Source organism: Panthera tigris, chromosome C1 (assembly GCF_018350195.1).
Source record: "Panthera tigris isolate Pti1 chromosome C1, P.tigris_Pti1_mat1.1, whole genome shotgun sequence".
Classification (NCBI taxonomy): Eukaryota; Metazoa; Chordata; class Mammalia; order Carnivora; family Felidae; genus Panthera; species Panthera tigris.
Genome location: NC_056667.1, coordinates 107,675,632 through 107,747,720, shown reverse-complemented (window position 1 = coordinate 107,747,720; position 72,089 = coordinate 107,675,632). Strand labels below are relative to the sequence as shown.

At 43.0% G+C, this 72,089-nt stretch overlaps 1 protein-coding gene across 2 annotated transcripts; it reads right to left on the bottom strand.

Moving 5' to 3' along the window:
* Positions 1 to 24,048: 24,048 nt before the first annotated feature.
* On the bottom strand, positions 24,049 to 71,097 carry LOC102962680 (pleckstrin homology domain-containing family B member 2). Of its 2 annotated transcripts, none has more exons than XM_042994151.1 (8): positions 70,991 to 71,097; positions 59,637 to 59,681; positions 48,705 to 48,857; positions 47,311 to 47,413; positions 41,501 to 41,540; positions 39,928 to 40,017; positions 31,536 to 31,644; positions 24,049 to 25,448 (listed from the first exon to the last, which is right to left on the bottom strand). In XM_042994151.1, the coding sequence occupies exons 2-8, from the start codon at positions 59,671 to 59,673 to the stop codon at positions 25,312 to 25,314; spliced, it is 669 nt and encodes a 222-aa protein (XP_042850085.1). In that variant the 5' UTR covers positions 59,674 to 59,681; positions 70,991 to 71,097; the 3' UTR covers positions 24,049 to 25,311. The 2 variants fall into 2 exon arrangements, with proteins under 2 accessions (XP_042850085.1, XP_042850087.1); XM_042994153.1 differs by having other exon boundaries at positions 31,536 to 31,641.
* Between the last annotated feature and the right edge of the window lie 992 nt (positions 71,098 to 72,089).

Sequence of the window (72,089 nt, the reverse complement as noted above, 5' to 3'; positions counted from 1 at the left end):
GCGTCGGCATAGCCTAGACGCTCCATCGCCACCCAGGGCCCAGCCCCCACCCCTAGGGAGCAAGCATCCCTGCACACAGACTGAGTGCATGAGTCCACCCCACCTGCACCGACGCCCCACCCTCTAGTCTCCATTCTAGTGGGGGGCAAGCCATTTACCATGGTAGGATGAATGTTTCAGAGTCAAACTGCCATCCTTTAACAATATTTACAAGGTTGTCACAAGGTGATACAGAAATATTCACAAATATAAAAAGGCCTGCCTCCTGATGCCTATATTTTATAGTAAGTTATGGATGCGGACTTTTGGTTACACAGAAAACTGATTCTGCCATGATTACTAAACTCATGAAACAACTTTTTCCACACTTATCCATAGATGGGGCCTCAAAGGTCCTCTAACAAAAGTTTCTCCAGGATCCTCCAATCCCACCCAGTGGCTGTCTGTGCCTGTATGTTGTGCTCCCCAGGAGGGTTCTCCCTAACTCCCTGCCAGCCCATTCTTCTGAGGGACAACAGGAGAGGAGGGTGTGGGAACATAGGAGAGGGCAGGGAGGGCCAGCATGGGCCAACCAAGAGCACCAGCATTGTGCATCCCCGGTCCTTGCCCCCATGCAGTGCTTTTTGCTGCCCCATCAGCACAAAGAGGCCGAGTGGGAGAAGAGATATTCACAAATTCTGCCAAAGAACCAGCTGGGAGCCTTCCTGTGAGGCCATCGGTTCTCTCAGGCACTCTCAGCTGTGGACTCCTTCTGCAAATGAAGTCTGAAAAGGAAGCAGCACATATAGAACAGGAAAGCCTGGCATGGGTCTGCATAATGTGGGCATGGGGGCTCGAGCCCAGCCCCATCTGCTTTCCCTGGACCCCTGAGGCCCAGTCCTAAGGCACAGCTCTGCAGAGGAATGCTCTTCCCTGAAGCCCACCAAGCCTGCCATCAGTGCAGAGCTGTCTGGGCTCTGTGCATTGTTCAGCATGGTAAGGCCTGTGCTAGGAAAGGCAGGCTGAATCTCTCGTGGGATGCTGTAGGAGCAGCACCCTACATGCGGAACCACAGGAGCCGCTGCTAGGCTTTTATTCCCTGCACACCGTGGCGGGACGAAGACCACCCCCTCAGCAGACTGGCATCTGTGGGGCCCAGCACACCTCAGGGATGCAGACATCTGTCCTGCCATGTCACCTACCTGCCAGCATCACAGGAGCAGACTGGAGACCCCATTCCTTGCTCAGAGAGGTACATTCTGACTGAGAATTATAAAAGCAGAAATGCCACAGCCCGACACAATTTCTTTATAAGCCGTGACTTCCGCTCAGCTTCTTGCTCTCTCCCACTCTTCCTCACTACAACCCCAACCTGTCATGAGAAGTAACGGGACCAGAGGGACAGCAGAGGCTATGCTGCCAGGGCAACAAGGTCTCCACATCAGGGACTCCTTCTCCAAGTGCCACCCATGGCCAGGGCCTCATCTGACCTCTGGGTTCTCCTCCAGGCTCAGCCTCAAGTACAGCAGATAAACGCCTGCAAACAAACCCCATAGAAAGAGGAGGGGAAATGAGCAGAGGTGAAGAGCCAGAGCCTTGCCAGGAGTCTAACTCCAGTAGGTGAGGAAATGCAAAGCTTGCTGTCACAGGCTGGCCCTGGACAGATGGCAGCTTAAGACACCGCACTCCAGGCCCCACGGCTGGAACAGCCCACAGGAACTCCTTGGTTGCAAGTGAATTCCAGGTAACATTTTCCCTCTTTACTTGGGCCAGAAGGAAGCTCATGGATAGGCCCTGTGGGGAGTGCTCTGTGTGTGGACCCCTTGGCACTAGATGCATTTATTTTCTCTGCACCCACATGCCTTGCTCACTTGTTTGTGGTCACCCATGGGATTGGAAGTGCCTCTATGTAAGGCGCCTTGGGTCTTTCCAGTGTAGACAGAGAGGCACACCCTGCAGCTAAGTGATGGGTGGAATTGTGGTGTGGGCAGTGCCCCTGAGCTGTGTCTCTTCCCTGGGGACATCTATCATGAGTGCCAGAGGGGCCTGTCTGGCTGCACAGGACTGAGCCTTGGGCCCAGGAAGACTTGAAGGCTGCTGAGAAGGCAGGAACTGGACTCTCTCTGTGGCAGGACCAATCAAAACAAGAATGGCCGAGTGACAATCCCAGCAGAGGTGTTCAAGTCAAGCAGGAGCTTACTTCCTCTCGGGTGAGGCAGCTGAGTCAGGCAGGGCAGTTACCTCTCCAAGGCTCACCACATGCTGTGTCCCAGGGTCAACAGCCAGGCCCTCCCTGCATAGGACCCTGCACCAGTCAGGGCCATGGCTGAGGGACCTGGCCTCCAGTGCTGTGCAGCTTTCTGTGAGTCTGGCAGTCACCAACTTCTCCTGCCCCACCTATCCATGCAAGGAAAGTGCAATAACACTCACATCCAGGGCTTAATGTGAGCAATAAATCAGGTGTTGTCCCTACTGCAATGCCCAGGACACTGTGGGAACTCAGCAGATGCCATTCCTCTCTCCCACTAGGCAGATCCACTCTTTCGTGGGCCACCCACCTTCCCAGTCCCCAGCCCGCCTGCCAGGGTTCCCACTCCCACTCCCACTGGGCAAGCCCAGTGCCCCTTCCAGACAACATTGCCAGTCTCCAGCCTGCCTGCCAGGGCTCCTGCTCCCACTCCCACTCCCACTGGGCAGGCCCAGTGCCCCTTCCAGACAAATTTCCCAGTCCCCAGCCCACCTGCCAGGGCTCCCACTCCCACTCCCACTGGGAAGGCCCAGTGCCCCTTCCCAGACAAGAGGCTCAAATAAAGGGCATGGTCCTGAGGCCTAGGTGGGATTGAGAGCACACAGACATGGCCCTTGGGGGCCATCCACAGTGAGGCCATGGCATTCCTCAGGGTTAGGTGAGGGGGCAGGTGAGAAGGCACCCAGAAACGGAGCCCAGCAGGGAGGAGACAGGGAAGAGATGCCCCAGCCCTCTCTCCTCACACCCACATCTGCCAGTGCTCTCCATTGGTCAAACCCATCTGGATGCCAACAGGCAGAGGTGTCCCAGGGGCATGTGAGGACGGCTGCCCTTCAAGGGCCTGGGCAGGGCACAGAGCAGAGGAAGGAATGAGGGTGGGGGCAAAAGGAGAACAGCCAGCCTCCCTAACAAAGAGCACCCCTTTCCTGAGACCTACAATCCCTCAAGCAATTATGATTCTCCCCATAATTATTTCAGTTTATTTTTCACCACAATTCCTTTCATGTAGGGTCATTATTTCCTTCTTTTTTTTAAGTTTATTTTGAGAGAGAGAGAGAGCATGGAAGGGGCAGAGAGAGAGGGAGAGAGAGAGAGAGAGAGAGAGAGAGAGAGAATCCCAAGCAGGCTCCGCACCATCAGCATGAAGCCCAATGTGGGGCTAGAACTCACAAACCTGAGCTCATGACCTGAGCCGAAGTCCTACACTTAACTGACTAAGCCACCCAGGTGCCTCTCATTATTTCCTTCTTAAAGTAAAACTGAGGCAGAGCAGCACAGTGGCTCACCCAGGGTCTCTGCCAGGTGTGCCACAACCAGTATCCTGATCCCTGCAGGTTTGCCTGCCTTGGGACAGGGACACACCAGGAGAACAGTGTCTTCTCTGAAGAGTGTGCAAAATGGCACCAAAACTCTGCATGGCAGTCACAAGGGGGGCATGGAGGAGGTGGCTGGGGGACCCACAGGCTGTGCCCAGTAGGAAGAGGGGAAGGGCTCGCCAGCAGGCCCCAAGAAAAAGTGTGGGCCTGGCAATGCAGAGGTGACTGGCGGGCTCAGGCCTGGACACTGGAGTCTCTCCCTGGACTCAGATCACCCCAGCCAACACCACTCCCATAACCTGAGTTCAGCCACATTTTGCTCAATCACTCATCAAAGTATGATTTATTTCCAAGGGGAAGGAATCAAAAGTCAACAGATAGAGGAGCCAAATAAGATTGTTTCCACCCAACACCACTTCTCTGCATGTCTGTTTGGCTGTGGGTTGGTGTCTGTCTCTCTATGTGCACACACACAGGGCAACTGGCATGCATGAAACCTGAGCATGTGTTTGATTGCAGGGCACACGTGTCTCTGCATTGATGTGTGTGCATATGACCCACACATGTGGGCCATCCATTATATGGATGCTGCTGTGCCTCATTCCATTAACATTAGGCCCCCATCTCTGCGCTAAGGGCTGGCTTCTTCAGTGGAGAAGCTGGTTTGTGGTCCTGTTCCCACGCCAGAAGGACTGGTTCCTGGTGGTGTCAAAGCTGGCTGAGACAATGCTCCAAAATACCAAAGGCCAGTCACAACTAGATAGCAGGGTGCATGTGGTGGCCTGGACACTGTCCAGGGGTGAAAGGCACAGGAAAAAGTAGCCCTGCTGGAGCTCACAAGGCATCCCCAGATGACAGGAGGTGAGACAGGCACAGTCTCTGATAGCAGAATCACAGGGACCAGCGCAGGATACCAAGTGCCATGAAAACTCTCGGCAGCTGCACCACTGGGAACTGCCACAGGACAGTGGAAGTGCTGTGGAACAGGTCCTACATAGAGACCACTCGGGACAGTGGCCTGAGACCGCTGGCCCACCATCTCTCACTGTGTAAGCTTAGGCAGGTAGCCACATGCCAGAGCCTCAGCTGTAGGGACACCAGGAGTAAGTGAGAGGGTGCATGGAGAACCCTGGGCATTCAGCAGACACTGACAAAGGCCATGTCCTTCCATATCTCCCTGCCTGCTGCAGGAGACCTGACCACCTGCGAGTCCAGAAAACAGACACAAGGGCCTCCAGAGGTAACCCAGTGCTGATATTCAGGGTCTCTCCTCAGATTGTTTAGCAGCTTGGAGGAGTGAGGGCAGGATGGCTCAGTAGGACAGAATCAGTCTTAGGAGTCAAATCTTTATATCTTCTACTTTGGCAGGCATTTGACCTTGAGCAAATTATCCAACCCTCTGTGCCTGCTTTCTCAGCATAAAATGTGGTACAACAAGTGACATTCTCTAAAAGTAAGCTCAGCTTCCTGCCGGGATAGTCCCCAGGTGCTGAGCAGCTCCTATAAACAGCTGGCACCCCAGACTCGGACCACTCGATGTCAAACACGTCTGCTTACACCCACTGGGAAAACTACCCTCACACTTGCCCTACAGGAGGGATATCAGCAGGGCAGGGCTTGCTCCACTGGAAAAAAATCAGCCTCCTGGCCTCAGCACCTGCCCCAGTGGAAAGATAGGAGAAAAGGGAAACCATGCCTTCTTTTCTCTGGCTTCTCTTCTCTTCTCTTCTCAGCCTACATGAATGTCCCCAGCAAGGTATATTCCTTAATGTCTGTGGAGTGACATCATGAAACGGGTCCTGACCTAGGCATGCAGCCTCTGCAGTGAGAGCAGAGTGTTCTCAGAGCAGGTCCTCACAGCAGGGGCTGGGCTCTGTCAGTCCACAAAAGCTCACGCAGCACCTATGATGTGCCAGGTCTATCTAGGGTGGGTGACAGGGCAGGGCATGGAACAGATAAGCCCTTGACCCTCTTGGGGCTTACACTCTAGTAAGATGGGACAGGTAGTAAATACACAGATTAAGCCTGTTAGATTGTCCTAAGTTCTTAGGGGAAAAACACAGCAGAGCTTGCTGGCACAGGAAAGGGTGCAGATGTAAACACCCGTCTATCATCAGGGACTTGTCTCAGTGAAATGTTCTGGGAAGCCCTGTGTTTACTACTCGTCTGCTTGTCCAACTTGCCAGAGCACAGCCCCCTGTGGCTACAGACCAACAGAACTGGGGAACGTGGGACCTTCCTGCCACAGATGGCCTGACTCTACACTCAAATGCCAAAGAGTGCCTTTCTCAGAGGAATCCTCTGATTTGGTGGCACATCAAAGCAATCTGATGTCCCAGTCATTCCTGTTCCTGTTTGTAAATCAGCATGCTAAATGGTGCTGCTTTGGTGAGCTGGTGAAAAATGCACTGGAAATGTATTCTCCCACACAACCATAATGTTGATTTACTGTTTCAATTAATCTCGATTCTTCCTCTTCCACAAATTAGGTGGCCGCTTTTTACACAAGTCGTCTTTGGAGCTTAAATGAGCATAAGTGTAAACATCGGCTAATTTATCTGTTTTCACTGTAGACTATTTCATATCCCTGGAGCATCTCTCAATCCCCTTTATGGGCTAGCAAAAGGGCTCCCCAGCCAGCACCGGGGGTGACAGTCCCTCAGGGTATAGTCAATGAGAGCATCCATTGTGTTGTGTCTTGCCTACTTTAAGAGGCCATAATTTCAGATGCCCAGGTAAAAGAAAAACAGACATGTCCCCCACAAAAGAGAGTGCTGAGCCTGGGCAACCAGGAGACAGGACAGGCAGAGGCAGAGACAGCCTTACAGAGGACCAGGGAGCCAGCAGCCAGCAGCTGTGCCTGATGTAGCCATCCCCAACTCAGGTTGGTGTCTGCACCTAGCTCAGCGCTAAGACTTGTTCCACGTTCTTAAGGAAAGCATTTGAAGCCCTCACCTTAACCACTTCCTGGGGGAAACTTGAGGCAAGGTACTCGGTGTAGGTTAATGAAGAGAGGCCCATTGCCCATTTCCCCCTTGGTGGGGAAAGTGGCGAGGACACTGCAGAAAAGACAGGGAAACTGACCTGCCTGACAAGCCCACTGTGTGGAGGCACTTGATGAATGACCTGAAGAAGATGTTCACTCCATGGGCACCCTTGGGCACTGTGATCAGACACAGACCCACAGGCTCCTGGGACAGCTGCATCCCTCCCACCCTCCACCACACACTCACCATCTCTGGCTGAGATAATTGCAGCAGCCTCCTAGCTGGCCCTTCACCCCAGACCCGACAGCTTCCTGATCTTCCCTACAGTCAACCTCTCTCCTCCCTCACCCTCTTCAGTGGCTCCTCATCGCCCCAAGATAAAGTCCAAACTCCTTCTGATGGCTTTCAGTGACCTTCCTGACCTTGCTTCTTGGCTTTTACATTCCATCCCCACCCTGAGGCCTCACTGAGGTCCCTGGGGGGCCTGCAGTCATCAGCGCAGGCATCTATCAGGCCAGTGGGTGAACTAGGGGGCCCAGGGACAGGTCGCGGACTCTGACCTGCAGAGACCCAGTGCCCTGGCCGTGGCTGTCCACTGGCCAGGTCCAGGCCTTGAAGCAGCCATGAACCTCTCCCCACCCCCACCCCGTCTCCAATGGAGGCAGCCTCTTGGAAACCCAACCTTGCTGGCTGCCCACTCTCCTGGCCCAAGTCTGTGGGGCTTATGCTAAGCACCAGCCCGGCCAGTGGGGACGTGGTGTCTTTAGAGGTGGGGCGTGCTGGGGTGAGAAGAATGGAGGCCACTCGGAGTTGTGGGAGGGCCCAGCAAGGCAGGTCTACATTGATGTGAGCTTGGCCACCCCTGGGCCTCAGAGCCCCACAGATGCGGGCCATGGGATGACTGCTCCGTCCCAGTTGGACTGCTCCAGACAATGGACAGAGGCTCTATTGGGCCCGGTCCACAACAGGTGTTTTGGTTAACGGGCCATAAGGCAGTGCTCTTCCTTCTACCAGAGGTTGATGTTGGAAAATAGAAATGGGAGAATTTCACACCACATTTGACCAAAAGGAAGACCACCCTTTGGGAAGATTTACTGGCCATTTATAGAAGGCCTGTGTATATAATATGAAGTTACCCCCCAAACTTTCAAAAGAAAACTTTTGCTACCTCTGGGCTTTCTAGATGTAAAGAGGTTGCCAACATATGAGAAAGTAGAGCTAGAAAATCACACATCTTGTAAATGTCTGTTTGTTTGTTTTTTTAATCATAGAAAAGAAACGTCTTCTGGAAATGACTTTTGAAATGGAATTGTTAGACCACCTCTGCAAGTGACATCAGGAGCCACACACATTCCTGTTTGTTCAGTGGGTAAAAGGACATGAAGTTGAAGACCTTGAGGAAGAAAGAAGGCTCTGTGCCACATTGGTCATATTTAGAAGACATTTTCATATTATAACCATTTGTGTGTGTGTGCATTTTATTCCTAAACTACTGTATATATAGTTGACAACGCTAAGTACTTTTTTTAAATCTCTAGTCTTTTCAGATGTTCTTAAGTATCTGATATGTTAAAAATAGAGGTAGTAAAAAGACATTCTGTAGATATATTTTTGTTGAAATTCATATGAAATAAGTTTTAATTTGGGGGGAATGGCCAAACCACCTCTTTGAACAGTAGCCATTGTGTTTGTGCACTGGTTCAGAGGAGGAAAGGAAAAGGGAGGGCCAAGAGTTTTGCCAGTGTATTCATAGTGAGGCAAGATTTCACCGTTGTCCCTTTTGTTCCCGCATTTTGGATTACTTAGCTGTGTATATAGTGTATATACTGGACAGAGGAGTCCTAATTTTCAACACTTAGTCTTTCTAGATGTTAAAGAGGTTGTCAGTATATGACAAGAATAGAGTTAGTAAAATAATACATTTTGTACATTTGGTCTTAAAATTCCTAGAAAGATTGTCTTCTGAAAATTTGACCAGTATAGCCCACTGGGTTGACGGAGGAAGGAGAGAAAGAGGAGAGATCACAACCAACACAGCAGAAACACAAACAATAATAAGAGAATATTATGAGCAATTAGATGCCAATAAAATGAGCAATCTGGAAGAAATGGACAAATTCCTAGAAACATATAAACTACCAAAGCTGAAACAGGAAGAAATAAAAATTTGAACAGACCCATAACCAGTAAAGAAATCAAACTGGTAATCAAAAATCTCCCAGAAAACTAGAGTCCAGGGCCGGACAGCTTTCCAGGAGAATTCTACCAACATTTAAAGCAGAGTTAACACCTATTCTTTTGGAGCTGTTCAAAAAAATAGAAATGGAAGGAAAACTTCCAAACTCATTCTATGAAGCCAGCATTACCTTGATTCCAAAACCAAAGACCCCACTAAAAAGGAGAACTACAGGCCAATTTCCCTGATGGCCATGGATGCAAAAATCCTGAACAAGATACTAGCCAACTGGATCCAACAATACATTAAAAGAATTATTCACTATGACCAAGTAGGATTTATACAATATCTGCAAAACGATCAATGTGGTACATCACATTAATAAAAGAAAGGACAGGAACCACATGTTCCTCTCAATAGATGCAGAGAGAGCATTTGACAATATACAGCATCCTTTCTTGATAAAAACCCTCAAGAAAGTAGGGATAGAAGGATCATATCTCAAGATCATGAAAGCCATATATGAAAGACACACTGCTAATATCCTCAATGGGGAAAACTGAGAGCTTTCCCCCAAAGGTCAGGAGCACAACAGGGATGTCCACTATTGCCACTGTTATTCAACATAGTATTGGAAGTCTTAGCCTCAGCAATCAGACAACAAAAAGGAATAAAAGGCATCCAAATCAGCAAAGAGGAAATCAAACTTTATCTCTTCGTAGATGACATGATACTCTATGTGGAAAACCCAAAAGATTCCACCAAAAAACTGCTAGAATTGATCTATGAATTCAGCAAAGTTGCAGGATATAAAATCAATGCACAGAAATCAGTTGCATTCCTATACACCAATAATGAAGCAAGAGAAAGAGAAATCAAGGAATCTATCCCATTTACAATTGCACCAAAAACTATAAAATACCTGGGAATAAACCTAATCAAAGAGGTGAAAAATATATACAGTGAAAACTGTAGAAAGCTTATGAAAGAAATTGGAGAAGACATAAAAAAAATGGAAAAATATTCCATGCTTCTGGATTAGAAGAATAAATATTGTTAAAATGTCAATACTACCCAAAGCAATCTACATATTCAGTTCAATCCCTATCAAAATAACACCAGCATTCTTCACAGAGGTAGAACAAATAATCCTAAAATTTGTATGGAACCAGAAAAAAACATCAAATAGGGAGTTTTCTCCTGAAAAAGAAAACCAAAGCTAGAGGCATCACAATCCCAGACTTTAAGATGTATTACAAAGCTGTAATCATCAAGACAGTATGGTACTGGCACAAAAACATACACTTAGATCATGGAACAAAACAGAGAGTCCAGAAATGAACCCACAAATGTATGGCCAACTAATCTTTGACAAAGCAGGAAGGAATATCCAATGGAATGAAGACAGTCTCTTCAGCAAGTGGTGTTGGGAAAACTGGATGGCAACATGCAGAAAAATGAACCTGGACAACTTTCTTACATCATACACAAAAATAAACTCAAAATGGATGAAAGACCTAAACATAAGACAGGAAGCCATCAAAATCCTCGAGGAGAAAACAGGTAAAAACCTCTTTGACTCTGGCCACAGCAACTTCTTACTCAACATGTCTCCAGACACAAGGGAAACAAAAGCAAAAATGAACTATTGGGACTTCATCAAAATAAAAAGCTTCTGCACAGTGAAGGAAACAATCAGAGACACTAAAAGGCAACACATGGAATGGGAGAAGATATTTGCGAATGACATATCAGATAAAGGGTTAGTATCCAAAATCTATAAAGAACTTATCAAACTCAACACCCAAAAAAACACACACCCAAAAAAAATCCAGTGAAGAAATGGGCAAGAGACATGAATAGACACTTCTCTAAAGAAGACATCCAGATGGCCAACAGACACATGAAAAGATGCTCAACGTCACTCATCATCAGGGAAATACAAATCAAAACCACAATGAGATACCACCTTACACCTGTCAGAATGGCTAACATTAACAACTCAGGCAACAACAGATGTTGGCAAGGATGCAGAGAAAGAGGATCTCGTTTGCACTGCTGGTGGGAATGCAAACTGATGCAGCCACTATGAAAAACAGTATAGACGTTCCTCAAAAAACTCAAAATAGAACTACCCTACGACCCAGCAATTGCACTACTAGGTATTTATCCAAGGGATACAGGTGTGCTGTTTCGAAGGGGCACATGTACCCCAATGTTTATAGCAGTGCTATCTACAATAGCCAAAATATGGAAAGAGCCCAAATGTCCATCAATGGATGAATGGATAAAGAAGATGTGGTATATATATACAATGGAGTATTCCTTGGCAATCAAAAAGAATGAAATCTTGCCATTTGCAACTACGTGATGGAACTAGAGAGTATTATGCTAAAAGAAATTAGTCAGAGAAAGAAAAATATCATATGACTTCACTCATATGAGGACTTTAAGATACAAAACAGGTAACATAAGAGAAGGGAAGCAAAAATAAAAATACGGAAGGGGATAAAACATAAGAGACTCTTAAATATAGAGAACAAACAGAGGGTTGCTGGAGGGGTTGTGGAAGAGGGGGGATGGGCTAAATGGCTAAGGGACAATAAGGAATCTACTCCTGAACTCATTGTTGCACTAGGTCCTGACTAATTAAAAAATTAATTAATTAAATTAAAAATTAAAAAAAGAATGAAAGTCAAAAGATGACAAATATGAAAAAGGGGTTGAAATATGGGAGAGAACAGGTGAAGGTCCAGCATTCACTTAACAGAAATTCTACAAGGGGAGCAAAGATAGAATGGAGAAGACACAATTTTTGAAAAGAAAATGGCTGAGGATTTTCTCAAAAATAAAAAAAAAATGAATCTTCAGATTCATAAATCACAAGTTTTAAGCAAGATTTTTAAATGTCTAAATTAGACATATTGTAGCAAAACTGATAAACAGCAAAGACAAAATAAAACTGTAAAGTAAGTAGAAAGAAAAGGCAGATTACTAACAAAATTAACAGAAATTATGTTCACAGCAAAACTCAAAGCAAAAATTGGAGAACAGGCAATTGTGAACTATCCTAAATGTTGACCAGAAACCAACGAAACAAACAAACAAACAAATAAACTGACCATCACTCTAGTATTCTATACTGTTTAAACCATTATTCCTGAGTAATAAGAGAATAAAGATATTTGCAAGCAAAGACTCAGATGGCTTATCACTGCATACCCAATGGAAATGACTCCTAAGAGAAAGAGATTACATGTAGAAGAAAAGAGAAGAGATACAAAGAAATAGCAAATGAGGCAAATATAAATGTTTACTATAAAATAATTATGATAAATCGGAGAATATAAAAAGGAGCTAAACTACTGGACAATAATAGATGAGAATGGATGGCAGGGATAGTGGGAGGTCAACATTCTAAGAATCCAGTGTCAATTAGGGGGCAAATTTGACACTATTAAGTCTGGTTTGTAGACTTAAGAGTAAGCATTAGAATGTTTAATCTCTGATGTACCTAGGTGGCTCAGTCGGTTGGCCATCTGACTTTGGCTCAGGTTGTGATCTCCTGGTTTGTGGGTTCAAGTCCTGCAATAGGCTCTGTGCAGACAGTTCAGAGCTTGAAGCCTGCTTTGGATTCTGTGTCTCCCTCTCTCTCTGCCCTCCCCCACTCATGCTCTGTCTTCTCTCTCTCTAAAAAATAAACATTTTTTAAAAATGTAAAAAAAATTTTTTTTAATTTTTTTTAATGTTATCTTTATTTTTGAGACAGAGAGAAACAGCATGAGCAGGGGAGGGTCAGAGAGAGAGGGAGACACAGAATCGGAAGCAGGTTCCAGGCTCTGAGCTGTCAACACAGAGCCGAACGCGGGGCTCGAACTCATCAACCTCAAGATCATGACCTGAGACGAAGTTGGATGCTCAACCAACTGAGCCACCCAGGCGCCCCTAAAAAAAATTTTAAATAGCCAAGATATGGAGGCAACCAAAGTGTCCACCAATAGATAAATGGATAAAGAAAATGTGGTATATACATACACAATGAAATATTACTCAACCATAAAAAAGAATAAGATCTTGCCATTCACATGCCATTCAAATGCTATTCACATGACAAGATAAACCTAGAGGGTACTAACCTAACTGAAATAAGTCAGACTGAGAAAGACACAAACCATATGATTTTCATTTATATCTAAAAAACAAGGTAACAGAAAGCAGAATCCAACCCATAAATAGAGAACAAACTGATGGTTACCAGAGGGACAGGGAGTGGGGGGATGGGCAGAATGAATAAAGGGAGTAGGAGATAGAGGCCTCCAGTTACAGAATGAATAAACCACGAGAATAAAGGTAAAGCATAGGGAATACAGTTAATGTTACTGTGATAGCATTGTACATAACAGAGGGTAGCTACACTTGTGGTGAGCAGAGCATAACATATAGAGGAGTGGAATCACTATGTTGTACACCTGAAACTAATGTAATGTCTTGTGTCAAATATACTCAAAAATGTTTTAACAAAAAGGCAAGAGAAGTGCCAGCCTGGATAAGATGGCACAGAGCCATTTCTCCATGCTTCTCCCACGGGGCACAACTATAAACCCTGGAAATAACAAAAAGCAACCAAGAAGAATTCTCAAAGATGGAAAGAGGAAGGAAAACTGGCTTAGTCCCCCAAACTAGGACTGGAGGCATAGCACAGTGTAGGGCACCTTCTGTCTTCCCAACAGAAGATGACCCAGGCCTAACATTTCTTTCCCAGGCCCCCATCCTCAACTTAGTATGACAAGGTGGCACAAGTAGGCTCATGCTTCCTCTGGTTGGAACAGGAGTCCCTCCAACACTACTGAGCAAACCCAGCACCACCAGCAAGGGGATCAGTCAGGAGCCCCACTGACAGTAGTGGCTGAGGAGGTATTCTCCTTCCTCACCAGGCCTGAGACTCTCCAACCCCAGCCCAGATAGTATCTTGGAGGTACCAGCAAGAATGGCCTGGTTACAAGAAGTAGCCCAGTACAAGAAATCTCTTCATGTCTGGGAGCCTGAGATTGCCCTCCCCTGCAGATGGCCCAGGGGCGGGATGAGGGACAGGGAAGTGTAGGCAAGAAGGCTTCTACCACAACAAACGACCTAGGCAAAGAAGCTTCTTTGTGCCCTTGAGCCAGACTCCCCTCCTTGACAGGGAGACACTGAGACTGCTGGGGGGAACCATGACTATAAGCAGGGACCCCAAATCCTCTTTGTACACATGGGCCTGAGATTCCTCTCCTCACCCCACCCACCTGCAAAGAGGCATGAAGGCAGATGGGTGGCAGGAACAAGAGGTATTCTGCCACAGTTAGTACCCAGCCCTGAAAGCTTCTTCACCTCCCTCTGCAGACAGGAGATCCTACTTTCTGACCCAAAGACATCAAGGTAGCTGGGGGGCATCCACACACACAGTAAGTGCACAGCTCATGAGGTGCTTTCCAACCCTGCCCACAGATGGATCCCACCAGAAAAACACATAGCCAGAGAAACTTCTCTGTCCCCAGGAACTTGAGGCTCCTCTTCCCAATCCCTCAACCTGGACAAACCCCCTACACCCCCAGACAAAGCACCACCTTGTGCCAGCAGGAGCCCCAACAACACCAGATAAATCAGAACAAAATATCACTTCCAAAGTTCTGAAAATTCAACTGCCATTAAAACCACAGCCAACAAAAAGTGGGCCCAGACCTGTGCATAGACATAACTAGATTTAACAGAACCCAAAGTCTCTCAACATAAGAAAAAGTAAAAGTCAAGAAAATCACAACCTGAATGAGAAAAATCACTCACCTGACACCAACACCAAGATGAATCAGATGTTGAAATTATCCAACAAGGATTTTGAACCATATATTAATCATGTTTTTCATATTTAATGATGTTTTGACCTGGCTAGCCAGAAAGAGATTGCACTCCCAGGGCTACCTAATTCCTAAAAATAGTAAGCAACTCACCAGCAAACTTACCCTTCAGATGCAAACCAACCAATCCAGAGTCCATAACCCCAACCTTTATGGAACTGTCACACCAAGGCAATATTTCTCCTACCCTAAGTCAACTGAGAGTCAGGTACCAGACAACTAGGGACAGCCTCTCTTCCCCAGAAACTGCTGGAATTATTCAAAGTAGCCAATCCTAAACTGTTTGCCCTGCCCTGCCCTGCCTTTCTTTCAGAAATCCCCCAAAATGCCATGGCCTATGCCTTCCTTTTGTTACTTCCTGCCTCCTGAACAACACAGGTACTTCCCCACCTCTGTGGCCTTACATGGCATGCCTCTTAGGGAAAGTGTGAGTAACATTAAATTTCTTGCAATGACATCAACCTCTTCATGTCGTCATTCAGTCACCTTTATAAATTAAGACTTGGCACAAAATCAACAATCATAAAAATGCTTCAACAACAAAAAATTACAAACAAGTGAAAAAATTGAAAAATCTCAGTAAATAAATAAAAGTAATTTTAAAAACAAATGGAAACAATAGAATTGAAAAAGCCAATCACGGAAAAAAGGAACAATGGCTAGGCTCAAAAGTAGTGTGAAGATGATAGAAGATAGAATCAGGGAACCTGAAGACAAACTAACATAATTTACAAGATAAAGAATAAAGAAGGAAAATAAACTAGTATAGCCTCAGGGACCTCTGGGGGAAAACAAAAGAGTTAACATTCATTATCATCATGGTCTCAGGGAGAGGAGAAAAGAGATTGAGTTTGAAAGAATATTCAAATCAATAATGGCCAAAAACTTCCCAAATTTGGCAAAAGACACAAACTCACAGATTTAAGAAACTGAAAAAATACCTAGCAAAATAAACCCAAATAAATTCATGCCAAGAGTGCATCATAATTAAATTTCTGAAAACTAAGGACAAGAAGAATCCTGAAAGCAGCTAGAGATGGCATCCGAGATGGCAGTGTAGGTGGGTCCTGGGCTCACCCCCTCCTGTGGACACACCTAACCTATAGGTGCAGATAAATCATTTCCCTCTCCAGAAGATCTGAAGACTAGATGAACTGCTCTCCAAAGGACAAAAGTGATGAGGTTTTTGGGAGTGACAGTGGGGTTTGTGGTGTCTGGAGCCGACAGTCAAGAAAGAATTCTTGAAGACGTCTCCAGGGCAAAAATGTGATTTTATTAAAGCACAGGGACAGGACCTGTGGGTGGGAAGAGTTGCCCCGGGACCATGAGGAGGCTGGGACCATGAGGAGACTGGGGTTGGGGGAGGTAAGTCCAGGGGAAGTTTCCAATGAGATTTTCATAATGCTAAAGAAGACTCCCAGGATCCCGGAGGCCTGGCTATTGTCAAGCTAGGGTTGTTTTTCCTTCTAGCAGAGCATTATCATTAAGACATAGGGAGTTACTCCTGCCTGGGTGGCTCAGTAGGTTGAGCTTCCGACTTTGGTTCACGTCATGATCTCCCAGTTCCTGGGTTTGAGTCCCGTGTCAGGCTCTGTGCTGACGGCTTAAGCCTGGAACCTGGTTCACATTCTGTGTCTCCCTCTCTCTCTGCTTCTCCCCTGTTTATACTCAGTCTCTCAAAAATAAATAAAGATTAAACCAAAACAAAACAAAAAGACATAGGGAGTTACTCTGTCTACCTCCAGTATTTGTCAACGGGCTGCAGTTTATAAGGAAACTTAATTCTACCTGCCTTTTCCTTCTGCCTTTGTTCACCACCTCACTATGGAGGGATGATGGAGACTTAGGTCCTGCAGCACTAAGATCTCTATCAGTTAACCCTTTGTTTTCCCCTTTCCTCTGTTCTTGGGCAGCCAGAGTGCCTGAGGAATATCCCCACATATCCCACCAGGGGGTGGGGGGCTGTTTGTGGCCTGTCAGCTTGCCTTATGCTCCCTCATCAAAAAGGACACATCAAGAGGTGTAGCAGACCAGGCACCTGGATGGCTCAGTCAGCTGAGCGTCCAACTCTGGATTTCAGTTCAGGTCATAATCTCACCAGTCTGTGGGTTCGAGCCCTGCATGGGGCTCTGAGCTGACAACAAGGAGCCTGCTTGGGTTTCTCCCTCCTTCTCTCTCTGACCCTCCCCTGCTGCTCTCTTGCTGACAACACCCTCTCCAGCCCAGCCCCTCTCCACTCCAACCCCCATGCCCATGTGCCCTGTGGCTCCCTCACATCCTGGCAGGTCTGTCCTGAGAGTCCCTGTGCCCCAGATTACCAGCTCCAGGCCTTACAGGACCATCCCTCTGCCTAGACCTCTGTCCTGCCCTCCAGATGCTCCCATAGGACATTCAGGAGAAATCCCACACCTCACACAGCACACTCCCAACGTCTCTGCCCCCGTCCTACCCAGAGGCCCCAGGATGAGGCCCAGGATCCTGGTCAGGGATCACTCCTCCATCCTCCAGCCAACCCTCAGCAAGTCCTACAAGGGTCACTTGACAACAAATCTCCAATTATTCCAAGGTTTGGCCTCCACCACACAGCTGCCAGCTCCTCCCAGCGCTTCTCCAAGTTCTCTGTCCCCAGAGCCACCCTGCTAAAGCCACTCATGGCTCCGCCATAGTCTGGAAACCCAGCATAACCCCTGCCCTCCAATGCAGCCCCTCCCAGCACTGTGCAGCACCCACTAAGTTGGGGTGGTTGCTCCACAAGGCAACAACCTGGTCTCTCTAGTCTCATGCCCCAGTGCCTAGCACTGAGCAGAGCCCAGTGTGTGTTGAGTGCATGGGTGGTGTACTCTGGCCTAAAATAGAGGGGAAGACTTGAGTGAGTCTGGCAGGGACTGTGGGCATAGCCTCGGGGCAGGGTGGGGGGGCATTCAGGAGGCACACTGCCCTTTCATGTGGAGGAAGCAGCAACCACAAGGCTGGACAGGGCCTGAGACAGGGCCTACAGTGGCAGGACAGACAGGGCCTAACTGTGTAGACTAGACCTGTATGGAGGGTCCTCAGGGCCTGGGAGGCCCAGGCCAGGGCTCACAGATGGACTCAAAGCTTGGAGTTTGCAGAAGCTTTGTGGAGGGAGGGCCAGCATGAGAAAGGCACCTTGGGAGGAGTGAGAGTTGGGCATGAACCTCACATCCTTCATGACAGCCTACATGGTGCTGGGGGCTGTCCTTGTCCCCATTACACAGACACTACCAGATTCCCCTCCTCAGGGCCTATGTGGCTCACCCTGGGGTGTTAGGAAAGGACAGGGAAACACTCTCCACCTGGACAGTCTTGGAGTGACTGACATTCAGCAAGCCCCTTCTCCTCTAGGGACGGCACCTAAGGCCTCCTCAGCCCCGAAACACTGGAGACAGAAGATGGGAACATGGAGCACTGGCCTCAGTCCAGGGGAGTGAGCAGGGAGCGGGAATGTGAGTACAGGGGCTCTGTTTCTGCAGTCAGACCCACACCACGATCCAAGCATGTCTTCTTTGGGGCTAAGTGTGGGAGCCCTGGGAGACAGGGCAGACCTGGGAGGGGTTGACAGCAGAGACATTCCTGAGGCTGCTCTGACACCCAGTGGTGATTCTCAGAACCAGCTGCTGCAAGGAGGAAGTGTAGCTGCTCCCCAGCAGAGAAGTGGGACAGGGGGCAGAGAAAGGCAGAGAAGGGGTGGGGTGGGAGAGACTGAGGGAAGGACAGAAAGAGAGAAGGAGAGAGTGGGTGGGAGAGGGTGGGAGGAGGAAGTCTATTTTAGGCCAATGGTTCTCAAGACTTGAACTTGCAGTGGAATCAACTTGAGGGCTGAGTTGCTGATTCAGGTCTGGGCTGAGCCAGAGTTTGCATTTCTTTTTTTTTTTTTCTTTTCTTTTTTTTTTTTTCTAAGTTTATTTATTTTGAGAGAGAGCATGAGTAAGGGTGGGGCAGAGAGAGGGAGAGACCAAATCCCAAACAGGCCCCGTGTTGGCAGCTCAGAGCCCGACATGGGGCTCAAACTCCCAAACCGTAAGATCATGACCTGAGTCAAAATCCAGAGTCAGATGCTTAACTGACTGAGCTACTCTCAGGTGCCCGTAGAGTCTGCATTTCCAGTAGATTTCTGGGGGAGGGGGGCTGCTGGTGGTCTGAGACCACACTCACAGAACCACTCGTTTAGGAAAGGAATGGAGGGGAAGAGAAGGAACATCTGGGCTCCTGCTATGTGTCTGGGGGCTGGTTCTGTCATTATTATACTTAGACTTGGGGAAGCCCCCAAAGTCCTTCCCACGGTCCTTCCTTCACATCTGCCTTGTACCTGCCACCCCCATCGTGGCATGAGAGGCGGCTCCTGGGAACTGGGATGAACAGCCTGTGGGTATGGGGACCATACCCACACCTTCCTGCAAGGATCCAAGGCCTCAGCCTCCCACTGTGTTTGGCACACATTCTCTGTGCCCATGACATGCTCACCTGGCCTCTTGACAATCACCAGAAGAACCAGGTAGGGCCCTGCCTGGTTGGCTGCTCAGGAGAGCCCAAGGCTCACTGCCCACTAGGGGAATGGCCCTGCTTAATTAAGGAATGTCATCTGGATGACTAGGGCTCGGGGCAGGGGGGGCAGGGGGTGCCTCTGACCTGACTTACCACTGGCCAGGTAGAGGAACAGCCAGAGAGCCATGCAAAGTGTACCAAACACTGCCTCCCACTGTGTCACTCTCCTCCTTGCTGTTTTCACCCGGAAGGGGCAGAAAATCTCCCTAGGCACAGCAAGGATGGAAGGGAGGTGCCCCTGGCAGAGAAGAGAGGAAGGCATAAGTGTTCTGGAGAGACAGGGCTTGGGGACCCTGGGACTGGGGCATTGAGGCTGGAAGGAGTACCCTGGGGTTTGGTGAAAATGAAGACTCCAGTCTACCCTGAACCCCTCTGGCCTTTCCGGACTTGAGCCCCAGGGATATGCACTTGTTATCAGTACCTGGGCTCTACAGTTTGGACGAGAACACTCATGTTCCTGAGCCAATTCATGCCACACACCATACCCCAGGTGAGGCAGAGAGGTCTGTTCCTCCCAGTGATTGAGGAGACAAGGTAAGTCACACAGAAGCAAGCAAAAATGTAAAACTCTCTCAGCGAAGGGAGGAGGAACAATCAGGGGCAATGATGTAATCTGCCACAAAGCCCACTATTTGGTGTGATAAATGAGTTTAAGGTATTAAAGAACAAATGAGTGAAATGACCACATTCCTTGCTGGGAAGGGGGACTCTTCTCCCCTAGGCCCCAAGCTGCCTGTCAACTGGGGAGTAGGGAAAGAAATAATTGAACAAGAACAAAATCTGTGAGCAATGATGTTTGTGTTGTATGAACCAACAATTTACATGTAATTTGCAACCACCTACTGTACGAATCAGTAAATACTATGCAACTGAGGGTTAATATAAACTGATTTCCATTGAGTGTCAAGGATAGCTGGCCATTGTTATCTGCCATTCACTGGATGTTCATTGGCAACTGTCATCAGAACAGATTGCTCCTGAACTCGGACTACACTGTGTAGCTAGGGTCGTGTGACTAGCTCTTACCACTGGAATGTCTAAAGTTTGAGCACCACTGACAAGCTGAAGAATGGGTAGATCTTCACCACCTTTCTGTTCCATTTGGCATCCACGAAGGACTCCAAGACAACCAGTGTGGTCCCTAAATGATAGCCTGGGGAAATCAACCACAGGACTAGGAGTTGAACAGTAAAGCATTCAGCACTCAGCTCCTGAGATCTCAAGTGGCTTATCACAGCAGTCAGCCTCTGCATACAGTGACACAGACTCCCACTTCCAGGTCTTATGCTCCAGAGAAGCTTATCATCCATGAGTTCCACAGAGCCAACAGGAACACAACCCCTTCAAGAGCCCCACACTGGGATGAGAAACTTTTGAACAATATCCTTCATTATAGCATTGTTAGCAATAGCAAAAGTCAAATGGGTACTGGATGGAATTATAGGATAAATCAAATGAATGAGGAAGTTCTTTAAGTACTACATGGAAACACCTCAGATATGTTAAGTCGGGGAAAAGAAGAAAAGAGCTTTCATACATCAGTTTTCAAGGTATGATCCAAGGACTCCTTAGGGTACCCAAGACCCTTTCAGGGGGTCTGCTCAGTCCTCCCTTTCCAACTACATGTCTATGTGCAGCCATATTTCCTTCTATGCCTCAACTAACAAATCAAATCAGACCGAACACAGAAACATACAGGAGAATCCAGCTGGTTTCTATTAAACCAGATGCTAAAGAAATATCTTCAAATGTGAAAATGCTTTGCCTCAGATTTTGGTTTGGAAAATAATTTTTGTAAATTCTGTTATAGCTTTTAAGTTTCTAATTGTCTCAATTTTATTTCATAATATGGAAAATATTGATAAATATAACTCATGTTTAAAAGCTCTTTGGAGGCCTTAAAAATTTAATAGTGTAAAAGGATCCTGCGACTAAAGTGTCTGGGTACCACTGGTGTATATATCAACCTCTGTGTAAAAAGGGGAGAAAAATAAGAATATTTTTTGTACTAGACTATATATGCATGAAGGATAACATGAAAGATAAACCTTCATGAGAGAACCTCTCTTCTCAAGAGAGGGTAGGAAATGGGCAGATGGATAACCCATTACTAAATCTTTGTTTTTAAAAAAAATTCTGGTGCTATGTATAACTTACTCAAAAAAATTTTATACAGCTGGAGGCAGCAGGGGTCAGCATGACAGAAGACGATAAAGTCAAGCTGGAGAGGGAAAGGGCTGTGGTCTGTGTGTGGAGTGTCTACCCTTCTCCACACCCAGAAAGTGTCTCCTGGCAAAATACTGGAGGATTGCTCTCTAAAGAAATGAAACCAAGAGACTCAAAGTTTCTGGTATAAATAAAACTCCTCATCTTAAACTGTAACACGCAACCACACATCACCATTTAATGAAAGTTTGCAATAGGTGAGGTAAACAGAAAAACTAGCCCAGAGGAAACTGTGGTAATTCAGGATCTAGAGATTTAATTTGCGGATGGGGAAAGGGAAAAAAAAATACACAGTCATGCAACCAAAGACATGTAGTTGGAAGAAGTTACTGAATCTGCACTGCCAAGTGGATCTGGTTCAGGATGATCAGTTTTCTCATAGTCATCTTACAAGTATTACTACACATGCCATCCATATGTCCCTGTGGAAATTACACCTTTATAGGACATGGCATAAGGAAAAAGAATATGCTTTCATATCAGATATAAACCCATTTCACTTACTACCTGTGTGCTCCTGAGAAAAATATTTAACTTCTGAGCCTGTTTCATCCAGTGTAACCTGGACAATAGTGCCTTATAGAGTTACTGTAAGAATCTAATGAGTCATTCTTTTCTGATGTGATAATACATTCCCCAGCACTCAGGGATTTCTAAGTGCCATTCTTTTTTTTTTAATCTCTTTTTAATGTTTATTTATTTCTGAGAGACAGAAAGGCAGAGCACGTGTGGGGGAGGGGCAGAGAGCAAGGGAGACACAGAATCCAAAGTAGGTTCCAGGGTCCAAGCTGTCAGCACAGAGCCCTATGCGGGGCTCCAAATCATGAACCATGAGATCATGACCTGAGCCAAAGTCAGACACTTAACCAACTGAGCCACCCGGGCGCCCCACTCAGTAACTGCCATTCTTATTGCCCATGATGTAGCAGAAAAAACTGACAGTGTGTTACTATAATTTTTTTAAAAAATGGATTGGTAGTTGCCAGAAGTGGGGGTGGATAGTGGGAGAAATAGGTAAGCTGGGTTTTATTTAGTTTAACTAAATTTAATTTAAAAAAACAGAAGTCACAATGCAACCTGCTTTAAGGTTAACCATTTAATGTATTAACATTTTCACTTATAAACATACAATTTGCATATACAGGGAAAATAGGTTCTGTGGACACAAGAGATTATGAGAGGGAAGCAATCAGAAAACAGATCAATTCTGGGGGGGGGGGGAGAAATGGAACTGCATTCCATGCCTGTGTCTACATAAACTTGGGAAGGAGAAAGAAAAATGAAACAGGATCATAACTGATGTAGAAAATAAACTTAGGCCATTCGTCTCAACCATGGTTGAGACCAGTGTCTTGGGTCCAGGTCTGGCCTGTTTCAGGATGATCATCTGAAACACAGCCACTGGTCTTTCTTTTCTCCTTACTATCTAAGACTCTGAAGTTCACTCCAGTAACCAAAAAACAATCAGCTTGGCATGTGTGCAATGTCAGTGGGCAACTTCTTCCACACATGAAAGTGAGAAAAGCTTACTCACACCTGAACAAGTTCCTTCCACCTCATCTAACTTTTTTTGATTTAGGATTACCTAAATTGAGGCAATCACAAAGCTGGCATCTACAGAAACTGGACCAAGGAAATGAAGTATCTCAGCCCATCTTTATACCTACTATGCATTTCCTAACAGCATCAAGTCACTGGCAACACTGAATTTCCAGGTTCAACTGTGGCTGCCCAATGGGGCTGGCCAACAGAGTGCACACACATGTGCCCAAGCTTCAGTTTACACCTGCCCCTTCAGTCAGAGGGGAGACTCTGCTTCCCAGGCATTTCAGCAACATAACTCAGTACCCTGTGGTTCCAGGAACTCCAAGTTCAAAATCAATACCCCAATACCACATTAAAAACTGTTTAATATTTTATTAGTAAAGCATACAGCTCTTAATAATGACTATCATCTAAACAAAGCCATTCTTACTACAAAGGATGTAAAATCATAAGAGCAACATTTTTAATCATCAAAACCAACCTTGTCACAAATCACAGTTGGCAATTTTCCACTGTCTCAAATATCCAAAGGGGTGACAGTCAAGTGCACCTCCTTTCAACTAGAAACAGACTCTACAGTGTAAGTTCAGCAGAACTGCCCAGGAAAACAGACCTGACATCAAGGTCGTTTGGCAGATGGCTTCATATGGACATCTATTTAAGTCTGCTCAGAGATGGAGTCAGTTGACCTATGAAACAAGTTATGTATGTAACTGACCACAGAAAATAAAAACAGAGTTTGTGCTACTAGGGAGTGTATTTTGGAGTGCCAGCGTAGGGACTGTCACTGTGCTAAACTGCCTTGGTGGAAGTACATTTTTTAAAGCTTGCGGGACAGAAGACTGGACTAATTTTGGGCTTTACAAATTCATATAAAGAAATAACAGGGGCGCCTGGGTGGCTCGGTCGGTTGAGCGTCCGACTTCGGCTCAGGTCATGATCTCACGGTCAGTGAGTTCGAGCCCCACGTCAGGCTCTGTGCTGACCGCTCAGAGCCTGGAGCCTGTTTCGGATTCTGTGTCTCCCTCTCTCTGACCCTCCCCTGTTCATGCTCTGTCTCTCTCTGTCTCAAAAATAAATAAACGTTTAAAAAAAAAAAAAAAAAAAGAAATAACAGAAGTGTAGGATTATGGGTTTTCCAGAGCTTCACACATAGCTGGGGCTCAAAATTACATGGTTTAAGCTTCTGTGTCAGGAATAAAAACAAAGCCCATGTCCTGGTCAAGCTGAGTAATACCTTGACAGAAGGTTATTCATGTTCTTAGGCAATCATTTCCCATCTGTAACCTGAGTCTCCCCAACAGCCATGGTCCCAAGAGCCCCCACTATCCATCACCAGGGCTCCATGAACCCCAGAGCTTGGGGGACAATCACAGTGCCCCAGTCCTGCACAAAGCAGGACACCTGCTCTTCAGAAGGACAGAAGAGAGGAAAAGAGCACCCTCTGCACAGTGTGATCCCCAGAGGCCTGACACAGTCACACTGTAAGTATGGCTCTCATTCCATTTCCTCACCACTCTTAATACCACTTTCTCAACAAGTAGCAAAATAAGCTATAAGTAGGCTGATGTGGCAATAAAAATATCCAAAGCAGACACTAAAAACATAGGGTCTTCTCTGAATAAAGCACATCTACCTCCACATACTTCAAACTGTTTTGGCTTCTTCAAGTTTTAAAGGATAAAACTTTGAGGCTCAAGCCAATTCCTAATATGGGATATTTTCCAAGGATCATACCAAAAGAACAAAGAATAAAATGAAGAAGCATCATTTTAAGAGGAAGTGGGGAGGAAGGTGGGGAGGGAGGGAGGAGGGCGGGGAGGGGGGCTGACCCTACCCCATCATCCTGAGCAGTCAGCCTTGCTGGCCCCAGAGGTCCTGGGGATACCACCCCACTGCCTCAGGGAAGTTCCTGGTTGCTTACCAGTCCACAACTCCTGAAGTTACATGCAGCCAGCTCTGATCCAAGGCTTCAAAGTTCAATGTTACACAGAAAGAAGATGCAGTTCTCCTTGCCACATTGCTCACTCATACATCACCATATATAAACAGAACACTAAATTATCCCTTAAGCACTATACCTAACTCTGAAAAGAAAATGCCATTCTAAATAGGTATGTCCAAAATAAGGTATTCCAAGAGTTCTAGAATGAAACTCCTGGAATGAGCCAGTGCCCCAGAGATTCCATGTTTTAGCTAAACACAAATCAGAAGCCTTCTCTACAGTACGTGTATGGATTAGTTAGAACTATGATGTCATCACTTTCAAAAGAACAATTAAACTATTATTAAAAACATTTATCACCAACAGAAATGCCCTGCAAATTATATTATTGCACACAGGGTATCAGAAGCTATGCACATCCAGATCTGAAGGACTCTAGAAGACCCAGAACAGAGACCCTAAGGCCATGCCAGTGGCTGCTCCGGCCAGCATGCCCAGTGCCAGATCACTGTCGCTGTCTCGATACCGCTCCCGAATGATGATCTGGTTGGCAGGCTGTTGTCCATAAAGTCCTAAAAAAGAAGTGAAAAAGCAGATGCTGTGAGGAGCAGTTTGTGAAGTCCAACATTCCCTCATAAAGACAGTGTGCCCTGAAGTGGCAAAGGTCACATCTCCCTGCATGTGCATCCCTCCCCTACAGTGCTATCTTCCTCTCAACAGGTGTGTGGAGTCGCTGAGTGGGTGCTCCCCGGCTCTCCCCCAGAACAGGCCACGGTGACTGTCTCTAAGACTGCAGTAAGAGGAAACCAAGGTGCTCAACTTTCCAAGGTCCAAACCCCCAAAAGCTGCAAATAGCAGGGTCCTAGTGCAGCTGTAAGCTCCAGTCCCCAATGTCCACTTCTCCCCCAAACACTGCAAACAGCAGGATCCTACTGCAGCTGTAAGCTCCTATCTCCAGTGTCCACTTCTGCCCTCCCCCAAACGCTGCAAACAGCAGGATCCTAATGCAGCTGTAAGCTCTGGTCTCCAATGTCCACTTCTGCCCTCCCCCAAACGCTGCAAACAGCCAGGGTCCTAGTGCAGCTGTAAGCTCCAATCCCCAATGACCACTTCTGCCCTCCCCAAATGCTACAAACATCAGGGTCCTAGTGCAGCTGTAAGCTCCAGTCCCCAATGTCCACTTCTGCCCTCCCCCAAACACTGCAAACAGCAGGATCCTAATGCAGCTGTAAGCTCCAGTCTCCAATGTCCACTTCTCCCCTCCAGTCACACTTATTAGGATGACAGGTAGATACAGGAGAGCATGGGAGATACACAGAGCCTGCATTGTGAGAGGCAAGAATCTCCACCTAAAGCTGAAAATGAAAAATCCATTTAAAAGCTAATTAGCTTCTTGATATTCATGTAAACCATTTTTAAATTAGACCTTAAATCTGCTAATAAAACTTGCTCATTTTTAATCATAGGTCTTTATGGGGGAAAATACTTACGTTAAGGGGAAAACTTCTAAAAGCAAACTTTAAACAACTTTAATATTTAATTTGCATGACTAAAGTTTACAACTGGAAATGTACTATTTGTTCTGTTCTATACTTCACAGCTATACTATCTAACAGCTAATTAGCTTTAAAATTACTCAAATATAAATAATGTTAACTTCCCTCCCTGACCTGCTGTTCCCTTAACAGTTCAACCCTAAGGAAGCAAGAAACTAATACAACAGTAATGTGTATATGTAGATGAAAACCAACAGCAAAATAAAGGCTAACATTTAGAAGTCCTTAGTACTCTAAGCAATTACAGTACTACAAGCATTTACATGTACTGACTCACTTAATACTAACAACCCTATGAGTTGAGTTTATTATTATACCCATTTTACAGATGGGCAAAAGTGAGGCACACAGGGGTTAATGGCAATAAAGGCATGCAAACCTAGGCACTCAGGCTACAAGTGTGCACTCATAAACCACTAATACCTCAAATATGATGGAGGAGAAGAGAAGAGAAAAGAAAAAACACCAAAGCTGCACGGTAGAATGACACCACTATAAACAAAGGGCTGATCAAGTACAGGTAACAGCACTGGAAGCAAACAATGTTTTATGCAATGTTTACCTTTCAAAATTGGTAAGCTAGTAGTATTTACTTTCACTGCCTTGAAATTTAAAAGTTTTCAATTAGGCAAATGGAACTATGAAATGTAGGATAGTAGGAACTTGCAAGCTGACTTAATTAGAAGATCCCTTGGACAATCTAAATCTACATTCCCTCAGTAGATCACATCAAGGGCCTCCTGCACTACATGACCAGGAGAGACCTCTCCTGCAGCTCCTGCTTGCCTCTGCTCCTACCAGGAAGAGAAATCCTTACCCAAGTCAGCTGAGGACATTTCTAAGTTGTACATACTGTAGTTACCTAACTTAACTAAGCTTTACATAAATGGTCAAAATGTGAATGTGAAATAGGCAGCTATTGCTTCCAGGATAACTAAGTTCGATACTTTAGGGTGGACTGAATAAAGGCAGGTAACTCACAAATTACTATCAGAGCAAGGAAATGAGTAAACTAAAAAACTAAAAAAAGAATTTTAAAACCTAGACTTGTTTGTACTTACCAAGGGAAACCGCGATGCGGTGATATGTCATGAGCACAGTGTTTACAAGACAAGAAAACTCCAACCAAAGGAGCCAATGCAAAGCAAAATCCTAGAGCCCATGTCAAAAGACAGCCCATGAGCACAGTGTTTACATGACAAGAAAACTCCAACCAAAGGAGCCAATGCAAAGCAAAATCCTAGAGCCCATGTCAAAAGATAGCTGAACACTGTCCACTAACACAGGTAAATTAAAACAGAACACTCATAGTGTGTACACAGCACCCTTTGTACTTTTTTAATTGGCTGACTGACCACTGGCTCCAATCATATTAAATAGAAGGCCTTGGGGCACCTGGGTGGCTCAGTCAGTTAAGCGTCTGACTTCAGCTCATGTCATGATCTCACAGTTCGTGGGTTCGAGCCCCGCGTCCGGCTCTGTGCCAACAGCTCAGAACCTGTAGCCTGCTTCGGATTCTGTGTCTCCCTCTCTCTCTGCCCCTCCCCTGCTTGTGCTCTCTCTTTCTCTCTCAAAAATAAACATTAAAAAAAAAAATTTTTTTTTTTTTTTTAAAGAGAGAAGGCCTTTACCCTGCTATATGCATGACTATGGTGTCTAAAGACCACATAATGTCATGAAGCTGGCCAAGCACTGGGGTATCCAGAAAGGCACTGAGAAGCTCCAATCTGGTCATCAGGACAAGGCTACTGGGGGATGACCACAAACTCAACTCACCCTCTCCACAGCAAGTATGCCTGCTAGATGGGTCACAACGCTAATGCTGAATGCCCACCTACTTCTTGACTCTGCCCTCTGCAGCAAGTAAATTGAGGGTGCTCATGAGAGGGCTATCTCTTTTTCTATGAAGAAAGGCAAGAGCAAGTAAAGAATCCCATTTACAGAAATTCCCTTTACTAGCACTTCTGCAAAACATCTGATCTTCTATACAGTAAGAAACAGCTGAGATTACCCCAGTCAGAGGTCTGGGGGCTGAGTAAGAAAGAAGTTCGCTCTCATGGCATGGTAGGCTAGGGCTTAAAACCCACCAACTGCAAGACAAACAGGCAAAGAGATCAAGTTTGTAAACAATTATACCATGTTTATCTCTGCCAGTCAGCAGAAAAATGTAAACTAAAGCAACCTAAGGATCCACTTTAGACCCAAGGAGGGTATCAAAACTTTTAGAGCTAATAACAATAAGCAGTCTTTCAGGACAGCTGAGAAACCAGTGCTTCAGGAACTTCCTAGAAGTGGTAGAAACTGGCAAATTTTACCAACACTGAAGAATATCTTCATTTTTGCCAATGTGATCAGCAGAAACGGTATCTCATTTCAATTTGCATTTCTTTATTAGTGAAGTTGAATTTTTTGTTATTAGTCATTTGCCTTTCTTCTCATGTAAATGGTCTCTGGCCTCAGTTGGACCAGTCTTAAATTATTCCCTTTTCAAACTCAGTCCATCATTGATTCCTCCCCACCAGGCTACATCTCCAATTCTATCATTGAAGTAGTAGAAAAAAATAAAAGTTCCTTTAAAGAAAAAAAAAAAAGAAAGAAGAAAAAAAACCATAATGCTAAGTGAAATAAACCAATTACAAAAATACACATACTATAGGATTCCACTTATATGAAATGTCTAAAGTATCCAAATTCACAGAAAAATAAAGTATAATAGTGGTTATCAGGGGCTGGGAGGAAGGAAAAGGGAAGTTGTTGTTTAACGAGTACAGTTTCAATATGGGAAGATGAAAAATTCTGGAAATCTGATGCACAACAATGTGAATGTACTGTACACTACTGAACTGTACAATTAAATGTACACTACTGAACTGTACAATTAAAATGGTTTTTAAAAAAGTAAATTTTATGGTACTTGTTTTTTTTTTACCATAATTAAAAATAATAACAATAGATTTTCTTCAAAAAAAGAAAGAAAGAAACTGGCAAACTGTTCTGAGAATCAACTGGGTAAATGGTATCAAGATTTGGGCGCCTGGGTGGCTCAGTCGGTTAAGCGTCTGACTTCAGCTCAGGTCATGATCTCGCAGTTCGTGAGTTCGAGCCCCGCGTCGAGCTCTGTGCTGACAGCTCAGAGCCTGGAGACTGCTTCAGATTCTGTGTCTCCCTCTCTCTGCCCTTCCCCTGCTCATGCTCTGTCTCTCTCTGTGTCTCAAAAATGAATAAACATTTAAAAAAAATTAAATAAATGGTATTAAGATTTACTGTAATACTGTCAGATGAAAGGATACAGTGTGGATTTCCCTCAAAACAATCCAGAGATGACAGGAGATGGAGGTGAAACAAAATTAGGCATGATATGCTAGCTGAAGGTGGTAATGGACAAATGACAGTTCATTACACTATTGTCCATACTTCTGCATGTTTGAGAAGCTTTCTAAATTTCAATGGTATCAAAAGAAAAATAAATGTCTATGCCCTTTAACACATTAACTTAATACACAGAAATGAAAAATGTATTCTAAGATTTAACAGGAATGAAAAAGAAAATCATTAGACATGTTCAAAGCAACATTTATGACTGCAAACAGGAAAAAGTAAACAGTTAATACTAGAAGATCACCCAATATAATATGCAGTCATTAAAAATACTTATGGAAATTATGTAGCACTCAGAATACACAGAATTGTAAAATGAGAAAAGAAATGCAAAAGGTGATATAAGATTTCAATGACAAAAATTTATTTTGTATGGGGAAAGTAATTCAAACAAAAATAGTTGTGCTAAGATCACAGGGCCAACAAATACTTCATTTTTTAGCATCATCATTTTATTAGTTTTCAATTTAACATGAAAAAAAGTCAAAAAGTCACAGTCCATGCTAGTTGAGTGAACTACATCAGATTGCAGGAACAGATAAGCAGAGAACCTCTCATACTGGATGCTCACCTATGAGACACCAAAGTAACCACCACTAATTAGCAGGATACTTTGAGTCAGGGGGCGGCAGCCCTGGGCCTCTCTGGGAGATTAGCATCAGTGACCACTTACCTCTCTGGCAACAGATTCTTCTTCCACTGCCGTGGTAAGACACTGCACTAGGTTTGTTCACAGCGCCCTCAGATTCAGATTCCCAACTGCTCTATGGGCTCAGGACTCTTGTAAGCTATTTGCCAGCTTCATTCACTTATACATTGATCCGATATGCCATGCCCACTGCAACCGCCTCTGCCTGACTTCCCTTCTCTGGGCTTCTGGGTGTGGCCTTGTTCTTCGGTTCATCAACCACATGATGGGGGCTCTTGGGCCCCCTCATCCTGACTGTAGGCTCTGGCCTCACAGCCAGCACTCTCCTGCACCTCCACCTTAGACCTCCCACTGCCCAAACTGCACCCAGGACTTGATGCTACCTACACAGGCCAGTTACTCACAACTACAATTTTCCTCAGGTAAGGTGAAAAATGGAAGTGCATCAAAAGCCTGGAATAAATGTAAGAACCTTCCAGGCCTTTATTTCACTTGCAAAATGGAGTATCGCCTCAGTAGTGATAATATTTGAAGGATGTTACCAGAAGAGAAAAAACAGGAGAAAGTTATCGTTTAAAATGGGATATAAGTGAATACCAGTAGGTACAAATTCTCTCCTTGGGAATAAATCTGGATACAACAGTGAAGTTTTAACAAGCCTACTCTGGGGCACCTGGGTGGCTCAGTCAGTTAACCGTCCGACTTCGGCTCAGGTCATGATCTTGTGGTTTGTGAGTTCGAGCCCTGCGTCAGGCTCTGTGCTGACAGCTTGGAGCCTGGAGCCTGCTTCAGATTCTGTGTCTCCTTCTCTCTCTGCCCCTCCCCCAAAAATAAATAAATGTAAAAATTTTTTTTAAATAAAAAAAAAAAAAAAACACAAGCCTACTCCAACTTTATAAGACAACGTAAAAATACATAACTTTTTTTTTTTTTTAAAGCATAGTAGAATCATTTGTGGTCTATAACCAGAAGCACTGCTCACTTATCCTTAAACTAAGAAATACAATTCCTTCAGGCCTCACAGATCCACCCAGTAAATGAAGAGAAATAAGGAATGGAAGGTGGGCGTGGGGTACCTGCATACGGGTACTGGTAGGGTACAGCATAAGCCTGTCCACTTGCAGCATAGACAACTTGAGTTCCTGGAGGGTACGCACCACTGTATGGACCATAGCCATATGCCTGCTGAAAAGAAATAGGCCCATCAGAAATACAATTTCGAAGTTCAGCATCCACTCATAATAAAAATCACCAACAAAGCAGGTGGAGAGGGAATGTACCTCCACATAATAAAGGCCATATGCAACAAGCCCACAGGACATCATAAACAACAGTGTAAAGTTAAAAGCTTTCCTCTAAGATCAGAAACAAGACAATACGGTGCCTGCCCACTCTTACTACTTTTATTCAACATCATAATGAAATTTTATTGTGTTTCACTTCACTGCACTTTGCAGATACTGTGTTTTTACACATGGGAGGTTTGTGGCAACCCTACATGGACCACGTCTATTGGCACAATTTTTCCAACAGCATTTGTTCACTTCATGTCTCTGTGTCACATTTTGCTAATTCTCACAATATTTCAAACTTTTTCATTATTAATATCTTTCTTTTTTTGAGAGAGAGCAAGCAAGCGAGCATACAAGCAGGGGAGCAGGGCAGAGGGAGGGAGTGGGGGGGGAGAGGGGGAGAGGGAGAGAGGGAGAGGGGGAGAGGGGGAGAGGGGGAGACAGGGAGAAGAGGAGAGGGGGAGAGGGGGAGAGGAGGAGAGGAGGAGAGGAGGAGAGGAGGAGAGGAGGAGAGGGGGAGGGGGGGAGACAATCTTAAGCAGGCTCCACACTCAGCACAGAGCCCACCACAAGGCTCAATCCCATGACCCTGGGATCATGACCTGAACCGAAATCAAGAGTCAGACATTCAAATGACTAAGCCACCCAAGTGCCCCGTTCATTATTATATTTGTTACAGCAATCTGTGATCAGTGATCTTTGATATTACTATTATAACTGTTTTGGGGTGTCACAAACCACACCATATAAATGGGCAAACTTAATAGATAAATCGTGTGTTCTGCTTGCTCCACCAACCACTAGTTCCTATCTCTCTCCCTCTCAGGTCCCCTATTCCCTAAAACACAACAATATTAAAATGAGGCTAATTTAGAAGAACCCTACAACGGTCTCTAAGTGCTCAGGTGAGAGGAAGAGTCGCAAATCTCTCGCTTTAAATCAAAAGCTAGAAAGGATTCAGCTCAGTGAGGAAGGCATGTTGAACACTGAGACAGGCCAAAAGCTGGGCCTCTTGTACCAAACAGCCAGGTTGTGAGTGCAAAGGAAAAGTTCTTGAAGGAAATTAAAAGCACTACTCCAGTGAACATACAAATGGTGAGAAAACAGAACAGTCTTATAGCTGATACAGAGAACGTATGAGTGGTCTGGGTAGAAGATCAGCCAAACCCTAATCCAGAGGAAGGCCCTGACTCTCTTCAATTCTGTGAACGCTGAAAGAGGGAAAGAAGCTGCAGAACAAAGTATGAAGCTAAGAGAGGTTGGTTCATGAGGTTTAAGAAAAGAAACCAGCTTTATAACATAAAAGGGCAAGGTAAAGCAGCAAGAGCTGATGTAGAAGCTGCAACAAGTTACCCAGAAGACGGCAGCTAAGATCATTTATGAAGGTGGCTACACCTAACAAGAGATTTTCAGTGCAGATGAAACAGCCTTCTATTGGAAGAAGATATTATCAAGGATTTTCATAGCTACAGATGAGAAGTCAATGCCTGGCTTCAAAGGACAAGTGGACTCCCTTGTTAGGGGTTAATGCAGCTGGCAACTTTAAGTTGAGGCCAATGCTCATTTATCAGAGTTTCTGCTCTGACCATACTTTTTTTTTTTTTTTTTTACCTCCTGATGTTTTAGTATTCTCAGTTGTCCAAAAACAGAATAGAAATGTCAGAGAAAAAGAATCAGTAAACGTACTATAAAGTGGAATAGAGAGGAAAATATATTGAAGAAAAGAAGGTGCACATGGGTGGCTCAGTCAGTTAAGTGTCCAACTTCAGCTCAGGTCATGATTTCATGGTCCATGGGTTCGAGCCCCGCGTCAGGCTCTGTGTTGACAGCTCAGGGCCTGCAGCCTGCTTCAGATTCTGTCTCCAGCCCTCTCTGCCCCTCCCCTGCTTATGCTCTGTCTCTAAAATAAATAAACATTAAAAAAAATTTTTTTTAATAAAAAGAAAATGAACAGAATCTGAGACATGTGGGACATCTAACATCCATATCATTAGTTTCAAAAGGAAAAGGGGTGGGGCTGAAAAAAACATTCCAGAAATAATGGCCTAAATTTTCCCAAATTTAGCAAGAAACAAAAAGACAGTGAACGCCAAATAGGATAACGCCCCCAAAATCCATACCAACATACTATAGTCAAACTTCTGAAAACTAAGGACAATGAAAATAGCAAGAAACAAACAATGCATTACCTACATGGGGGGAAATGTAAATGATAGCAGATTTCTCCTCAGAAACCATGTAGACCAAAGGAAATAGCACACACTTGACAAATGCTGGAAGAAATGTCAACTCAGAATTCTACACTAGTGAAAATATCCCTCAGAAATAAAGAAAAAAATCAAGACATTCTCAGATGAAGAACTGAGAATCTGTTGCCAACAGAGCTACTATCCTAAGAGAATGGCAAAAAAAGAATTTCACTGAACAAAATGTAAACAATAAAAGAAAGAACCCTAAAACATCAGGAGGTAAAAAAAGAAAAAAAAAATAGGTACAGAGCAGAAATACATGTAAATAAAAACTTTCCTTCACAGCTTGACTTTTCTAACAAGTCTGACAGCTGAAGCAAAATTTCTAACACCATCTGATGTGGTTCTCATATATAAAAGAAACGTGAACACTTGACTTTGAAAAATATGTAAATATGAATAATGCAGAGCAACCACTAAAAAAGCAATACAAAGAGACACACTCAAGAAACATTATAGATAAATCAAAATGCAACTTTATTTTTTTTAATGTTTATTTATATTTGAGAGAGACAGAGAGACAGAGCACGAACAGGGGCAGAGAGAGAGAGGGAGACAGAATCTGAAGCAGGCTCCAGGCTCTCAGCACAGAGCCCGAAGAGGAGCTTGAACTCATGAGCATGAGAGCATGACCTGAGCCATAGTCAGATGCTTAACCAACTGAGCCACCCAGGCGCCCCTCAAAAGACAATTTTAAAACATGTTCAAATAATTCACAAAAAGCTTAAGTACAAGAACACAGAGAAATTTAAAACACAGAACCAAAGGGAAACAAAAAACAAAATGGCATACTTAAACCTAATATATCAAAAATTACATTAAATGTAAATGGTCTAAATATACTAATTACAAAATAGAGATTTGTCAGATGTCAGATAGGGAAAACTCACATACATGTTATCTATGAGAAACTCACTTCAAATGAAATATGTAGGTTGAAAAAAAAAAAAGATGGGAAGAGATACCACACAAACAGTGAAAAGCAAGAAGAAGTGACTATATTAATATCAGAGCAAACATCAGACTAAAGAAAATTGCCAGAAACAGAAAGGGACATTACATTATGATAATACAGTTAACCCACCAAGAAAATATAAACGTCTATGGACCAATGACAGAGGTGCACACGTAAATTAAACAACTTATATGAAAAGGACCAATTACTCAAAAAGTACAAATTACTACAATCCACTCAATATGAAATAGAAAATGAACAGTACTATAACTCTCAAGAAAATAGAATTTGGAGGCGGCTGTGTGGCTCTCAGTCAAACATTCGACTTCGGCTCAGGTCATAATCTCAGGGTCCATGAGTTCGAGCCCCACATGGGGCTCTGTGCTGGCAGCTCAGAGCACGGAGCCTGCTTCCAATTCTGTGTCTCCCTCTCTCTCTGCACCTCCCCCACTTGCACGCTCTCAAAAATAGATAAACATTTTAAAAAAATAAAATTTGTAATTAAAAATACCCCACCCTCAAAATCTTCAGGCCCAGACTGTTCCACTGGAGATTTCTACCAAATATTTTAAAAAAGAATTAACATGGGACGCCTGGGTAGCTCAGTCAGTTAAGCATCCAACTTCAACTCAGGTCACGATCTCAGGGTTGGTGAGTTTGAGCCCCGCATCAGGCTCTGTGCTAACAGCTCAGAGCCTGGAGCCTGCTTCAGATTGTGTGTCTCCCTCTCTCTCTGCCCCTCCCCTGCTGGCACTCTGTCTCTGTCTCTCTCAAAAATAAACAAACATTTAAAAAATTTTTTAAAAATAAATTAAAAAAGAATTAACACAAATTCTATATAATCTCTTCTAGAAAATAGAAGAGCAGGGAACACTTCCCAAAATTCATTCTGTAAAGCCAGTATGACCTAATACCAAATAAGAGTACAAAAAAACTACAGACCAATATCCTTCATGAATATAGATGCAAAAATCTGTAAGAATATTAACAAACAGAATTCAGCAATAAAAGAAAAGAATTATACACCCAACTAAGAGAGGTTTATTACAGGGATGCAACTCTGGTTCAATATTTGAAAATCAATCAGTATAATCCATCATATTGACAGAGGTTTAAAAAAAAAATCACATGACCATGCCAATTGATGCAGAAAAGGTACTTGACAAAATTCAACACCTATTCATGATAAAACTCAGAAAACTATAAAAGGAACTTTCTCAACTTGTTATTGAACATCTTCAAAAACTACAGCTCACATCACATGTAATGTAGAAAAACCGAATGCATTCCCCTTAAAATCAAGAACAAGACAAGGATGACTGCTATTACCACTGCTATTCAACATAACATTAGAAGTTCTAACCAGGGCAAAGAAATAGAAGGCACACAGACTGGAAAGAAAACTCTCCCTATTTACAGATGACATGATTGCGTCTATTGTAGAATATCCCAAAGAATGTACAAAAAACTACTTCTAGAACCAACAGGTGAGCTTAGTAAGTTCACAAGCTATAAGATCAATAAACAAAAATCAATGAACTTGGGGAAATTAAAATTTAAAACATAATACCATAGACAACAATCAAAAAAAAATACGTAAGTGTAAATCTAACAAAACATGCCCAAGATTTTTATACTGAAACTACAAAATGCTGATGAAAAAAATCAGAGGATCTAAATACAGACAGTCCATGTTCACTGACTGAAAAACTCAACATAATATGTCAATTCTCCCCCCAAAAACCTGATACATAGGTTTAAAACAATTTCTTTCAAAATCTATCAAGAAGATTTTGTTGTAGATTTAGACACATCATATGGAAAGGAAATAGAACCAGAATAGTTCAGGGAATTCTGAAAAGGATAAAGTGGGGGATCAGTCTACCCAATTTTAAGACTTATACAGCTACAGTAATCAAGTCAGTGTGGTGTAAGAGGAAGAAAAACACATAGATCAATAGAACAATCAGAGAACCCAGAAACAGACACACACAAATACAGCCAAGTGAATTTTCACAGAGATGCAAAAGCAATTCCAGAAAGGACTTTTCATCAAATTGTAGTTGAATAAGTGGACATTCATATTCAAAAAAAATGAACCCTAACCCTAACGCCTTACATGTAAATCCTGGCACTATGAAACTTCCAAAAAATAGCACAGGAGAAAACCTTAGGAAACCTGGTCTTGGGGGAAGTATGAAACGACAACAAAAGCACAAACCATAAAAACTGATAAACTAGACTGCATGAAAACTAAAACTCCATGAAAGGTACTGTTAAGAGGATAGTAACACAATGCTCCAGACCACATATCTGACGAAGTGTTCCTATCTCAATCTCAAAGAACTCTCAAAACTCAATGTTAAAAGAAATAATAATACAATTAGAAAACAAGCAAAAGACATGAAGTGACATTTTACTGAACAGGATATACAATGGCAAAAAAAAAAAGCACATAAAAAGATGTCCAACATCGCTAGCTATTAGGGAAATGCAAATCAAAATTAGAATGAAATATCACTACATACCTGTAAGAACAGCTAAAATTAAAAAATGGTGACAGCATTGAATGCTGGGAAAGACGCAGAGAAACTGGATTATTCACATAAGTGAAACAGTAGAGTCATTCTGGAAAGTAGTTTCTTAGCTTTTTAAAAAATTAACCATGTACTTACCATATAATAGACCCAGCAATTCCATTTTGGGGCATTTTCCCCAAAGAAATAAAACTTTATGCCTATATAAAAAGCTATACATGAGGAGAATTCACAGTACATTTAGTGGTAATAGCCAAAACTTTGAAACAACCCCAAGTAAACATCCATCAATACTTAATGGGGTATACATGCAAGAATTTGGCTGGGTCTCAAGGGAACTGTACTAAGTGAAAAACATCAAACTCAAAAAGATCAGGGGTGCCTGGATGGCTCAGTCGGTTAAGCATCCGACTTCGGCTCAGGTCATGATCTCACGGTCTGTGGGTTCAAGCCCCTTGTCGGGCTCTGTGCTGACAGCTCGGAGCCTGGAGCCATCTTGGGATTCTGTGTCTCTCTGTCTCTCTGACCCACCCACCGCCCCCCCCCCCCCCCGGTTCATGCTCTATCTCTCTCTGTCTCAAAAATTAAATAAACATTAAAAAAAAATTTAAAAAAAAGATCACATGCTGTATGATTCTATTTATATAACATTGTGGAAATAACAAAATTATACAGACAGAGAACAAATCAACAAATCAGTGGTTGATGGGAGTTAGAAAGGGGAATGAGGGTATAACTATGTAAGGGTGTAGCGGGAAGATTTTATCAACAGTTTTATATCTTGATTGAAGGGCTGGTTACACAAACCTACACATATGATAAAATGACACGAAACCAGACATAAACATTTTGCCAATTTCAAATTCCTGGTTTTGATTTCATGTAACATGTAACAACTGAGGAGCTGAATGAGGAGTACATGAGATCTTTCCATATTATTTTTGGAACTTCCTGTAAATCTATAATTATTAAAAGTTAAAAAAGCAAAACAAAACAGAAGTCCCTCCCACAACAGAGACTTCTATATGTAGCACTGAACACTTAACACATCTAACTAGGAGATACTCCTAAGGTATTTGATATGTGATTTTTTTCTTGAGTTTTGTTTTTTCAAAGTAAAAAAAAGTAGGGCTCCTGGGTAGCTCAGTCAGTTAAGCATCTGACTCTTGATTTCGGCTCAGGTCACCATCTCACAGTTCATGAGATTGAGCCCCATGTTGGGCTCCGTACTGACAATGTGGAGTCTGCTTGGGATTCTCTCTCTCTCCCTCTCTCTGCCTCTCCCCTGCTTGCTCTCTCTCTCAAAATAAACAGAATCTTTTAAGTAAAAATAAAAATAAAGCATCTTTTCTGGTTATACAGAAAATTCAAGTAATTCATTAAGTATAAAAATCATCAATATCATATTATCAAAGCAACTATGATTAACATGAATCATTTCTAGGGGGCGTCTGGGTGGCTCAGTCAGTTCAGCATCTGACTTTGGCTCAGGTCATGATCTCACAGTTCATGAGTTCAAGCCCCGTGTCGGGCTCTGTGCTGACAGCTCAAAGCCTGGAGCCTGCTTCAGATTCTGTGTCTCCCTCTCTCTCTGCCCCTCCCCTGCTCACACTCTGTCTCTCTGTCTCTCTCTCTCTCTCTCTCTCTCTCTCAAAAATAAACAAACATTAAAAAAAAAAAATTAGGGGTGCCCGGGTGGCTCAGTCGGTTGAGCGTTTGACTTCGGCTCAGGTCATGATCTCATGGTTTGTGAGTTCGAGTCCCGCGTTGGGCTCTGTGCTGACAACTCAGGGTCTGGAGCCTGCTTCGGATTCTGTGTCTCCTCCTCTCCCTGCCCCTCCCCTGCTCATGCTCTGTCTCTCAATAATAAATAAACGTTAACTTTTTTTTTTTTTTTTAAATTAAAGGGGCGCCTGGGTGGCTCAGCCGGTTAAGCGTCCGACTTTGGCTCAGGTCATGATCTCATGGTTTGTGGGTTCGAGCCCTGCGTCAGGCTCTGCACTGACAGCTCAGAGTCTGGAGCCTGCATCAGATTCTGTGTCTCCCTCTCTCTCTGCTCCTCCCCACTCACACTCTGTCTCTCTCCCTTTCTCAAAAACAAATAAACATTAAAAAAACCATTTTTTTAATTAAAAAAAAAAAAAAAAACATGAATCATTATCAGGCCTATCTTAAAAACAAAATGTAACCATGGAGATTATAAAGCAATAGCTTTATTTTATGAAAGCAAACAATGACAATAATCTGTTTTTTAAAAAGTTTAAAGAAAAGGGTTGAGTGCATTTTTAATTTCTCTGATACTGGTTCAAGGGGTTTTTTTGTTTTGTTTCTTAAAAAGGAGAGTAGCACAGTTGGGAGGGGTGGGGAGAAGAGTAGCACAGAGACCCCAACCTCCCTAAAACTTGGATTCCAAAACACCAAGATTTGCTCCCTACCTCAGGGGTTGGTGCAGCATAGGCTGTGTAAGGAGGAGGGGAAGAAGCCACAGCTGTCTCATCATACAGGACTTCTGAGCCAACATAAGCCTACGAGAGGAGAGAGAATGAAAAACAGCTTTCTGTCACAAAGCAACCATATACAGGCTCTCATGATTCTGTACGTATACATATCCTTTCTACTCAGCAAAATTTTAAAAATTAGAACAGCAAATACAACAGGTCTCTGAAAAGCAGTGAACAACAAGAGTATCTCCCCACAACCCCCTCTAATCCTGCACTCTCCTGTCCTCTGAATTCGGGAGGAGGCTGTCCTCCTCAGCCATCTGCAGAAGGCAGGAATGGAGCTCTCACTGACTAAGGAGGCCAGAGTCTACCATTATCCAGGCCTTTTCAAAGATGTGGCACCACTCTCAACAACCCTTCTGTTAAATATAAATCCTACAATCTGAAGACACAGCAGTCAGGGATTGTCCTACACACACAGCCTGCTTTTTGCACTAAAAAAAAAATTCCTTCATTAAATTACTTCCCAGTGGAAAAAGAAAAATCTATGTACTCTTTTAAAAAAAATTCCAGGAGCACCTGGGTGGCTCAGTCAGTTAAGCATCTGACACTTGATTTCGGCTCAGGCCATGATCTCATGGTTCTCGTGGGTTTGAGCCCCATGTCTGGCTCCACGCTGATGGTGTACAGAGCCTGCCTGGGATGCTTTCTTCCTCTCTCTCTGCCCCTCCCTGTGAGCATGTGTGCACTCTCTCTCTCTCTCTCTCAAAATAAAAAAATAAACTTAAAAAAATAATAATAAATCCATGCAAAGAATCATCTTGGGATCTTAGCCCCAACAGTATGGATCATTAACACTAATTTCAGCCAAGATTTTTGTGAAAGAAAAGCTAACTGGAGTTGCAGAGTAGGCTTACAGGAAGAACTGTCTTGGGCTAACAGAGTAGGAAACAATGACATTTGGATATTAAGTCTTTTTTACTTTTCCTACCTGTAAAAATTATTTTATAAGCTTCATCTACCTTTTTCTTTTCCTCCCTTTATAGGGAAAAATAAAATCTTATCTGAAGAATAAAAATGTTTCCTGCAGAGGAAGTTGCCTTGATTCTCGGACACAAAAATGGCATTAGACCCCTACAAATGGGGTTTACTATCTCAGTGACTTCCTAAGGTCAGAAGCAGAACTAGAATCAAGCACAAGTCCCCAAAATGCTTGTTTCACAAGGCTGGGGTGCCATGAATGGACTCTGGTCCTTTTTGAGCCTTCTCTGTAAACTACAGCAGAATTCAAAGTGCTGCAAAACTTTCTGAGATACAGACACTTCTGGAAGACAATATTAGGACCAGTGTTGCCTGTACTGGCAGGGATCCTCCTGCCTTAAAAGGTTTGGCAAAATCTAGCTTACTCTCATATCAGTAAAAGGTGCCCTGCCCAGCTATGAGTGCTCAGCCATGGCTGGACGATCAAGAAACCCATCCCCATTTCCCTTTCTTAATCCCCTATCATCCCATTTGTTACAGCAAGACAAGGCAAAAACGTTACAGGTGATTGCCCTTAGCAACTTACTGTGTTTGTCCTGGAATCCTGCAGTGTAAATTTCCAGGCCCTGGAGAAAAGAAAAAGGGATGCTTATTTAAGGCAATCCAACATCTACCTCAAGGATTCTCAAACCTGTGTCGGCATCAAAATTTCTGGAAAAGTTTGTTTCAAGAACAGGCCTTCTGTCCTTACCCCAAGACCCACTCAATCAAATCATCTGAGATCTGCACAATACACAGTATGTGAAACAATATGTATCTGTGGCGCATACACTATATAGTATTTAAAGCCTACTCTATTACTATACAGTTTTTGCTTTACTCTTTAGTAAGTATAAAAAAATGCACATGTTTAACTCTACTGCAACTTGCTTTGTCAGTTCATGTCACACACACAGATCTACCGCATTTTAATTTATTGACTTATTGATTGATTCTGGGATTTTATTATTTAAATTAATTGATTTTCAAATTGGTTTCCGTACAACACCCAGTGCTCATCCCAACAGATGCCCTCCTCAATGCCCATCGCCCACTTTCCCCTCTCCCCCATCCCCCATCAACCCTCAGTTTGTTCTCAGTATTTAAGAATCTCTTATGGTTTGCCTCCCTCCCTCTCTGTTTTTTCCCCTTCCCCTCCCCCATGGTCTTCTGCTAAGTTTCTGAAGATCCACATGAATGAAAACATATGGTATCTGTCTTTCTCTGCCTGACTTATTTCACTTAGCATAATACCAACTGCATTTTTTTAATGGCTACATAATGTTCCATGATAAGAGATTCAGATTGTCAGCAATTTTTTTGTGATTGAAAACAGTCCTAGTACTTTTTTGCCAGCTTGAGAAATTGACATATTACATGTAAGTTTACAGTATGCAATGTAATGATTTGATGCAAAATGATGACAATATGATTCATACCTTCATCCCCTCACATAATTACTTATTTTTTCTGATCATAACACTTAAAACCTAGTCCCTTAACTTGTTCAAGCATGTAACAAGTATTTGCTAATTATAATCACAATACTACATAACTAGATGCCCAGAACTTAGTCATCATATAGCTGGAAGTTTGTATACTTTGACCAACATCTCCCCATTTTCCCCAACCACCATTCATTCTACTATCTTTTTCTAGGAATTTGGCTTTTTTAGATTCTACAAGTGAGACATATAGTAATTGTCTTTCTCTGTTTTACTTATTTCATTTAGCACAATGCCCTCAAGATCCATCCATATTGTTGTAAAACACAGGATTTCCTTCTGTTTTCCTTAATTGAATAATATTCAATGTATGTGGTGTGTGTGTGTGTGTGTGTGTGTGTGTGTGTGTGTGTGTATCACATTTTCCTTATCTATCATCCATCAACAACTGCTTAGGCTGTTTCATGTCTTGGATACTATGAATAATGCTGCAGTGAACATGTGGGTGCAGAAATCTCTTCAAGATAAGGATTTCATTTCCTTCAAGACATATATCCAGAAGGGAATTGCTACATCATATGATGGTTCTACTTTCAGTTTTTTTGAGGAACCTCCATAATGTATCCATAGTGGCTTATACCAATTTACATTCCTGCCAACAGTGCACAGGGCTCCCTTATCACTACTTCCTCACAACATTTACCTTTTTGTCTTTTTGACAACAGCCATTCTAAGAGATGTGAGGTAATCTCATTATGATTTTGTTTTGCCTTTCCTGGTGATTACTGAGGTTGAGCATCTTTCCCCATACCTATGGCCATTTGTACATCTTTGGAAAAGTATCTATTCAAGTCTTTTGCCCATTTTTAAAAATTGTGGTTTTTTGCTATGAAGTTATACAAATTCTTATATATTCTGAATACTAAACCCTTATCGTGTGGATGGTTTACAAATAATTTCTCCTATTCCATACAATGCCTTTTCATTTTACCGATGGGTTTCTTTTGCTGTGCAGAAGCTTTACAGTTTGGATGCATGGGTGGCTCAGTCAGTTAAGTGTCTGACTCTTGAGTTCAGCTCAGGTCATGATCTCACGGTTCAAGGGATCAAGCCCCAAGTCAGGCTCTGTGATGACAGTGTGGAGCCTGCTTGGGATTCTCTCTCTCCCTCTCTCTCTCTCAAAATAAATAAACTTTAAAAAAAATTTTTTTAACTAAATGTTTTTTTAAAAGTTTTACTGTTTGATGTAATCCCATGTGTTTCCTTTTCCTTTGCTGCTTGCATTTTTGGTGTCATATTCAAAAATTCACTGCCAAAACCAATGTTAAAGAGCTTTTTCCTGATACTGGACCATTTTCTTACACCATATACAAAAATAAAATGGATTAAGGACCTAAATGTGAGACCTGAAACCATAAAAATTCTAGAGCAGAACACAGGCAGCAATTTCTCTGACACTGGCCATGGCAATTTCTTTCTTGATAGGACTCCTAACGCAAGGGAAACAAAAGCAAAAATTAACTATTAGGACTCCATCAAAACAAAAAGCTTCCCCACAGTAAAGGAAGCAACCAACAAAACTACCTACTGAATAGAAGATATTTGCAAATGGTATATATCCAATGCAAGATTAGTATACAAAATATATAAAAAACTTACCAAACTCAACACCCCCCAAAAATAATCCAATTAAAAAATGGGCAGAAGAGGGGCGCTTGGGTGGCTCAATCAGTTAAGCATCTGACTTCAGTTCAGGTCATGATCCCATGGTTTATGGATTTGAGCCCCGCCTCAAACTCTGTGCTGAGAGAGTCTGGAGCCTGCTTCGGATTCTGTGTTTCGTTCTCTCTCTTGCCCCTCCCCTGCTCGCGCGCTGTCTCTGTCTCTCAAAAATGAATAAATGTTAAAAAAAAAAAAAAAGTTTTTTTAAATGGGCAGAAGATGTGAACAGACATTTCTCCAAAGACATCCAGATGGCCAACAGACACATGAAAAGATGCTCAACATCCCTCATCATCAGGGAAATGCAAATCAAAACTTTAACGAGATATCACATCACACCTGTCAGAATGGCTAAAATCAACAACACAAGAAACAGTAAGTGTTGGCAAAGATGTGAAGAAGGAACCCTTGTGCACTGTAGGTAGGAACGCAAACTAGTGTAGCCACTGTGGAAAACAATATGGAGATTCCTCAAAAATTCAAAATGGAGGAGTGTCTGGGTGGCTCAGTTGATTGAGTATTCAACTCTCAATTTTCGGCTGAAGTCATGATCTCACGGTTTGTTGAGTCTGAGCCTCACATTGGGCTCTCTGCTGTCAGCACAGAGCCTGCTTCTGATCCTCTGTCCCACTCTCTGCCCCTCCCCAACTCACACTCTCTCTCCTTCTCTCAAAAATAATTTTTTAAAATTCTTTTTAAAAAAAGAGGAAAAAAATTCAAATGGAACCACTGTATAATTCCATAATCGCACTACTAATTTACCCAAAGAATATGAAAAGATACATGCACCCCTATGTTTATTGCATTTAGTGACCAAACAACACCCCAGGTGTCTAGCAATAGATGGATAAAGAACATGTGGTATATATATGTGTATGTGTATATATAAACATATATACATATATGGATCTAGAGAGTATAATGCTAAGTGAAATAAGCCAGTCAGAGAAAGACAAACATCATATTATTTCACTCATCTGTGGAATCTGAGAAACAAAAGGCAGAGATTGGACTGATTCAGTGGCAAGCTAAGGAATGCCAAGAATTACCAGCCACAACCCAAACTAGGAGGAGGCAGGAAGGGTTCTACTGAAAGGTCTCAGAGGGAACATGGCTCTGCTGACATATTGAGCTCAGACTCTTAGCTCCCAAAACTGTGAGGGAATACATTTGTTGTTTTAAGGCACCCAGTTTGTGGCCCACAGCAAACTAACATTCTCCTATTCTTTACTCTATTAGCATTCTCATTTTATTTCAAGTTTGTTTCTTGTTAATAGACAAGTTATACTCTGTATTTTTTACCCAATCTCAGATCTTACTTTTTTTAAGGGAAATTTAACCAATTCACATTTATTGAGGTCATAAACATCACTGGTTTAACTACTGCTAATTCCAGATATTTTTTCCACTACTTAAAAGAACATTCCATTTGACACCTTAGTGTACAGTAGAGCACAGCTCCACGGCAGCTCTGGAGACAAAGGTTCAAATCCTCAGTCTATTCTACCAGCTCTAAAATCTTGGCAAGTGTGGTAAGCAGAATGATGTCCACCTCCTAATCCCCAAAACCTGTGAATGTTACTTCACAGGGGAAAGGGACTCTATAGATAGAATTCAAATTAAGGACCTTGAGATAGGGAGATTACCCTGGATTATCCACATTGGCCCAAACTATTCATTAAGTCCTTAAAAGCATATAACCTTCCCCAGATGCAAAGAACCAAAGAGATGACCACAAGAGAAGGGTTCAGCCCAGAAGCCAAGAAACCAGGAAGCCTCTAGAAGCTGGAAAAGGCAAGGAAACAGATTGTCCCCTAGAGCCTCTAGAAGGGATCATGGCCCTACCAACAATGGTTGGACTCTTGACCTCCAGAAATGTAATCATAAATTTGTACTGTTTGAAGCCACTAACCTCAGGATGATTTATTATAGGAGCATTAAAAAAGTGATATAGGAAATTAACCTAAGCCTGTTTCTTCTGTTTTTTTTTTTAAGTTTATTTCCTTATTTTGAAAAGAGCACAGACATGTAAGTGGAGGAGGGGCAAAGAGAAAGGGAGAGGGAGAATCCCAGGCAGGCTCCACACCGTCAGTGCAGAGCCCAATGTGGGCTTGAACTCATGAACCATGAGACCATGGCCTGAGCCAAAGTCAAATGCTTAACTGACTGAGCCACATAGGCACCCCAAACCTAAATTTCTTGTAACAAGAACAGCATCTACCTTGTAAGATATGGTGAGCATTAAATACCATATATAAAGCAGTTAGCACAGTGCGTAGGGCCAAGTGAGTGTTCAAAATGCATGTTTAAATTGTTAGATACTAATAATATATAGACCCGATTTATAAAAAAAGTAGTAAACTGGCTGGACATGCAGTCATTTCTCCATCAGTCTATTGGAAAGCAGTATCTCTTCCAGAAAGTATCACTGAAGATTCACTGATAAAAGAAGAGTGTAAAAAAGTAGCTACAGACGGGATTTAAAATAAACTCTAGAGTTTAGCATGGAATAAATGTTTATATTGAAGAGGAACATGTATGTGAAATGCAGAGCAGGCACTCTGACAAACTTCTCTGGATTATATGAAAATGTCACTTACATATGAATGTTTTAATATAAATGAAAAATCACAATAATCTGTTAGTGAACTCTCACAATGTCCATGGGAGTGATACAGAGTGGCCAGAGTGGCCAGAAAGAAAAAAAACTCTTCCACCCCACCCCCCAAATTTCATTTAATCAGTGTTGGCTCCATATCCCTTCTTCAGAGAAGGCAGATGGAATAAGAACCATCAAAGGAAGGGAAAGACTTCATAATACAGATGTCCGTGCTTTTTAAAAAGACATTTACATAAAAAGAACAAGCTCTAAGAACCCATTCAACTACGCCCATTACCCAATGTGCATCTAGAGAAGAAAAAAGAGCACATGCAGAATGACTACATGCTAATACCTCCTGTCATTCCCACTATAACGGGGATCTCGCCCGGACAGCTCTGGAGACACAGAAACTAGGACCAGAGTTATTAGAGATGGAACAAGGCCCTGTTGCATTTCTTTCACACATCCTCTCAGTCACTTATTCTGATGCCTGAAAGAAAACTCCATTCTCATGCTTCTTCCTTCCTGATAACTAGAAATAAAACAGGACACTTTTTAAATTATACACATAAAAAAACCCAAACTTACAAACAATCATCTGTGCTTTCTGCACAAAGACTGATAGTTTTCCCATCTCGGCAAACAATCTGCAGCATACAGTCTTTTGACTTCCCATCTGGAGGCTGAATATCTATGAAACATAAGTAGAATAAAGAAATATTTACATAGTTTTTTTTTCAAGATTTATTCTTACCTAACAGCTCTGATAAGCAAAAGACCAGTACTTCAGAACATTCCAATTACAAAACATCTTTGTCCTGCTCCACAGAACCAAGCACATAAATCACAACTCTGTTCCAATTAAACTTAGGTTCCTTCTAAAAGGCAATTCACATATGGAGATGTACAGAAGAGCCCAGATATTACAAGAATAAACCCCACACAATGAAAAGTGTTACAAAGCATCAGGTAACAGAATACTTACTGCTTTTATTCACAGGAAACACTAAACTGGATCCTTGCTTTAAAAGTGAAAATCATATTTTAATTGTGTACACACAATTCATGTGTACCAAGAAATAAGGTCTATGATATTTGAGCTTGGTTTAGGTAGATTTCAACAGCTGGCCCATGGACACTGGTGTTTCAAGACCTAACATGTAGGAGTAAGATGTTACAATACCAATACTTACTACAGGCACATATGCCACTTGTGACTCTTTAATTCAAAACCTATTATGTAAGAGCAGGATGTTTCAAACATCAATGTTTACTAAAACAGATTCTTTATTCCAAACAGAAACAGAGCTAATAAACTGGGAAGTCTATAAATGCCATTAATTAGAAATAGAGGTGTGCCTGGGTGGCTCAGTCAGTTAAGTGTCCAACTCTTGGTTTCAGCTCTGGTCATAATCTCATGGTTCGTGAGTTCAAGCCCCACATCAGGCTTTGTGCTGGTAGTGTGGAGCCTGCTTGGGATTCTCTCTCTCCCTCTCTCTCTCTGTCCCTTCTCCACTCATGTTGTCGCTCTAAAAATTAAAAATCTAAGTCTATACTTATTAAAAATCTGTTCCTTTAAAATGAATATAAGGGATAACTCCAAAAACCAAAGTATCATGGATTTTTAAGTAACCGACTGATGTTGTCATCAATAAGATGCTCGTTCCGAGTCACAAAACCTATACTGCCTATGTTGGTTCCATTCTTCCTGAGGATCCCAGAACTCTGTCTCCCCACCTTCTCCATGGGACAACAAGGAATGTGAACTGCTGGGTTTAATTCAGATGAGAAAATTCAATCTGCCCCAATCATATGATTCATGATTCAAGTATCTAGGTGTCCACCGTGGTTACCTCCCAAATGAAACCCTTCTTTGGTCTGCTAATGAAAGCAAAATGAGTAAGAAAGAGGATTCAATTCCCACCAAGAATGGGGAAAGGAAGAGGACAGAAGCCGGCCACGACAGACTCACTTTCACTTACCCCGACACTCGTGCCCCATGCGGATGTTGATGCAGTCCACCGGCATGTGGACCTTATCCTCAACACTCTGCCGAGTTTGGTCATCATAATAGATCAGGTGACCATCTGACCACAGGTCAAACCAATTCTTCTTCCAACGCTTCAAAATAGTACCTGAAAAAAATGAGAGAGATTTGCTTTACGCTAAAACAGTAAGGACTTTATCCTCTAACCCACAGGTAACAGAAACAGGAAACTTTCCTCTGGCCCCATAAGTATACCTGCATACAATTGCCCAGAGCACTACATCAAAATAGAGATGAAAGCAGATTTCTTGGACTTCAAGCTGTATTACAAAGCTGTAGTCCTCAAGACGGCATGGTACCAGCACAAGAACAGACACTCAGATCAATGGAAAAGAACAGAGAACCCAGAAACGGACCCACAAGGATATGGCCAACTAATCTTTGACAAAGCAGGAAAGAATATCCAATGGAATAAAGACAGTCTCTTCAGCAAGTGGTGCTGGGAAAACTGGACAGCAACATGCAGGAGAATGAGCCTGGGCAACTTTCTTACACCATACACAAAAATAAACTCAAAATGGATGAAAGACCTAAACATAAGACAGGAAGCCATCAAAATCCTCGAGGAGAAAGCAGGCAAAAACCTCTTTGATCTTGGCCACAGCAACTTCTTACTCAACACATCTCCAGAGGCAAGGGAAACAAAAGCAAAAATGAACTATCGGGACCTAATCAAAATAAAAAGCTTCTGCACAGCTAAGGAAACAATAGCAAAACTAAAAGGCAACGGACAGAATGGAAGAAGATATTTGCAAATGACATATCAGATAAAGGGTTAGCATCCAAAATCTATAAAGAACTGGGATGCAGGGGAAGATGGCTGCGTAGGAGGACGCTGGGCTCACCGCGCATCCTGCTGATCACTTAGATTCCACCTACACCTGCCTAAAGAACCCAGAAAACCACCAGAGGATTAGCAGAACGGAGTCTCCAGAGCCAAGCACAGACGAGAGGCCCACGGAAGAGGGTAGGAAGGGCGGCGAGGCGGTGCGCGCTCCACAGACTGGCGGGAGGGAGCCGGGGCGGAGGGGCGGCTCGCCGGCCAAGCAGAGCCCCCAAGTCTGGCTGGCAAAAGCGGAGGGGCCGGACGGACTGTGTTCCGACAGCAAGCGCGACTTAGCATCTGGGAGGTCATAAGTTAACAGCTCTGCTCAGAAAGCGGGAAGGCTGGAGGACAAAGGGAGGGAGAGCTGCTGAGCCCCCGGACGGCAGAGCTCAGCTTGGCAGGGAACAAAGGCGCTCACCAGTGCCATCTCCCTCGCCCATCCCCCAGCCAAAATCCCAAAGAGAACCAGTTCCTGCCAGGGAACTTGCTCCCTCCACGCAAACACCCAACTCTGTGCTTCTGCGGAGCCAAACCTCCGGCAGCGGATCTGACTCCCTCCCGCTGCCACAGGGTCCCTCCTGAAGTGGATCACCTAAGGAGAAGCGAGCTTAAGCCTGCCCCTCCTGCCCCCGTGCACCTTGCCTACCCACCCCAGCTAATACGCCAGATCCCCAGCACCACAAGCCTGGCAGTGTGCAAGTAGCCCAGACGGGCCACACCACCCCACAGTGAATCCCGCCCCTAGGAGAGGGGAAGAGAAGGCACACACCAGTCTGACTGTGGCCCCAGCGGTGGGCTGGGGGCAAACATCAGGTCGGACTGCGGCCCCGCCCACCAACTCCAGTTATACACCACAGCACAGGGGAAGTGCCCTGCAGGTCCTCACCACTCCAGGGACTATCCAAAATGACCAAATGGAAGAATTCCCCTCAGAAGAATCTCCAGGAAATAACAACAGCTAATGAACTGATCAAAAAGGATTTAAATAATATAACAGAAAGTGAATTTAGAATAATAGTCATAAATTTAATCGCTGGGCTTGAAAACAGTATACAGGACAGCAGAGAATCTCTTGCCACAGAGATCAAGGGACTAAGGAACAGTCACGAGGAGCTGAAAAGCGCTTTAAACGAAATGCAAAACAAAATGGAAACGACGACAGCTCGGATTGAAGAGGCAGAGGAGAGAATAGGTGAACTAGAAGATAAAGTTATGGAAAAAGAGGAAGCTGAGAGAAAGATAAAAAAATCCAGGAGTATGAGGGAAAAATTAGAGAACTAAGTGATACACTAAAAAGAAATAATATACGCATAATTGGTATCCCAGAGGAGGAAGAGAGAGGGAAAGGTGCTGAAGGGGTACTTGAAGAAATTACAGCTGAGAACTTCCCTGAACTGGGGAAGGAAAAAGGCATTGAAATCCAAGAGGCACAGAGAACTCCCTTCAGACGTAACTTGAATCGATGTTCTGCACGACATATCATAGTGAAACTGGCAAAATACAAGGATAAAGAGAAAATTCTGAAAGCAGCAAGGGATAAACGTGCCCTCACATATAAAGGGAGACCTATAAGACTCGTGACTGATCTCTCCTTTGAAACTTGGCAGGCCAGAAAGGCTTGGCACGGTATCTTCAGTGTGCTAAACAGAAAAAATATGCAGCCGAGAATCCTTTATCCAGCAAGTCTGTCATTTAGAATGGAAGGAGAGATAAAGGTCTTCCCAAACAAACAAAAACTGAAGGAATTTGTCACCACTAAACCAGCCCTACAAGAGATCCTAAGGGGGATCCTGTGAGACAAAGTACCAGAGACATCACTACAAGCATAAAACATACAGACATCACAATGACTCTAAACCCGTATCTTTCTATAATAACACTGAATGTAAATGGATTAAATGCGCCCACCAAAAGACATAGGGTATCAGAATGGATAAAAAAAAAAAAAAGACCCATCTATTTGCTGTCTACAAGAGACTCATTTTAGATCTGAGGACACCTTTAGATTGAGAGTGAGGGGATGGAGAACTATTTATCATGCTACTGGAAGCCAAAAGAAAGCTGGAGTAGTCATACTTATATCAGACAAACTAGACTTTAAATTAAAGGCTGTAACAAGAGATGAAGAATATAATATATTGTAATATATGAATGAGTGGGTCAACCAGGCAATTAGAGAAGAAATTAAAAAATATATGGAAACAAACGAAAATGAAAATACAACAATCCAAACGCTTTGGGATGCAGCGAAGGCAGTCCTGAGAGGAAAATACATTGCAATCCAGGCCTATCTCCAGAAACAAGAAAAATCCCAAATACAAAATCTAACAGCACACCTAAAGGAAATAGAAGCAGAACAGCAAAGGCAGCCTAAACCCAGCAGAAGAAGAGAAATAATAAAGATCAGAGCAGAAATAAACAATATAGAATCTAAAAAAACGGTAGAGCAGATCAACGAAACCAAGAGTTGGTTTTTTGAAAAAATAAACAAAATTGACAAACCTCTAGCTAGGCTTCTCAAAAAGAAAAGGGAGATGACCCAAATAGATAAAATCATGAATGAAAATGGAATTATTACAACCAATCCCTCAGAGATACAAACAATTATCAGGGAATACTATGAAAAATTATATGCCAACAAATTGGACAACCTGGAAGAAATGGACAAATTCCTAAACACCCACACTCTTCCAAAACTCAATCAGGAGGAAATAGAAAGCTTGAACAGACCCATAACCAGCGAAGAAATTGAATCGGTTATCAAAAATCTCCCAACAAATAAGAGTCCAGGACCAGATGGCTTCCCAGGGGAGTTCTACCAGACGTTTAAAGCAGAGATAATACCTATCCTTCTCAAGCTATTCCAAGAAATAGAAAGGGAAGGAAAACTTCCAGACTCATTCTATGAAGCCAGTATTACTTTGATTCCTAAACCAGACAGAGACCCAGTAAAAAAAGAGAACTACAGGCCAAAATCCCTGATGAATATGGACGCAAAAATTCTCAATAAGATACTAGCAAATCGAATTCAACAGCATATAAAAAGAATTATTCACCATGATCAAGTGGGATTCATTCCTGGGATGCAGGGCTGGTTCAACATTCGCAAATCGATCAACGTGATACATCACATTAACAAAAAAAAAGAGAAGAACCATATGATCCTGTCAATCGATGCAGAAAAGGCCTTTGACAAAATCCAGCACCCTTTCTTAATAAAAACCCTTGAGAAAGTCGGGATAGAAGGAACATACTTAAAGATCATAAAAGCCATTTATGAAAAGCCCACAGCTAACATCATCCTCAACGGGGAAAAACTGAGAGGTTTTTCCCTGAGATCAGGAACACGACAGGGATGCCCACTCTCACCGCTGTTGTTTAACATAGTGCTGGAAGTGCTAGCATCAGCAATCAGACAACAAAAGGAAATCAAAGGCATCAAAATTGGCAAAGATGAAGTCAAGCTTTCGCTTTTTGCAGATGACATGATATTATACATGGAAAATCCGATAGACTCCACCAAAAGTCTGCTAGAACTGATACATGAATTCAGCAAAGTTGCAGGATACAAAATCAATGTACAGAAATCAGTTGCATTCTTATATACTAACAATGAAGCAACAGAAAGACAAATAAAGAAACTGATCCCATTCACAATTGCACCAAGAAGCATAAAATACCTAGGAATAAATCCAACCAAAGATGTAAAAGATCTGTATGCTGAAAACTATAGAAAGCTTATGCAGGTAATTGAAGAAGATTTAAAGAAATGGAAAGACATTCCCTGCTCATGGATTGGAAGAATAAATATTGTCAAAATGTCAATACTACCCAAAGCTATCTACACATTCAATGCAATCCAAATCAAAATTGCACCAGCATTCTTCTCGAAACTAGAACAAGCCATCCTAAAATTCATATGGAACCACAAAAGGCCCCGAATAGCCAAAGTCATTTTGAAGAAGAAGACCAAAGCAGGAGGCATCACAATCCCAGACTTTAGCCTCTACTACAAAGCTGTCATCATCAAGACAGCATGGTATTGGCATAAAAACAGACACATAGACCAATGGAATAGAATAGAAACCCCAGAACTAGACCCACAAACGTATGGCCAACTCATCTTTGACAAAGCAGGAAAGAACATCCAATGGAAAAAAGACAGTCTCTTTAACAAATGGTGCTGGGAGAACTGGACAGCAACATGCAGAAGGTTGAAACTAGACCACTTTCTCACACCATTCACAAAAATAAACTCAAAATGGATAAAGAACCTGAATGTGAGACAGGAAACCATCAAAACCTTAGAGGAGAAAGCAGGAAAAGACCTCTCTGACCTCAGCCGTAGCAATCTCTTACTCGGCACATCCCCAAAGGCAAGGGAATTAAAAGCAAAAGTGAATTACTGGGACCTTATGAAGATAAAAAGCTTCTGCACAGCAAAGGAAACAACCAACAAAACTAAAAGGCAACCAACGGAATGGGAAAAGATATTTGCAAATGACATATTGGATAAAAGGCTAGTATCCAAAATCTATAAAGAGCTCACCAAACTCCACACTCGAAAAACAAATAACCCAGTGAAGAAATGGGCAGAAAACATGAATAGACACTTCTCTAAAGAAGACATCCGGATGGCCAACAGGCACATGAAAAGATGTTCAACGTCGCTCCTTATCAGGGAAATACAAATCAAAACCACACTCAGAGATCACCTCACGCCAGTCAGAGTGGCCAAAATGAACAAATCAGGAGACTATTGATGCTGGAGAGGATGTGGAGAAACAGGAACCCTCTTGCACTGTTGGTGGGAATGCAAATTGGTGCAGCCGCTCTGGAAAGCAGTGTGGAGGTTCCTCAGAAAATTAAAAATAGACCTACCCTATGACCCAGCAATAGCACTGCTAGGAATTTATCCAAGGGATACAGGAGTACTGATGCATAGGGGCACCTGTACCCCAATGTTTATAGCGGCACTCTCAACAATAGCCAAATTATGGAAAGAGCCTAATGTCCATCAACTGATGAATGGATAAAGAAATCGTGGTTTATATACACAATGGAATACTACGTGGCAATGAGAAAAAATGAAATATGGCCTTTTGTAGCAACGTGGATGGAACTGGAGAGTGTGATGCTAAGTGAAATAAGCCATACAGAGAAAGACAGATACCATATGGTTTCACTCTTATGTGGATCCTGAGAAACGTAACAGAAACCCATGGGGGAGGGGAAGGAAAAAAAAAAAAAAAAAGAGGTTAGAGTGGGAGAGAGCCAAAGCATAAGAGACTGTTAAAAACTGAGAACAAACTGAGGGTTGATGGGGGGTGGAAGGGAGGGCAGGGTGGGTGATGGGTATTGAGGAGGGCACCTTTTGGGATGAGCACTGGGTGTTGTATGGAAACCAATTTGACAGTAAATTTCATATATTAAAAAATAAAAAATAAAAAAAAATTAAAAAATAAAAAAAAACAAAATCTATAAAGAACTTATCAAAACTCAACACCCAAAAATCAATCCAGTGAAGAAATGGGCAAAAGACATGAATAGTCACCTCTCCAAAGAAGACATCCAGATGGCCAACCGACACATGAAAAAATGTTCCACATCACTCATCATCAGGGAAATACAAATCAAACCACAATGAGATACTACTTCACACCAGTCAGAATAGCTAACATTAACAACTCAGGCAACAACAGATGTTGGCAAGGATGCAGAGAAAGAGGATCTCTTTTGCATTGTTGGTGGGAATGCAAACTGATGCAGTCACTCTGAAAAACAGTACAGAGGTTCCTCAAAAAAGTTAAAAATAGAACTATCCTACAACCCAGCAATTGCACTACTAGGTATTTATCCAAGGGATACAGGTGTGCTGTTTCGAAGGGGCATATGCACCCCAATGTTTACAGCAGCACTATCAACAATAGCTGAAGCATGGAAAGAGCCCAAATGTCCATCGACGGATGAATGGATAAAGATGTGGTGTATATATATACAATGGAGTATTCCTCGGCAATCAAAAAGAATGAAATCTTGCCATTTGCAACTACATGGATGGAACTATAGGGTATTATGCTAAACGAAATTAGTCAGAGAAAGACATATATATATGACTTCACTCATATGAGGACTTTAAGATACAAAACAGATAAATATAAGGAAAGAGAAGCAAAAATAATATAAAAATAGGGAGGGGGACAAAACATAAGAGACTCTTAAATATGAAGAACAAACAGAGGGTTACTGGAGGGGTTGTGGGAGGGGGGATGAGCTAAATGGGTAAGGGGCATTAAGGAATCTACTTCTGAAACCACTGCTGCACTATATGCTAACTTGGATGTAAATTAAAAAAATAAGAAAAGAAAAGAAAAAAGAGAAGAGAAGAGAAGAGAAGAGAAAAGAAAAGAAAAGAAAAGAAAAGAAAAGAAAAAGAAAGCAGACTCCAATGGCACAAACACCCGTGCTGTACCAAGGCTACATGCAGCTCACGCTAAAGATACTAAGAATGCTGCTAAATTAATAGGCCCAAATTTTCAAAAAAAAGTTCAATAAAACCTTGATTTTGTTAACAAGCACTGGTGAGGATGCAGAGAAAAAGGAACCCTTGTACACTGTTGGTGGGAATGTATATTGGTACAGTCACTACAGAAAACGGTACTGAAGTTCCCCAAAAAATTAAAAATAAAAAGACAATATAGTCCAATAATTCTACTGGGTATTTACACAAACAAAACAAAAACACTCACTCAAAAAGATACATGCACCTCTATGTTTACTACAGCATTACTTACAATAGCCAAGACAGGGAAGCAACGTTAAGTTGCAAAGTGTCCATGGACAAACATGAAAAGGAAGATGTAATGTTTATATACAAAGAAATATTACAGTTATAAAAAAAGGAGACTGTGCCACTTGCAATGACATGAATGGACCTAGAAGGTATTATGTTAAATGAAATAAATCAGATTGATAAAGACAAATACCATATGATTCCACTCACATGTGGAATCTAAAAAAAATATATATGAAATGAGTCAGTCACTGGAATAAAAAGCACAGCATAAGGAGTAAAGTCAATGACAGTGTAATAGTGATGTATGGGGACAGATGGTAGCTACACTTGTGGGGAGCACAGCATATGTATATATATATATATATACATATGAGTTATATACCTGAAACTAATTGTGTCAACTGTTTTTAAAAACATTTTTTAAATAGAAAATGAACATCTAATATTTTATCTTCTCAAAACTTTCCCAGTACTATTTAACTTTGCTAGACTGTTCAGAAAACATGGCACTGTGAAGTCTCTATATACAGATAACAATAGTATCTTCCACTTTAGGGAAAATATGTTTTTCTTTTTCTTTAAGGGCTTTCACATCTATTCTTCTCTAACATTCACCTTCCCTTAAAGCCCATGGGTGTGGGAGGGTGGCTCAGACACTGGAGGCACCCACAACCAGGACGCTGACCCCCATCCTGTGTGCATCCCTACTACTACCGCACATGTCCCTTTCAGTTTAAGGAATTCATCCTGTCATTTGTAGGGCTAGGCACTCAACTTCATAAAACTCAAATATCTCTGTCAGCGAGAAGGGAAAACTAAAAGGCCAAGTCACTCCTACCCTTTCCTCACACCCAGACACTAAGTACTATATCCTTTGTTCCCATAGATCCCACTCTGTTGTTGGCAGCCATCATGCACAAATCCCATTCTGTGTACCTCTCCTTATGCTCCTGTGGCTGCTACCAGTGTTAACCAAATAGGCAACACATCAGCCTTCCAAACTTTTTACCACTATCAGGTACCCTCCTTGCTGAGAGGGGCATCCACAGCACTGGCCCAAACTGATAAATAAGTGACATTAGCATCCATGTGATTGGCAGCCCCTGAGCTATACAGAAACTACCCAAGAGAGCCACCAAAACAGAGACAGGTGGAATCACTGGATTAGAGAGTTCTACCCAAACATTTCACCTGCCACGGAAGCTCTGACTGCAGATTCCCAAATTAAGCGTCCTCCAGAGCCCAGAGGTCCTAAGGGTCTATGTGGCAATGGCAAGAAAAGGAGCCTGGGAGACCTCTTTGCAAACATGTAATTATCTGTGTACCTCTGCTACCCAGTGAATATAATGCATTTCACCTCATTTTATTTTATTGTGATTGATAGTTCTGCTTTTTCAAAGAAGGAAAATCAACCCACACATTGGCAGATGGGGAAATGGCGTAAATCTTCTGAATATACGGATTTGAGATTGTCATGGACCAGGACACTGGAAAAGTCTATACAACTTATTTAAAAGACATCTATTTTGTGTACGTCATCATGCTAGGCACTGATGGGTGGGGAGAGGGAGCAAAAAACAATTGTCAAAATGGTCACTGTTCACTTACGCTGACAGGGAGACTGCCCTCAGTCAAGGGCGCAGTAAAGCCTAAGGAGAAAACCAGAGAAAATCCAAAGGGCCAGGAAAGGAAGGCACATATATCCTCAAGGTCTGAGCAAGGCTCTCTTCATACCCTGACAATTTAGGGAAGGACAGGATCACAAAATCCAAGACAAGAAAACTTACACAAAGCCTGGGGCTAGGCTCCAATATGCCAGGACTTTCTTTTTAAAGCCAACATTGTAATGGCTCTCTCTATTCTTAGAATACAGGACTGTCACAGACCTTGAAGGACACCTGGTTCAGCTCCAGGTCTGGGAATGTAGAACTAGTGACAGGACAAATAAGCTGAAAGCTTCTCTCCTGGTAGAAAGTGTGTCAATGTTGAAATGACACAGTCCTGCGTCTGAATACAGGTTTGCTACCCTGTGTTACCAAGTTACCAATTATCACTGAAATTCAATTTCTTCTACTAGAAGAGCTGTTGTGATTACATAATATATGTAAAATCTTTATACCAGGGTCACAAACAAGCTTCACAAATAATAGCTTTTATAAACCATCTAAGGTATGCAGTCCATTCTTCAGTTAGTCTCCATTTTAGCTAAGTTCTAAAAGTATCCCCCATACAGAAATTTGTATCTCAACAATAAAGAGTGTAAACTACAGCTCAGGTTTTTTCTTGAGTAATAAATGATGTCACTTTTCCCTTAACTCTGCTGTTTCTAGAAGAACAGCAGAATAATCTGTTTACTCCTTCTTCAATGAGCAGTCAGTTCTCCCTGCTCCAGAACATACCATGAATTCTACTTCTAGTGGCAGTCTCAGAGATGAACAGACAGTATATGAAAGATCATCACACACACAGATGAGTCTAAGAATGTGAATTCAACTCCATAAAGAATTGAGTCTATTCTGCAGAGTCCTTTTGGAGATCCAAAAGACCTTCTTTAAATAAACTCATTCCCTCAGGTCTAATCTTCATCCCTATAATTAAAGTCTCCAGTATTTCAGAATCTTAGTCACTGTTCAATCTCCAGACAAGACAGGTATTTCCCACAAAAAGAGCAGTACCTCCATGCTAATATATCAGAGCTCAGCTTGGTTACATTCAAGCAGGGCCTCAGGTCAGCCATGAATAATACAGCATGCTAGTGAGAAAAAGAGAAAAACCAGCAGGGATTACCACCATTCTCTGGTTTCTGTCAAGGCAGCAACCAAGAAAGAACTCTGTGTGAACAGAAACACAGCTCACAGAGCTGTAAAATTTCCAAGAGAAAGTCCAGAGCAACAATATTAATAAGACTTTGCTATTTGTTTTTTTGTTTTTGTTTTTGTTTTTGTTTTTGAGAGAGAGAGAGAGAGAGAGAGAGAGAGAGAGAATATGAATGCAAGCGGTCAGAGAGAGAGGGGGAGAACAGAATCTGAAGCAGGCTCCAGGCTGAACTGTCAGCACAGAGACCGACACAGAGCTTGAACTCACAAACCACAAGATCATGATCTGAGCTGAAGTCAGATGCTTAACAACGGAGCCACCCAGTCCCCCTATTTGTTTTTAAGTGTGATCTGTTTCAGCAACAGAAATAAATATGTACCCTAAGGCAACACTAAACCCAGACCAAGGTGCTCATGTCCTGTACTTACTCTGTCGCAGCAACCAGCCACTCTTCACAAACGCCATCTTTCCACCTATAAAAAAAGCCAGGTTCAAAGTTACACCCAGAAAAGAGAATGGCCCACATGAGCTGTTTTTCACTTACAACACTTCTGACACCAAACGTGCGGGGTCTTTCCAACATTAATAACCAATTCTCCCTATCTCAGGACACCAACTGGATGTCTACTGATTCAACCCAATTCTGACCTGGAGTTAGCATCCGACCCCACAGGTTCCGGGCTCAGTTCCACAAGAGTGCTCCCACTTTAGACACAAGTCCTGAGTCTCCAGTATTTCTGACCTACTAACTGGGAGTTCCCACAACCTCTCCTCAAATTTGATAATCTGCCAGAATTGCTCACAGAACTCAGGAAAAAGCATTTTACTTACCATTGCCTGTTTATCATAAAGGATATAACTCAAGAAGAACAAGATGGAAGAGTGAGGGCAAAGTGCCTTCTCTAGGCACACCACCCCCTCAGCACCTCTATGCGATCATCAACCCAGAAGCTCTTGGAACCCCGGCATTTAGGGGTTTTAAGGGAGGTTCCATTAGGTAGGCATGATTGATTACATCACTGGCCACTGGTGACTGAACTTAATACCCAGGCTCTCCCCATCCCTGCAGGTCCAGGGATGGGGCTGAAAGTTCTAAGCTTTTTTTTTTTTTTTTTTTAAGTTTATTTATTTTGAGAGAGAGAAAGAGAGTGTGTAAGCAGGGGAAGGGCAGAGAGAGAGACGGAGAGAATCCCCAGTGGGCTCTGTGCTGACAGTGCAGGGGCTTGAACTCATGAACCATGAGATCACAGCCTGAGCAGAAATCAAGAGTTGGATGCTTAACTGACTGAGTCCCCCAGGCGCCCCTGAATGTTCTAAGCTTGTAATCACAAGAGTGACCCTCAGCAACCAGCCCCATTTTGAAGTTATCTGGGGACCCACCAAGTCACCTCATTAGCATAAACTTATGTATGGCTGAAAGGGACTTATTATGAATCACAAGACACTCCTAGCACCTCTATCTCAGGAAATTTCAAGGTTTTATTTTTTTTTTTTTATGTTTATTTTTGGAAGAGAGAGAGCACGCACAAGTGGGGAAGGGGCAGAGAAAAAGAGAGAGGGAAACACAGAATCCAAAACAGGCTCCAGGATCTGAGCTGTCAGTGCAGAGCCTGATGCAGAGCTCAAACCCATGACCTGAGCCAAAGTCAAACACTTAACCAACTGAGCCACCCAGGATCCCGGAGAAATTACAAGGTTTTAGAAGTTCACATATTTCTTATTATATCACAAAATCACAGCCATCTCTCCATTCTCATCCCTTTCTGTGTCAGCTGAGGAAGGGACCAAAGCCATTTTACCTAATTGGCCACTTGGCATTTACCTAATACCTCCTCAGTGGGGTCAATATAAACCCTCCCCCCACCTTCCACTCTAGAATTTGGCCTCAACACTCTTACCCACCTTACGAAATCTAATGCCACTCAAGAAACATAAAGCAGCCCCAGGAACACTAAGACTCTGTCAAGGACCTGTAGCTTCTCCTAACATGCCCAGTGTCCTGGGGCTCTGGGGTCTGCTGCCTTAGCTTTATATTTGGTATGCCCAGTTGACTTCACACAGCCCAGTCAGATGTGAACTGGTGTCAACAGGCAGAGTGGCCCGGTCAAAGCAGAACACCAGAAGTCAAGAAAAGGTGCGATAAATTTAACTCCATAAAAATAAAAATCTGAGTGACAAAATAAAAAGTCAAAAAGATAAAAGATTAAGAGAAAACACAGGGTGCCTGGGTGGCTCAGTCGGTTAAGTATCTGACTTTGACTCAGGTCATGATCTCAAGGTTCATGAGTTCAAGCCCCAAACTGGACTCTCTGCTGTCAGCTCTCTGCCCCTCCCAGCCCCCCATCTGTCTCCTTCCCTCCCTCCCTCTCTCTCAAAAATAAATAAACTTTAAAAAAGGAAAAAAAAAAACATTTACAATTATATGGCAGCAACAAGCTAATTTCCTGCATGTACAAAACTCACATATAACAAACGATTATCATCAGGCAGTTCACAAAAAAAAAAAAATAAATAAATGAGCAATAAATTTGTAAGTCATTCAATTTATCTCTCAATTCAAGAGACAAAATTCAAAACACAAGTTAACAATATTACCTATCAGATGGGCACAAATGAAAAACACTATTATATCCAGAAAGGAGTATGTATGATGGCAGGAACAAAAAATGTTGCAAACTTTTGGGAGGAAACTTTGACAACATCTATCAAAATTTTAAATGTTCATAAACTCTGACCCAGCGATTTCACCATTACTAGGATTATACCTCATTGATACATGTGCAGAGGTTCACCAACATATCTGTGTATTTGTGGTAATATCGCTTATACTGGAAAGAACTAGCTCCAATCAAAGTGCCCCACATCAGAAGACCACTCAAAGGATACACGCCCTCCACACATATGACAGATCATTTCGCAGATGTTTAAAAGGGGGTAGAACAGTATGTGCTGATACCTGCGTAATTGTTTTGTGGAAGGAAATCAAAGAAACTGCTAAGGATGTGTATCTGAAGAGAGGAGAGAGGCAATGCTGGGTATGTATCAGAAAAGTGACTATTCAGTCCTATTACACCTTTTTTGTGATATTTCAAGCCCCCAATGCAGGGCTTGAACTAACTAATGAGATCAAGAGTGGGACGTTCGAGCAACTGAATCACCCAGCAACTTCTATCCTTTTTTTTTAATCAACAGATTTTAGAGGCGCCTGGCTGGCTCAGTTGGTAGAGCAACTCTTGATCTCACGTGGTAGTGCAACTCTTGATCTCACATCATGAGTTTGAGCCTCGTGTTGGGCATGAAGATTACTTAAAAATTTTTTTTGATTAAAAAAATAGATTTTTTTTGGAGGCTGAAATTATGGGCCACTTTGGTTCTCTACTTTAGCATTTTTAGGTATTCTCTTTAAGGGTTAGTTAGCAAAACAGAGCAAAAGCCCAAGTAGGCACCTGAAAAGAACAAATTAGTCTCCCCACCTTTAATTTTTCCCACATCTAAGTACGGCTAAATTCTCCCCTCTCCAAACCTTTGCAAAAAGAGCTCCACAAGCTTGGTTCATCCTATACTCCAGCATCTCCAAAATCTCATACTCTAAAGGTTCTTAATGTCCTTGCAATTTCTGCCAACTCATGCTATCTGTCCTCACCAAGAAAGGAAGTTTTCCGTCTTTCCCCATTTTTCTCCCACATATTTAGATGCTCAAACAGTCCCAGGTGAATAAGAATCAGAAAGGCAATGTCTCCCCCTTTCCCCCAGTGGATATGCAGGTGCACTGTCAGGGAAACCCACCCTAATCCAAGGCTCTCTGTTAGGCAAAATGAACGTTTTTTTTATTATTTAAACTGGGTTGAACTGGTTTCCTAAAACTTGGAGCCTAAAACATCCTAGAACAATCATTTAGTTCCAAACGGACACCACCATATTTTCATCCAACACATATCCTTTGAGTGCTAATATGTTCCCAGCCTGTGGTAGGCACTAAGGACACAGCAGGGACCAAGCCAAAGTCCCCGTTTTTACGTACTTATACTTTAGTAAAAGCAACAGGTCAAACTTATAAATTAAACAGATGGGTGATGCAATGTTATAGACAGCATTACATCTCGAACAGCTGTGTTATTACCCCAGAACATCAAACCACATTCACTCATGCCAAATCCTAGGTAATTATAGTAAAGTGTCTACCATCGTAACATGAATTCTCGGTCTGTATTTCATGTGAAAAAGAAAATATCTGAGAATAGGCCAAAAATTACTAGCAGGTATTGGGAGCTACCAAGTCACAACACGATTATTATAAAACTTGGCTGCAAAGTTGTCCTACAACTTTGCTGGTACTTCAACAGCTGGTGGTTGTGTAAAACTGTGGAGCAATAGAAAAATGTTTCCTGAACTTTTCTGGTAACTTTTTTCTATTCTCAAATGATTCTTGATATCATTTTGACTCTATTTGCTGTCATTCATAATAGTCAAAATGTCAGACCGGTGTTAACACTGGTAAGAACACCTTCATTGGGGCACCTGATTGGCTCAGTCAGTCAGGCATCTGACGCAGATTTCAGCTCAGGTCGTGATCATCATAAGGTTCATGGGATCAAGCCCCGAATCGGGCTCTGCGCTGACATTGCGGAGCCTGCTTGGGATTCTCTCCCTCTCTGAAATCCCCTATTTGCGTGCCTGCTCTCTCTCCCTTTCTCTCTCAAAATAAATAAACATTAAAACAAAAAAAACAAAAAAAAACTTTCATTTACTCAAAGGTCTTTTAAGAAACTGAGTCCAACAACTTTACATACCTGTAAAACCATTAACAATGCTAGCACCCCTGAAAATAGAGGGTCAAAAATGAAGTTCCAAATAAAACCTTAAAAACCTTGAGATTTCCTATTATCTACCAACTGCATGGGTCACCATCTGAGTTACTCATGTTCTCTTTGGTACTGCCTTGGCGTAAGCCTGGGTTTTACTTTTCAGGTATCTGGCACTCAAGGTATGTCAACAATAGGAATCTGATCAGCTGACTTGGGAATCAATTTCAGGCCATCTGAATAAAAATTCAAAAAGGAAAAAAAAACAACTTCTACATCAAGGGGACATCGTAAACATACCTTTGGTGTGCTTATGTAAAATAATTCAAAACCATTAGAGAAAGAGAAAACTATTATAACAAGGTCTAAAGAAACTTAAACTGGAATTATCAACAGAAACTCGTGACTTTTTGAAAGGGTAATTCTGTGGACTCAAGTAGCTTCTTATCTGGTATCATCCTGTCTATCTTTAGTCATTATGTGGGACAATCTCACATGCACCCCATGTCCAGATTTTTATCTCTGATACTGGTCTTCTCAAAAAGGAGTCTGTGCTCCTTGAAAATCAGCTGGTTACAATTTAGGGACAGGAAACCGCAAGTTGTGCCTACTGTCAAAAAGCAAAGACACGCGGCACCTGGGTGGCTCAGTCAGTCATGATTTCAGCTCAGGCCATGATCCCAGAATTGTGGGATCAAGCCCGGCATCAGGCTCTGCGCTGAGCATGGAGCCTGCTTAAGATTCATATCCTCCCTCCCTCCCTCCCTCCCTCCCTCCCTCTCTCTCTCTCTCTCTCTCTCCCTCCCTCCCTCCCTCCCTCTCACTCTCTCTCTCCCTCCCTCTCTCTCCCTCCCTCTTTCCCCGCCCCCACCCTCTCACCTGCTTATGCACACTGTCTCTACAAATAAAAATGTAAATTAAACTTTAAAAAATTAAAGACAGTTTCAGGAAGGAATGTCTTTAGAAAGGATTAAAAAAAAACCAACCAGCTGAAGGAAGAGCATCTAATAATGCCAAATCGAAAACAATAATTATAGTTCATTAGAACCAACTGAGGATGAAAGGCATCCTAAGAATAAAATGATGACTAAAACCATATACACTGCTATAGAATGTGTTAGAGAAAGCACACAACTTCCGATGTGAGTTTGGATTTCACCCAACTGGGGGCCCAGGGGAGGGGGGTGTTAAAAGAAAGTTTAAACACTCTGACTTGTATAATACCTTCTCCTCACTTGATAATTCAAATGGTTATTATGGTAATAATAAGGGGTATTTGTTGTGTTTACCAAGATGCCACAATTTCTTTTTTAAGACAAAAAGTCTAGACTTCTGAGTTAAGGACTCAAGTGTATAAAACTTAGCAGTAGAGAAGACTGTAGGAATAGACTTCAAACCAGCCTAAAACTTAAACCACTGGAGAGCAGGACTTTTAGGAAACAAACCTGGAATTCACACCTGCAGGAATACACTGAGTCCGGTTACTTGTACTTGCTGGGCAGGCACTCACAAGCCAGTCTCCAGAAAAGTCAAAAAGAAGAAAATATTAAAGCCCCATGATAATGAAAGCCTCCTCAAGCACCCTGTGGGATCTTCACTCTAGTCAGGCAATATCATCCACACAGCACATCTTAGGGGGACTGAGGCAAGGGCATTTTGCCATCTAGCAGACACAGCAAGGTGGGCACTCAACTGAAGGCAGGAAAACAAGTTCTTTATCTTCACTGAAGAGATGTGTATCCTTTGTGACTACTAGCCTCTTCTGTCAGGCACCAGTTTGTTATCACCAGCACCATATGCAGCATATTGCCTCATCAGCCTTAGTCTCAGCCTCCAGCAGCAAGAGCAACCTTGCCTCTGGCTCCCAACCCATAAGCAACATGTATGTAACACAATACAGACTCTCCACACCATGCCCTATAAAGAAGATAAACCAAGGGCAACAAGTTCTTAAATAAGCAGTTGCCAGTACCTGGCTCCTTAAATGACCCACCTCACCTAAGCTGGACCGCAGCTCTATCTGTCTAGAATCCATACCCTGCCAAGCTCCTGAACCCTGACCAGAACAGAGGAGACACTGTCACTCAGTCCACCTGCCTTCAGCCTTACAGAGCACTCACATGTCACTGCCTAAAAGAGGTATCCTACTATTCATTGGCCTAGGCCAATTCCTGATCCTACTAGCCTGCCCTGCCTTGAGAAACAGTGCTGGGGCGGGGGAGGCAGACTTTAAACATCCATTTTTTAATTTTTCTTTCTGTGTTAAACAAAAATATTACGGTTATGTAAAATCCGTATTTTTATCACTAAACACTGTAATTCACAGGAGAGTTATTTTCAAAGAGAGAAGACACACAGTGATATTAAAATGAGAATCCAAGACAAAAGATATACCAATAATGTCAAGATTACCCATGCTAATGACTGCTTTGCTATTTTCAACATTAAAGATGGATTATTAGGAGCATAAACAGCTAACTCTGCTCCCTCCTGAAATGCAACTAAAATGAGTTAAGGGGAAAACAAAGCATAAATCACAGAGAGACCAGCAGCAGAGACAAAAACAGATGACCCATGTTCAAATCCTGACTCACTCACTTATAGATAACTTTGGGCAAGTTATTTAACTTTTCCAAGGCTTAGTTTCTTAGCCCATATAATGAGAATACCAACACCTACTTGATAGATATTTGGAAAATTGGGTGAAAAAACATGTAAATATTTGGCATAGTGCCTGACATTTACTAAAATTCAAGAATTGGTAGCTGCTCATGCAGCAATTACTATCATCACTATTACTTCCTCACTAGCACATGAATAAAATTTGCCCAAAACATTCCAGAAGACAGAAACACATTAGGTGGCTTCTCAAATGGCTTAGAAGACTTAATAAATTAAGATGCTCTTGAAGGTCAAAATTTGAACATATATACACTAGAAGTAAAAACAAAAATCTTGTAGACAAACAAAAAACATCCCTGAATACAGAACCAAATCCATCTTTAAAGGAACAGGAATATTTTTTTGCCTTACTTTGCTGAAGTCCACATCACTTCATAACTTATTTCAACGCTTCACTATTTATATCCTGGAGCAAGATCTACTGCATAAACTAAAACTCATCAGATAAAAGTCCTGCTGTTGGGTCTCAACAGAATAAAACACCAGCAAACTAGCTGCAAAATACCCACATTACACACATGCCAGAAAACCTATAGGAAGTTTTAAACATAAACCATATTCAACAATTCATATTATTTTTTTAAGTTTATTTATTTTTGAGAAAGAGAGAAAAAGCAACCATGAGCAGGGGAAAGGTGGGGGGCAGTGGGGAATTCCCACACAGGCTCCATGCTGTCAGCCAGCAGCCCAAGGCAGGGCTTGAGCTCATAAACCATGAGATCATGACCTGAGCCAAAATCAAGAGTTGGACACCTAACCAATGGAGCCACGCAGGTGCCCTTCAACAATTCAAATTATTTTAAATGTGAACTGAAATCATTTTAAAAGCACTGAATCCAAAAGAGATTAATTTAAGAGGTAGAAAGAACATTGCCTTTGGAATCTGTCAGTTCTGAGCTCTGCCTTTTACTAACTGGTATGACTCTGAGCACAATACTAACCCTCCCAAGCTTCACTTTTCTTCTTACCTGTACAACAGGACACTACTAGTTATCTCATAGGGGGTTAGTGTGAGAATTAAATGAGATAATACGCCCAAAGAGCCCTGTAGGTGCTCCAAAACTGAGAACTGCTATAATTACGTTACTATTTTAAGAAATGCAATTTAGAGTTGCATGTCTACAACTGACTCATTCACAATATCCTGGTTCCTCTAGTTAGCCCTCTCTGTACCTTAACTGTAAAAGTTCCTACCTTATCAAAGGGAGGAAAACTTTGTTCTTCAAAAACAATAGTGTAGGGGAAGGGCCTGGGTGGCTCAGTCAGTAGAGTGTCCAACTTCGGCTCAGGTCATGATCTTGCAGTTCATGGGTCCGAGCCTGCTTAGGATTCCCTATCTCCCTCTCTCTACCCTCCCCAGCTAGAACTCTTGTCTTTCTCTCTCTCTCTCAAAAAAAAAAATAAACCTTAAAAAAAAAAATGATAATGTTAGGGGCACCTGGATGGATCAGGTGGAGCGTGCCACTCTTGACCTCAGGGTGGTAAATTTGAGCCCCATGCTGGGTGTAGAGATAACTTAAAAACAAAATCTTAAAAAAAAAAAAAAAAAGTTTTTCTTAATGTATATTTACTTATTTTGAGAAAAACAGAGCATGAGCAGGGTAGCGGCAGAGAGACATAATCCCAAGCAGGCTCCATGCTGTTAGCGCAGAGCCCGATTTAGGGCTCAATCTCATGAACCATAAGGTCATAACCTCAGACAAAATCGAGTTGGATGATTGACTGAGACACCCAGGTGCCCCGAAAAAAATTATTTTTCTTTTAAATTATAACCATTTTTTCTTAAGTTTATTTTACTTATTTTAAGAGAATGAGAGAGAGAGAGAACATAGAAGGGGCAAAGAAAGTAGGGGAGAGAGAGAGAGAATCCCAAGCAGGCTCCCACTGTCAATGTGGAGCCCAGGCTCGAACTCACAAACCACGAGATCATGACCTGAATGGAAATCAAGAGTCGGATGTTTAAACAACTGAGCCATCCAGTTGCCCCCCCAAAAAAGTTTTTAAATAACAATAATGTAAAGGCAACAAGAAGTCCCAAGTGTACCCTAAATACAGGGGACAAGAATTGGGTGAGCCATCATCACTCAGAGGTCAGTGTAGCGTTGGCACTACAACCATTGGCAGTAGCAACCACTTCTTAACAAGCCTAATACAAGTACTCATCAAAGGGCAGACAAACTAAACAGATAAGAAAGTTCAACTGTCTGTGCCCATGATCAAATTCAGAAGCAAATATACAACCAATAAAACATGACAGCCCACTTTTTATAACATGTTTAATAGTTTATTTTACTATCTGCAGTTTTTTGTAGTTAGAGACACTAACCATTTTTAATTTCTTTACACATCTAGAAAAAGGAAAAAAGGCAGAGGTAAGGAGAAAGAAACCAAATATTCCTGTAGGGTGGCAAACTGGGAAGCATAGCATAGCTTCTAGGGAGAGTCAGGAAAAACTAGTATCTTCCAGAAGAATAATAGGACTATCACAACAAGAGTGGTATCTGTTCTTTCTATACCACTGATGCACACATTTCATAAATTCAGTCCTTGAGATTATTAGGAATTTTACTTACAAAATGTACTGACATCATTAAAAATATGCTAGTGAAGAACCTTTGTCAGATTCTGAGTTATTTTCTGCAGCCTCCCTTAGAAAGCATTTACTGAACACTACCTCATCTGCCAGGATGATCCTCCAACATATGTTGGATTTCTGCCCTCAGAGATCAGATCAGTATGCTGCTGGGGGGGGGGGGGTGAAGAGGAGGAGTCAAGTAAAAAAAATCACTACCAGGAAGAGGAAACCCTAGACATTCTCGTTCCCATGTACAGGCTGGCCCTTAGATAACCTGGCTGCACAAGCACATATAGGCAAATATTTTGGTCATTGATTTGTTCAACAAATAAAGACAGCCAAAGTAAACAGGCAGCTAAACAGTCCCAGCTCGGCCCTAATTCCCCTAGTGACTTCTGACAACTCACTTCCTGCACTGGCTTTGGTTTCCTCAAAGACCAGGAGACCCTTTCCTCCCTTTAAATACAAGGGAACTGCCTCCGGCAGTGGCTCCACCCCGTCCTAATCAGAGGAGGTACTTAAAAAAAAAATTCTCAGGGACTTGGGAGTCAATGGTGTTGGGAATTAATCACGTTGCTCTAGATTTTTTGGTAGTGTGACAGTCGTACCTCATTCCCTTCACTTCCCTGAAAAAACGGGAACTTACTATTCGTTCATTTACAAAGCCTCTTCTATGTAATTTACTCTACATTTGAGATAAAAACAAAAAACTCTATGTCAACACTAAATAAACCCCCGCTGAGGTCCAGAGTTCCTGATCTGGATGAATGAAAGGATCAGATGTGGAAAAAGTACAACCAAGACCCTAAGACTGCACAGCTAAGAGTAGGTGAAACGAAGCGGGGGCCGAGCGCACCCGCGAGTGCAGAGTTTCAATACCGTTCTGGATTCCTTAAAGAGGGTGCGATCTCCGTGCCGGAGGGGAACGAAAAAGAGCCCAAGTCTCCTCGACCAGACAGCCGGCACTAGGACACCCGAGCTGGAGGAAAGACAGCGGGACGGGTGGGAGCACCTGCGGGGAGCGGAAAGGCAGCGAGCCGGTCGGGAGAAACTGCGGGAAGCGGAACGGCTGCGGGAGAGCTCGGGCGGGGCTGGGAGACTCTAGGGGAGGCTCTGGAGAGGCCAGCACCAGGGAGGGGAGAGGGCGCGGGCCGAGGGCAGTCCCTGCAGAGCGGCGCGGAGTTGGGCGGCTCCAGCCTGGTAGAAGCCGAGGGTGTTCGCTCAGAGGGTCGCGGGGTGGGCGGCTCTAGGGAAGGCTCTGGAGGGGCCGACACGGTGGAAGAGGAGGGCGCGCGCAAATGGACGGCTCTAGCAGAAGCTGTGGTGGGGCCGACAACCAGCAACGGGAGAAAAGAATGTGGGCCGGGGGTCAACTCTGAGGGGCGCCGAGTGGGCGGCGCTAGAGGAGGCTCTGCTGGGACCTACGCCCGGGAGGGCGTCCTCTCGGAAGGGTGCGGGGCTGGGCGGCTCAAGGGGAAGCTCAGCAGGGACCGACGCTAGGGAAGGGGAGGGCGCACAGAGCGGGGCAACTCTGGCAGAGGCTCTGCAAGGACCGACACTGGAGAGGGGCGGGACGCTAGCCGAGAGGGGGTCTTCTCGGAGGAGTACGGGGCTGAGCCCCAAGAGAGGCTCCAAAGGGACCAACTCCGGGGGATGGGGAGAAGAAGGGGCGCAGGCAGGTGGGTCTGGCTCGGGCTCGCCGGAACCAGACAGGGACATTTACCTGCGAACTATTGGGCCGCCGCCGCGGAGCACAGAAGCAGGGCGACAGAGCGCAAGGACGCCGCTGAGGCTCTCTGGCTGCAAATGCCCCACGCCTGCGTCCTGGCCGCCGTCCAACGTCACACCGCCGTGGCGCATGCGCCTGGCCGCGCGGGGCATGCCTGGAATGGTCTTGGGGGCTACGGCGGAGCCTGGGTATTAGCGGGGAGGGGAGAGGAGGAGAGGGGAGGGGAGCCGAGGGGAGGGCAGGGGAAAGGAGAGCTGGAGAGGGAGGGGAGGGGGCTGGGACATCCTCAGTTCTGCTGGAGTGGAGGGAGGCTTACTTTTCAACTGAAAAGGAACTGTTTGCACCCTGATCTTGCATCTAAATATAACCCTCCAATAAAAAGAGCCATGGCTCCTTAAAGAAATGAGTGGCTCTAGAGGTGGGGCAGGAAAAGTACAACCTAGAGTCTGGAGCTTCATGTAGCTCCAGAAGTAAGGAATGCTCAAAAAATAAACCGTGGAGGCGTGTCATAAGATACAGAAGTCAACCTGAAAGAGCTCTCCATGGCCAAATCTGGAACAATTTGAGCAGCAAAATAAGTTATATATTATTGGATTATAACTTACAGTGTAAAACAAGCCCTTCTTTTGTGAATAAATGATTAAATAAATTAATGGGGAGAAGAGAAAAGTTTTTTTTTGTAGAGGAATTCTAATCATCCCCCATTCTGAGGGGCTATTAATCTCCACCCACCCACCCCCCAATCTGCATAATGACTTCCTCCCAAAGAGTAAAGTGTGAGAAGGGGGAAAAATAACTTTACAGTGGAAAAACCTGACAAACGCTACTCAACCATGTGATCAAGGTTGACATCAACAGTTGTAGTAAGTCATGTTGGTAATATTTAACCCTGACATGATGTAATGAAAATGTCACTTTTCCTGTGGTCTTCCACCCCAGTGGAATGATGAGAAAAACATCAGGCAAATCCCTATTGAGGGATGTTCCACAAAATACTTCACCAGTATGCCTCAAAACTATGAAGGTCATTGAAAACAGGGAATGACTGAGAAACTGTCAGGTGCAGTGAGGGATCCTAGATGGAATTCTGGAA

Coding starts and splice junctions, on each gene's coding strand:
- LOC102962680 (XM_042994151.1), bottom strand. CDS start 59,673: ATGGCGTTTGTGAAGAGTGGCTGGTTGCTGCGACAGA. Junction 47,414..48,704: donor CATGGGGCACGAGTGTCGGG/GTAAGTGAAAGT, acceptor TATGTTTCATAG/ATATTCAGCCTCCAGATGGG. Junction 41,541..47,310: donor GAAAGCACAGATGATTGTTT/GTAAGTTTGGGT, acceptor TCTTTTCTCCAG/GGCCTGGAAATTTACACTGC.